Source organism: Magnolia sinica, chromosome 5 (assembly GCF_029962835.1).
Source record: "Magnolia sinica isolate HGM2019 chromosome 5, MsV1, whole genome shotgun sequence".
Lineage (NCBI taxonomy): Eukaryota > Viridiplantae > Streptophyta > Magnoliopsida > Magnoliales > Magnoliaceae > Magnolia > Magnolia sinica.
The window spans coordinates 3,787,856-3,858,258 of NC_080577.1; the positions used below are offsets into that span (position 1 = coordinate 3,787,856).

A 70,403-nucleotide genomic window follows, 5' to 3' on the forward strand; every position below is an offset into this window, starting at 1 on the left:
ACTTTTGATTCAAAGTGGCTATGGTGTTGTTATGGTGTTGTCTTTGTTTTGGTAGAAGAATTGGAGGGGAAATCACTCACAGTCACAGTTAATGGCCTGTTGAGCTTTGTAACTCTCATGGTCCTTCTTCCCCCTGTCTCCCGCCACCCCTCCCTCCCTCTGATTTTTGGATTGCAAATCTGGTACCTATGATTCAAGCTCAAAAACAATGTAGATCTTCATGCCTTAAAAAAAGTGCATATTTTCAGGTGCGAGTGGATGCACGTACACACTACACCTACAAGTGTGAATACCAGGTTAAATGTCGCAATGGTACCAATGTCATGTCGATGGTTTTTTGTACATTACACTAATTCACCATGAGCTACATCATGGGTTATGATACTTACTAGCATTGCAACTGTGGGTTGTGTCCCTTGCGGTAGTTATTTTATTTTGTCTTTTGGAATTAATTTGATCAATCTGCAATCAACTTTCAATTGCTGTTTTATTTGTAGATCCACGGTGGACCATTCAATTACAATCCCTCACCAGGGAACTGCCAACTCTTGTTTCATCCAAAGATAGGCAAGTGCCAGATGAGGCATGCAAGAATTCCTGAGAAACAACAGATGGGATGGTGGCTTGGAGTCTATCAAGGATTTCACAACCACTACAGAGGATCCCTTAGGTATGTTTACTGGCAGAAACTGCCATTATTATGCTGTTACTACAAATGTTCGACTGTAAAATCAAATTGGTGTGATTCACAATGTTGATTTCCGCAACTCTGGCTGCCTGAGGACATCCCCATCCCAAGCTGAGCTCTGCATTTAAATTTTTTTGTTTAGTATCTTTGTGGCAATGCCAATATCGTAACATTTGCCTCCCTTGAGATTGACAATGAAGTAGTGACTGACAAAGCTGATGTCTATGATGTATTGTTCAGTTTTATTCCCAGTTACTGACTGTTGATGATGTGATTCGTCCTAGGATCAATGATCTGCAGTTCCAGTCTATCTCAGAAGAAGCTATGCATCTTGAAAGACCTGGATCTGGAAGAAGTTAAATCTGTGGTTTGGAATTTAGGTAGTGATAAAGCTCTAGGTCCCGATGGTTTTCCTATAGCATTTTTAAAAACCTTTTGGGAAACTGTGAAGGATAATCTTTTAGCCTTCACTCTGGAGTTGTTTGATCACAAGAGGCTATCTTCAGACTGGGGAGTACTTTCCTGACCTAGGTCCCTAAATTGGAAGGAGCCCAAAAGATCAAAGACTTTTGGCCCACAAGTCTTATAGGTGGTCCCTACAAAATTCTTTCCAAAATTCTGGCTCAAAGACTGAGACAGGTGATTTCTAAGGTCATCTCCTCCTTCCAATTTGCTTTTATCGAGGGTAGACAGATTCTAAATTTTGTTCTTATTGCTAGTGAATGTTTGGACTCGTGTGCTAGGGAGAAGAGATTGGGCATTCTAGGCAAACTCGATTTCCAGTGAGCTTACAAGCACGTTGACTGGTCCTTCGTGGATTATATGCTTCAAAGATTGGGTTTTGGTTTTTCTTGGAGAGCTTGGATAAGAATTTGTATTTCTTCTCCCAAATATTCTGCCCTGATGAATGGATCCCCTTTCGGGTATTTTAGAGCATCTAGAGGCCTTCATCAGGGGGACCCCCTATCCCGTTTTCTTTTTGTTCTGGTGACTGAAGCCCTTAGTAGTATGCTGACCAGGGGCCAGGAGATGTGGTTGTATAAAAGGTTCTCTATTAAAAATCTGCCTTTTTGCATTAACCATCTCCAGTTTGATGACGATACCTTGCTGTTTTGTGATGCAGATGAGAGTATGGTGACCTTCCTTGGGATTTCTATTTGTTGGTTCCAAGTAGTCTCAGGTTTGAAGGTCAACATGTCAAAATCTGAACTTTTTGGCATTAATCTCTCTACAGAGGTGTGTAATTCGTTTGCGGATTCCTTTGGGTGTGAGGTAGGCTCCTTCCCTACTCTCTATCTTGGTCTTCCTCTGTGCATAGGTAAGCCCCCACTCTTCTTATGGGACAACATCTTGGAAAGAATGGAGAGAAATCTTTCATCGTGGAGGTTAAATGTGCTATCTCTAGGGGGCAGAATTAACTTGATCAAGGCCTTTCTTTTGAGTATGGCCATCTTCTTTTTGTCCTTGTTTCGATGCCCCAAATCAGTTATTTCCAAAATTGATTGTATACACAGGAAATTTATGTGGCAAGGGAGTAGTGAATCTTTGAAGTTCCCTTTGCTTCGATGGAAGGAAGTGTGCACCCCTTACTGTGAAGGGGGCCACTGCAGAGTCAGAGAGGGATTCATTCTCATCACAGTCAAAACACCATCAATGCAATGCAAGCAGCTGGTGGGATGTAGCCATTGACATGAATGCTCCCCCATTTTACCTGACGGGAGCAAGCAAGGCGGACCCTGCTGGAGATAGAATGGCCATCGAGGCGAACCTGTTACAAGCAAAATGTCAGTTCAGTGGGATAAGTGCAGCCGCTGCAGTAACCGGTGCTTACAGAAAGGTGGGCACTGTTCAGTTCATGGTGTCAAGCATGTACAAGAAGAGGGAAGGCCCAAACCTTGGCATTTGACTCGGCAACATCCCATGGCAGAAGGTTCTGCCTTGCATGATGGAATCGGTGACAAAGTTATCTTTCATCATCTCATTGGTTCAGGTTCATAATGCACCATTGAAAGAGGATTAAAATGGGGAAGTTGGTGTGGTTGCATTGATGAAAAGATCATCCTCTTTTAGTTGCAAACCTCATGGGGTGCTCCCAAAATCCCATATCAACAAAGTGAGAGAGAGAGAGAGAGAGAGAGAGAGAGAGAGAGAGAGAGGGGAGGGCAGGCAAACCTCATGGGGTGCTCCCAAAAGCAACCCCTCCCGAAAGCCCATATAAACAAAGTTTCGGTACATACGTAGCAACGCAAGCAAAGAGTTTTCAGCGCATACAGTCCCTGATGTGAAAGCCCATATCAACAAAGTATCTACATGTACATAGCAGTACAAGCAAAGAGGCTATCATGCTGTAAGTAATTAATTATTGTGAAGTATACATTCCCTGATGCGAAAGTGTGAGTTGTTTTTCCTTTCTTTATCTGTTTTTACATTTAACTTCTCTCTTCTCCACTGTCCCATCTACATGCCACAGAGAAGGCAGAAACAATCAGCCATTTGCTAAGTGCAAAATGTTAAAATGTTTTTTGGGCTGAAAGAATGGGTGTATTTATGCTAAATTCAATTTAGAGGAGCAGAAAACTTGGGAGTGGCTCTCTATTGTCACTGTCTTCTTTTCTTCACATCTTCTCATAAATTACTTGAGAGAGAGAGAGAGAGAGAGAGAGAGAGAGGCTTTTAAACTTTACCATGTTAAGCTTTCCATTTTTTATTTTTTATTTTCCGTAGGTGAAATTTAACTAAGCTATGCTTACCACCAAGAGTATTGGCCTACTTCAGATTAGCAGCGGTGCTGGGTCCTATGGCCTATGGAGCTAGCCAGCCTTATGAGGAAAAAAAGTTTCAAGTGATCAAAGGTTTTTAATAGGCCTAGGCCCAATGTCAGATTTTTTTATATATCATTTTTATTATTATTTGTGGATATCCTCAATGAATAGTAAAATCCTGTGTATAGATGGTTTGGGACACTCTGAGCATGACAGGAGATCCAATTATTTTCTCTTTAAAACGATACATGTATATTGAATGAGAACCATTAACAAAATCCATCATAACAGTGGCCCACTTAATGATTTGATTGGACCAATAGGCCCTTGCCAGTTGCCACCCCTAATTTAGATCCCTCTACATACTAGTATTTGTAAGCTCATCAGCTCATCTTGTGGATGGATAGGGTAAGGTACTCTAGAACAAGCCAACCCAGGTTGCATCCGCCAACATCTACTCTTCTTGAGCAATGGCTGTGTCAATGACAATCATTCCAGTAACTCTTACTGCTCAAATGAAGTGACCATATAAAGAGAAAAAAAAAAACTTTGGGACAGACCTGATTGGTGAGACCTGTAATCAGAGAGTTGAAACATTCAAGGCCCCTTTTTTTTTTTTTTTTTGAGTTCCTTTCCAGGCCACTCTGATCAATTCTAATAGAGCTTATTACGCACCAGACACCATCATGTTCAACTTCAGGACACCATCTAATCCATCCATCACCTCAACTTGGCCTAGCCCTAGTCCCATGACTTAGCCTGATCCAAAACTCATAGGTAGGCCACAGAAAGGGGAATGACATGGGAGAGGATACCCACCCTTCATCTTCACCAGGGCCCCACCTAAGCTGCAAAACCCACATCATTTTTGGCCTGACCCTTCATTCAGTCCAGAGAATGGTCTGAACAGCCTAGATTATATATGAACAACACTGTCAGCCCCACCAACAAAGAGGGGCATCACCTTGCTCTATGTGCCTTAACCGACCTGAGTTTTGGATGGAGCCGATTTTTGTCCTTAAGGCAACCTGATGTGACGAATCTGATCGACTGTGCTGGATTCCATATTTCCATGAACACATCAAGAGGGTTCCACATCTGCCAGTACAGGTAGCACTGAAGCACGCCCCTTTCGGCAAAGCTCCAAGCATGTTCGGTGGTCCACGGATTAGATGTAGTATGCTTTTTTTAAAAAGATAAAGAAAGAAAGAAAGAAAATTTGCACAACTTGATTAACATGAGAGCTCGAAGGAGATGTAAATAAACACTCATGCACCCTATGTAAATAACATGACCTTTAAAACCACCTCGCACATCTCATTGGGTCCATTGCTTCATAGCGAGTGTTAGTGCAGAGCGAGCAACCACAGTCATCTACCATTAAAATACCATAACACTAAAAGAACAGTTTATACCAAGTTCATTCAGATAATCTCAGGGAACTATAGAGGCTTAAGGAGATAAAGCAATCCAACACAAAAATTTGCAAATTAAAACCACTATCCACCTAAAGCAGCTTGTTTCAGGTGTAAGACAAGCTGCTCATACATCTTCTTGGCTGCACAACCTCGCCAGACATTCACCGACGTGACAGGCAAGTGCAATCTGGGATGTGTATCAGGTGCTTCCAATAGTCATTGTCCAGTAGCCCAAAAGTCCAGCCTGTCCAGCATTCTACACTCATTGTGCATGTGTAGCTCACGGCGAATGGGTCGGAAAGGCTTTTGGGATTGGAGGGGACATGGATGCAGGGACCATCTTGTAGATATCCAGGGTACCAGATAAAAAAATGCCGTATTGCCACGTGTGCGTTTGGATCTTGAAGATGTAGTATCTGAAATTATATATCATAGATAAACTACTAAAAAATCATCATTGGGAGTGGTATAATCCATCTCATAGAAGGAAACTGCACCTGTTATGCATCATCAACAATTCAAGCTCATTGACATTGTGCACTACAAACTTCTTGAACCTGTTGGGCAGGTGATGGCGGGTCTTTTTATCTGAATTGTAACTTATATTGGGCATCAAAATACATCCCTAGAACTTCCTTCTCACATGAGAATTGAATCAATACCTCTGGGGCTATGCCAGTTTGGCTGTCATATATACAAATACAATCGGTAAATAGCATTAGATCAATCTGAAATGGGGGAAAATTTGCTAGGAGGGGTTGTCTCACAGATTACTCTTAGTATTTAATACATTGAGACATTTAAATCTATATTTATTTGAGTGGTTCTTTCGGTTTACAACTGCATAGGAGCTCAGCAAACAGAAATCATAAAAAAATAATAATAATAATAAAATAAAATAAAAAATCGGTCTAGCAGTAAATGGAAACTGAGGGATCCGATGCTAATGGAGACTTCTAATATTCAACAATCCACAGGTAAGAACCCCAGTATCAGAAAACAAATTCCTTTTTCAGATTTACTGTGCAATGCACCCTGTAAAGATTGGAATGAGCGAATTTCTATTCTGTACTGTTGCTTGCTATTTAAGGCACAACAGTTTTGCACATTAGATTTCCATAACCTTTTTCAACTAAAGAAGAATAATATAATTAAGGTTGAGAATATAAAATGAGAACTGATGTATGTTTTACTTTCCACAGATAGTAATAAAATTTCATTGAATAGGCAAAAGGAAAATGCACCAATGGACCAACACTCCCACATGCAATGTGCATCCCTCGACACCATGGTTTACAATATTGTCCGATATTACTTGGTTTTGCCCATGTCACGTTGGTTACAGTCGGGACTAAAATAGATTGCCTTGGGGCTAGTTGTACTGGTTTTTCTTCTAACTCCATGCAAGTCGCTCCCCACAACCAGTATCTAAAACCATGCTCCAGGCACCACAAGAGACTGCATTGAGTCTCTCTACAAATTGATCTTTGACAAACCAATCCCAGCAACAGAGGGAGTTCCACCCAAACCAAACCAAGTAATGGGAGCCAACCTTACAAGCATTGTGATGTGAATTAAAACATTAGGGTAATGTTTGGATGCACCTGTTGAATTGAATTGCAATTACCTGTCTGGTAGAGTGCAAATAACCAAATTGTAAATATTGAGGAATGGGGCTGCGAATTGCAATTATGTTACTTTTGAGTTCGACTTTATAAGGAATTAACCGTAGTTTGAAAGGTAATTCCTTGTTATGATTTCAAGTGAATACTAAATTCACTTGTTCATCCAGTAAATTAAGATACTTGCAATATCATCATACCCCTTTTTCTTGATTTCAGGTGAATAGCATTAACTTTTGCCGTTTCCTTGATTGAACTGAATTCGTAATTGAATTCAATTGTTCTTCTACCAAAGGCAGACTTAGTAAATTAAGGTACTCACAATATCATCAGACTTGCGACTTCTACTTCTTTAGTTTATGGGATACTTAAAAAAGGCATGGTGCTGGAGACACGGCCACTCATAAATTGTACATGTCTTACATTAACTCAAGTTAAACTAACTAAATTGTGGAATCTACTGTCGCTAAGTCTAAGTTCCAAAATCAAATTGGTTGAGCAATCCTAACCTCCGATTCATGGACACTCATTGGTTAAAATAGGACCATTGGATATTTCATATGTTTAACCATCCAAATAATGTCCGCCAATCTGACGATCAACTAAAACTAACTGATGTTTGGAAGACCATATGGTTATTTCAAATGCAAGTTTTGTCGCATTTAAGAAGTTGTGACTTGGACAGAGTGGCAGATAAAAGAAGATGGGGAATACCGCAAGACTATATATATAGTATTGTGCAAGCTACCTTGAATTCTACCAATATGCTAGCGCAAAGAAATTCTGTTTTTGTTCGATCGGTGTCTTTTTTGGTCCAACTGAAAATAGGAGTGGATTCTTAGTTTGCACATTGTGAAGATTTGTCTGTTTTCGGTTTGATCGAAAACTATAAGTTGGTTCGGTTTGGTCTGATTGGAGGTCCCATTCAATTTGACTAACAATTTACGCATATTAGAGTAAATTAGGGTATTTGAGTCCAGTTTCGATTAGAGTTTGGTTGATACGAGTGTTCTCTCTATGAGCAAGAATTTTATGAGGTGAGAAAGTTTTCTATACTTGTAAGAGCTTGGGAATGGATTTTTTCCATGGGTTAGAGTTTTTTCTAAGTACAAATCGCAAAGAGAAATTGGGTGATCCTGTAATTGAAAAAAGTGATTAGTGTAAACTCTAAGGTCTTTATTATGATGGATCTTTATTGCTTTGTGTTGTAGTTTTTTTTGCGAAGATTTTTCACGTAAAATATCTTATGTTTTGTATTTGCTTGATTGATTGTTGGGTTATTTTGTTTATTATGATTGTTTTATCTTCGTTGAACGTGTTTCCATAAATCACATGATTTGACATTAGTGTTAGATTTGAATTTCTAATACATAAGGTTAATTTGTGTTTGTTATAGTTTGGGATTACATTATAATGGTGTGAGATGAAAGCATGAACTCCAACACACTTACTACTACATATTTACATTACAAAATAATTATCATTATGATAATTTTATTTATTTAACTTGTGGTTATGCAATTGTGAAGCTTTTAAATTTGATGTAGAGCGGGTCGTAGACAGTTACATGGCCAAGATGGATCAGAGAAGGCCCGGTCGACGACAGAAGTGATCCAGACCATCGAACCTTAAATCAAGCGTATCTTGCAATCCGGAATGAGTTATCTGACGTAAAATATATGATTTTGGGGTAGAACGAGCTACTGAAGCCAACTAACCCGCTATGCCAGGTTGCGCAGCCCGGAATTGCAAAAAACCCCTTAATCGACGGTCATTTTCCTTGTTTTAATTTCGTTTTTACTATAAATAGTAAGTTTTAGTTTGATTATAACTCTTCATCCGTCGGGCTTTAGGAGTTGCGCCCAACGTGAAAAGAGCTTAGAATGTTAGGAAAACGGTTTGGTGAAGCCAAATAGGACACTTACTATTTTTGGCCGAAAACCTTGTGCACTATTAGACATCATAACCATCTATAAATAGTAAGTTTACTATTTATAGTAAGTCGCAGATTTTAGGAGTTTAAGTTGTAGTTTGATTCTAATTTCTTTCTCATTGATTGGTACCCCTATTTAAAGGGTTGTGAACTCGGTTTTATTGATCAATTAATCAATTTCAAATTTCTTAAAATTTATTTTTATTTTCTGCTTTCTTTCCTCGTGGATTCGAGAAGTCTCTGTGAGGAGTCCAGAGAAGCTCCGTGGACTCAGAGTAGTTATCCTTATCACATTCATCTCTACGTCAAAATTTTGATGGAAGTACTTGAACTGAATATTAATTCGACAATATGGTTACATGCAGTTCTCTTTTTAATCTTTTTTCTTTCATGATTTGAATTGTAATGGATATCGGAAATGAGACTCCCGGTGTCTCTTGGATGCGGGGAATTGGAACCTGAAAGCAAAACTTGGAAATTATTCTTTGTGCTATTCTTTAGAACTTCAACTGCATGCGGCATGTGGCCTAACCCTCTATTACATTGGAATGTTCTAGTAGATATAAGCTTTTGAAAGTGGTGTCAAACTATCACTCCATTTTAAATGGTATAATAACTTTGGAATTAGTTGTGTTCTAGCCTCTAGCTATTTTGTCTCTAGTTATTATTTATTTATTTATTTATTTTTACGATCCCAAGGCTTTAATATCTTAACTTGATGTGTTCCACCAATCCCAACTTGTGGAACTATAATGCAATTGCCATTCGTGAGAGTGACTATTGAAAAAGAGGCCAGAGCGAGTGCCATTGTGTATGTAGCTGTGAGGTGTAGTAGAATGTTACGGTATCAAAGGTTTAATAGCCTAACTTACAGCATTCCATTAGTCATGGAACTTTTGGCATGTTAATAAAGTTCTTAACATTGTCATTATATACAACTTTTTTTTTTTAATCTCCATTCATGTGAGAGATTTTTAGTTGCATCCACCACTCGCATCGCACCCTGTAAAATCAACCATCTGGATCAATAAGGAATGGCCCCACTCATACATGCTGAAACCCAAAATCACACACTATAATTTCTGCCATCTCCAATCCACGGAACCCTTGGAAACCAAAACTTCTTTTTTTTTTCAATGCACATAGCCTCACACTCATACACACCGTGCGCGAATCCATGACCTTAGCGTTTAAAACTCTCGTGAATTTCTACAGAGTCATGAGTATGGACCCGAGAAATACAATAATAAAATCCTAACTCTAACACTACTACTGCAATTTCAAGAGATGAAATAGTAAACACGAAAACGCCCGATATCTCTCTCTATAAAAACCCCAAATCTCCTATTCGGAATACACCGACACGTATCTATATGGTCTTTCAAGAAGACGAACAGCAGTGACTTTGTGTGGTTGGGTAAGTCAACTGCTTTTCTTCCTATTTACATAATTATTGTGGTCTTTATGAAGACTAAACAGGTCTGAATTTAAAATCACCTGTTGGACGGTTTGGATTCGGCACTGATACATGTGCATGGTGTTCTTTTTTGTTTTTTTTTTAAATACACGCATTCGGCCACGAGTGAATGTGAATGGCAAAGCTAGCAGGTCCACGCCCGGCCTAAAGCCGGGTTTGGCTCATCCGGTCTGGCGGTCTACGCGGCCCATTACCATCCTCTATTATGGCCAAAACAGGACCCGTTGATAGCCCTTGCTGACAGCCCCTGCGATGTTGAGGACGGTAGTACCATCTGATCCTCTCTCTCTCTCTCTCTCTATCGAGGGAAAATTTTCGATACTCCGTCGAGGGATAATATACAGGCACGTTGAAATTACATAGAAAGTGCACGTGTTGGATACGCAATTCAAATCGAACTGTCCAAATTATGGCCCCTGTTTAGATGTATCATTTTCCAAAATTCACGCTTATCTGTTCAGCTCACATATTGGATTGGTGGACATTTATTGGACGGTTGAAAATGAATTAAACCAATGGTTTAGTTTCAACAAACAAGTATCCATGAATCGGGGTTAGGATTGCTCAGACAATCCTATTTTTGGAATTTGACTTATGAACAGTGGGTTCCATAGTTTTATCGGTTTATCTTGAATTAATATATTCTACGTTAGTAATTTCTGTACGCCTGCGTATCAAGCTTCATATTCTGGAAGAGTATCAAATAACTCCCCGCTCTTTACATCGGCTGGGTATAACTACTTTGTGGAGCGGCCACTGTATGCTAATGGTTTACCACCATTTTCAAGTTGCCATGATCCATCGTGACCTTCGTTTAAAGCATTCTGTAGTGTCCAAAAAGTGGGCGTCTGTGATAGAGTGGAGCCAGGAATTCAAACCTATCAAGGAATCCATCCATCTGATTTCACTGGTTGAATTTGGACCAGAGACCGTTCATTTTCAACCATCCATCTAATAGCAACCATTTGGATGGTGGGCACCAAAGCATTTTTACGTCCTTCGGAGCCTGCGATTCGAGCGGTCTGATGAACGGTGCTGGGGCACGAACTTGAAAGTTGTGAGCCAACCACCACTTACAAATTCTGCAGTAATTCGGGGAAAAGAAAGGGGTATTTCCGTCAATTTACAGCTATTATCCGCGATTCCCCAAGAGACGCGTTGGAGTCACATTAATTTCTCAAAACAGAGGGTCCTTGGTTTCTTTCTCTTCTCGACCCTCCTCATTGCTGCAGACATCTCTCTCTCTCTCTCTCAGAGATATTCCGGCGAGTCTCCGATGGTTTCGCTTCACCACCACCGCAGGATCCAAAGCAAAAAAGAGAAAAATCTCTTCGTTCCGTCTCCCGACGATCTCGCCGTCAGATTCCGGTGAATCTCCGATCAATCTCCGTAATTTAGTACCAGCGTCAGTCTCCAGATTCGTTTTCTCCCAAAGGTTAGAATCGGAAACATTTCTTCTTTCTCCATCTCCGGAATTAGGGTTTCGAGCTTGATTTCTCTCTCCCTCCCTCTCTCTCTCTCTATTTATAGTATCATCATGCCGCGGAGCTCTCGACACAAGAAGCAGCACAAGCACAGCTCCAGGGATTTCAAGGAGCGTTCGGATTCCGAAGGAGAAGAGATCTCGAAAGAGAGGAAGGTGAAGGAAGATCCCGAAATTAGGGTTTCGCGGGACTCGGATTTGGCAGGGAAAAGGAAATCGCCATCACAACCTCGGCATGGCAAGGATCCGCCATCCGGAGATTATGGCTCTTCGAAGCGGCGCAAGGATAGGGCTGGTTCGCCTGTTGCGGCTGATCGGTGGAACGGCGGTGGGAATGAGCGAGACGAGGGTTCGTTCGGGGAGAAGGCGGGGGAAGGTGAGGGTTTGGGAGCGGAGTTGGAGAAAGTGCAGAAGTCGAAGGCGTCTGCTGATTCCAAGAGCAGGTCTAGCAGCAGACGGCATGAGATTTCAAGTGAAAGGAAAGAGGAGGCTTTTGTAGCAGAGAGCGATTCTAAGCGGAAGTCAGAGAAGGATTCAAGCTGGAAAGAGGCTCATCAAGGTAAGGAAGTGAATGAACGTGGCATTGAGAGGGATAGGAAGGTTGAAGATGCCAGACGGGAACGGTCGGTTGATGTCACGACAGGGACAGCTGACGGGTCTAGTGAAGTGAATAGGAAGCGAGAAAGAAAGATGGAAGGTTTGGACGAAGAGCAGAAGGCGAAACAAGAGGTAGAAATTACTGGTAAGGTAACTTAATGCTTTGTTGTTTTTTACCTTTTTTTTTTTTTTTTTTTAAAATTTTAAGTGTTAGGCTATTGTGTTATATATATATATATATATATATATATATATATATATATATATATATATATATATATATATATATATATATATATATATATATATGTTGCTCTCAAGATAAACTTAGCGAAGTTTGGAATTGGTGATACTGATATCGGAGAGTTCAATCATTCTCAATTTCAATGCAATGTCAATTAATTGCACCAGTTGGTTCATTGACATTGAAGATTTGGTGGAAGGCATAGTCAGAAAGAAAGGCCGGGCTACTTAATCAATCATCATGGATTGATTATATATATATATATATATATAGCTCTCAAGATAAACTTAGTGAAGTTTGGAATTCGTGATACTGATATCGGAGAGTTCAATCATTCTCAATTTCAATGCAATGTCAATTAATTGCACCAGTTGGTTCATTGACATTGAAGATTTGGTGGAAGGCATAGTCAGAAAGAAAGGCCGGGCTACTTAATCAATCGTCATGGATTTATCATCTAGTAGTCATTTATTAGTGGAAGATCCTTTTGGAGCTTTTCAAGTCAAGCCCTATATCCCTGCAAGTTAGTTTACCCTATAAATCAACGCTCATTAGGTTTAGTGCACCTCATATATTGGGACAGTTGGTAGATCTTTCCCTTTCAAAGAGATTGCCCCCCCCCCCAAAGATTTCTTGAAGAATCTAGAATTCTTAAAATCAGTATGTTTAAATTCAATTTTTTTTTAAAGGTTGCCATAAGTAAGCTTTGGCTTGTGCCTTGTGTTGTGATAAATTGAGTAGGATGATTGTGGCAAGGAGATTTTGATGGTTGACTTAAGTAGTGTGGAACTTCAATAGGTTATACCATTTCTCCTAGGAGGCACTTGGTTGCTACGTTAGATTCTGTGTGCATTATTTGCCCACGTGTGATTGCATGGGCAACAATGAAGAATTGTGTTTGGTTCGCTACAAAAGGTCGCAATATTGTATGATCGGCACTTTGTGGGAGTGTTGCTTTTATCTAATTCCGCGTGTGCACAACAATGAAGAATGATGTTTGGTTCACTATTCTTAAAGGTCTCAATGTTTCATGATCGGTACACTAGAGGGAATGTTCCTTTTATCTAATTCCTCTGAGATGCCTAACTTCCCTGGGCAAACTTCATTAGTTATTAATGTGTGAGGATAAGAAATACACAATACTGATTTCTTCCCTAAGCAACTGTTGGATGTATGATTGTGCTTGAAATGACCATTTGAATTGAAGAGGCAAGAGTGTGGTGCTTTGTTTGTCCTGTGACATGGATCACACACGTAATCGTTTTTTCTTTTCTTTTCTTTCAACATGCAATTTTCATTGCGTCAATGCCTTGTGGCTGCCAGGAGCATACTTCATAGCACATGCACAGGCAACCAATCTACCTTTCTCAACTAGACGACCTAGGGCGCAACCTGTGTTCAAAGACTCGACTGTTTGCACATGGCTTATGCTCATATGGTGTTCAAGGTAGCCTAATGCTAGATGCTTATGTCATAGAATTTGAAATTTACTTGGTTATTCTAAGTAGTGCTAGTATAATGTTGTAGCTTAGCTGGAGGATGATTTATCAGGAGTTAATTTCTCTTATGGGAAGGGCATGAGACGGCATAAGATTTTGGTTATGACTCTACCATGGTGAAGAATCATTGTCTTCTTGGCTTCCATAGATCATTGTCAAACCACATATGTAGTTCTGTGCGATCACATGTGCCTGTGTGCATATGCGGTTGCTCTTTTTTTTTAAAAAAAATTTAAAAGAAAAATAAGGGGAAATTTTGAAAAAAAAAAAGTAGAAAAATATAAGAACTTGGGAGAAACTTCCCTAAGTTAATAGATAACTAATATAGTAATTTTACACATAAAATTATTTTGTGAGAAATAAAATCAATTAAAAAATGAATGAAGTACATCAAATTCAACATTCAACAATGTAGTTAAGTAACAAAACCATCAATAAGCTATTTATTGTACAAATACAATTTTGAAGTTACATCTTAATGTTTATTATTTATACACTATATCACTAACACTGCTTACAAGTTACAAGTTTCAAAATAAATAAATAATACTAATATTCTAAAATCTAAATAACTGAATGTTGCTTGAAGCATGAATCTTGAATCTTGATTTTCCAAGAGGGAAACTTCTATTCTTGAATGAGCTCCTTGCTTTAATCTTGTAGAGAAGTAGGAACTAGAAACTTGAATGTTGGAACTTGGTTGGAAGTAGGAAGTAGGAAGTATGTAAGAGGGAGCGAGGTTATAATTGCACTTGAAGTAAGAATGTAAGAGTAAAAGAGAGTTTTGGAGTGATAATGTTGCAAATGGAGGTGTGGATGCTTTTTTAAAGGGAAAAGATTGATTTTTTGCGCACAAAAAAAATAAATAAATGTGCCAACTGGTAGATATGCGATCACATATACTGTATGCGATCGCATATCATCACACATTTAGCATATGCATATCGCATATGCCATTCACATATGCGAATATGCGGTCGCATTTAACAACACTGAGTCGATGCATTGTTGTTTAGACTTGTGAGTACAAAAGGATCGCGTTTAGATTTACAGATTCATTTTTTGATCGAGTCAGGCCTTTCAAAACTTTTATCTCCGTTTGAGTCCCTGCATGTGCATTCTCTGAAGAAGTAACCTTGATATGATTTGTGTAAAAAGATGAACTCCTTCAGATGGTCATGAGGCTGGATGACATTAATACCTTGCAAGTCTTCTTTGTCATAGGGTGTGTAGTTGGATGATAAATAAGCATTTTCTCATTTTTTGAAGATCATCTGATGATGATGGGCGGATTGCTTTATGTGGGAGATCAGAATGGCGATGAGTGAATCATTCTGGTTTCTGGGGTCTTTGTTTTTTTTTTTTTTGTTTTTGCTGCATGGACACCAAGCACAAGATTCTCGCTGACAATTAATTGCGTCATTAAGTTTTCTGGTTACTGATAAATGTGTATCATATTACAAAGCTGAGGATTTGGTAAATCACTTGCTCCTTCTGCCTCTTGCTTTTCTTGTGGTCCTTTTTTGTCAAAGGGGAGCACTCTCTAGAAATGTTCTCGACAACTATCTTTGGAGCCTATGGAAAGAAGAGCAAAATGATATTATTCAAACGGAAGGAGAAGGGATTTGCCCGCCTTTATTTATAGGATTCCAATTGATTGCAACTGATCTCCATAAGCATTTGAAATAGTGGTTGGGTGGGAAAAAGAGAGTTAGAACCCACTCCAAAACTTTAGAATTTGTTTCATCAATGTGCTTGAGAATAACTGATTCCTTGTGAGTCGTGGATGTTCTTATCTCTTGAGGAGATCTCAGTCTAGGTTTAGATTGTATGGCTTTTTAGATAGCTGTAGTTAGATTTCAGTTCTTCTCTGGCTAAAGCGATCTATTAATCAATACTCGAACAGTATGGACAACCAAACAGAGACGATCATGTTAAGCTTGGAGCACTTGTTTGTACTGAGAAGATAGAAGGAATGATGGTTGAAACTTGAAATGTGAGAAATTTTTTTTTTTTTTTTTTTTTGAAAGGTAAGAAATTTACTAGAGCAGAAAACAAGATACAAGAAGACAGTAAAAGAAAGTTTTTTTTTTTTCATAAAAAAAAAACCAAAAAAAAGGAGCACCAAAGCACCCCCTAGAAACTGTACAGTGGGGGCAACCCAAAAAACTAGAAAGAAAGGCAAAGAAAAAAAAAACAACACTCCAACCCCACAGCTGGAAGAGAACCCGAATATACTTAGGAGCCCAATCCCGAAAACAGACTAGGACTCTAGAGGAGACACCCGCCGAAGATACACTTCTATTCTTGAAGCATCGGTTGTTTATCTCTGCCCAAATCGACCAACAAACATCCGGCAATAGGATTCTCTATTTCTTCCCTAACGTGGCTCCCGGGTCAGCGTGCCACATGCAAAAGAGGTTGTCCACTGATTTTGGCATTATCCACGAAAATCCAACCAATCTGAGGGCTCCCCACCAGACAGTTAGAGAGAAAGGACAGTGTATAAAGAGATGGTCCACATTTTCCTTGCTATTAAGGCATAGAAGGCACGTATTGGGGAGCACCATCCCTCTCTTCTTCAGATTGTTGACAGTAAGAATTCTATTCTTTTCTAGCAGCCAGCCAAAAGCTGCCACCTTCGGCAGAGCACCATACTTCCAAATCATTCTTGTATGACAGCAACTATTCTGATCAAGAGAGAAGTTTTTATCAACCAGTTTGGTTATAGAGCCAAATGATGATGGTGAGAGTTGTTATTTCTGGGGGAGTTCTCAATCCCGTGAGTAGTTAATCCTGGATTTTGTTACTCTTTGTATTTGATAAATATGTTGTTTTGGAGGACTATGCTAAGTCATTGGAGCGACTTCATAATATGCATACTTCCCCGGCTTCTTAGGATTCCTTGGTATTGAATGCTTCTTTGTTCAAAAAAATTAGGGTTAAGGGCTTCATAATATTCGTCCTTCCCTAATCTTTCAAAAAAAATATATATATAAAAAAAATCATCCTTCCCCGGCCTCTAAGGATTCCTTGGTATTGAACGCTTCTCTCTTTGAAAAATTTACGGTTAAGTCTTTCTACGTGATACTTTGGGTTTCATTGAATGCAAGAAGACATGAGTTTTTCCACATTTTTTGGTTCTATAGTGCTCCTCCTAAGGTGGCATCTTTCGTTCAGTTTGTTGGAAGGAAGCGCGTCATAACCATGGACAATCTTTAGAAGATGTCCATAATTCTCCTGAATATGGAAAGGTGTAGCTAGGTTTGCCCTTTTGATCTTCGAGAGAATTCTCCCTAATATAAGGGATCTATCGCTCTTCAATGAGGCCTTATAGGCAAGTGGGTTTGGAGATTCAGTAACGAAAGAGAGTTTGCGGCAACAAATCATCTCTGCAAAATATGGGCTTTCACCTCAAGGTTGGTGGACAAAGTCTTCTTCTCTCTACCGATCTTCTTTCATTTGGAAAGGTATAGCTAGGTCTGCCTCTTTGATCTTTGAGAGAATTTCCTTCTCTCTTGGAAATGAGCACAAAATCAAATTCTAGCTTGATTTGTGGTGTGGAGACCAATCTTTGGCTGAATCTTTTCCCGCTCTTTTCGCTATCTCTTCTAATAAGGATGTTTTGGTCAAAGATTGTTTCATCTCTATGAGAGGGGGAGGTATCCGGCTTCCCCCTTTTTGTAGTAACTTATTGGATTATGAGATCGAGGACCTTACTCTTCTCCTTTTGCGGGTGCAGATCTTTCAGCACTCTCTTGATGTAGAAGATTCGATGCGATGGAGACCTTTAGCTTCTGTATCCTTCTGCAAATCCCTCGTGGCGGTTTCTTCTACTTCATTTCCTGCCCTTATTGCCCCTCTATGGAACATTGAAGTTCTCCCTAAAGTGGCAACTTTCAGATGGTTGGTGGGAACAAGCAGAGTCCTAACGATCGATAACCTTAAAAAATAAGGAATGTGCATCCACATCGTTTGTCTTCTATGTTGCTAGTATGAAGAAACTGTAGATCACGTTTTCATCCATTGTCCTTTCTAATGCAGGACAATTAACCACTTGCTCTTAAAGCTCGAACTGATAGAACATGGTGAATCAATCCCTTTATCTCATAACCCAAGCCCCACATCTCATGGGTTAGGACCTTTGCGGAACCCCCCTTGTGGACCCCACTTCACATGAGCCACTCGCCTCACACGAGCCACCCAACTCACATGGGCTGCCCACCCCGAGTGTGCCCCTGCATCCCACAGGCCACCCTACTCAAGCCCGGTGTGAAAATGCCATGCATTACTTTGTCTTCTGATATCTGATGGTGCATTTTTAGACTTTCTAGGGTTGCTTGGGTTATGCCTTCCTCTATGGAGGATCTTCGTTGCAGTTGGCATGCAGAGCCAAGAGGAGTGCCGGGAAAAAGAAAGTGGGGGATAATCTTCCTTGCTGTTATGTGAGCAATTTGGTCGGAAAGAAACAACTGTTGTTTCAGAAATCTCTCTGTTGCAGTGGCTGGTGTTTTCCCTCGGGTCCTTATCATGTTTCAGGACTAGGCTTCGTAGTGTCTTTGGTGCTTCTTGGGTTTCTTTTGTTAGGGGACAAATTTTGTATATTTTTAGGGGTTTTTGGGTTTTTTCCTATTTTGTTTTAGTTCTTTTTTTTTGTTGTTTTTCCTTTTTTGTTCTAGTTTGTTCCTATTCCTCTCTTTTTGCCATAAAATTTCACCTTTCAAAAAAATAATTCTCCCAAATATTTGTCTTCTATGCATGAGCAAGGTAGAGTCGATTAATCATTTATTCGTACATTGCTCCTTTGCGTGTCAAGTCAAGTGTGGATCACTTTTCTAAAGATCTTTGGTGCTGACTAGGTGATGCCACAATTGCTATGGATGTGGCACGGCCGCACGGTGTGTGCTTGTTGAGGAGAGGCTAGCATCTTGGTGATTAATCATATTTGGGGGGAATGCAATAGGCTGTGCTTCCTTAACAAATAGGGTTTATGGGAAGAAGTAGCGTGGAAATCTAACAGGGACATAATAGAATGGGTATCTAGAATTAAGCATATCAATGTTCTTGATGTTTCATCCATGCTTGGGATGTGATGTTGAATCACTCTTGGGATGCATTCTTTTTTGTATTCTTTGCTGTCTTGATATTTGTTAAGCAGCCTTTAAATAAAATATGCTCGTTGTTCTTCCAAAAAAAATGTTATTTCGTCAACATCATGGACCAGGAGTCATGAATCCTAGAGGTTGTAAATTTGTTGTTTGGTTGACCGATACAAAAAAAGCAAAAGAAAGAAGAAAAAGAAAAGTACTACTAGAAAACCCAAAGTTACCCAAAAAAGGGGAACTTTTGATGGGTGATTGGACATTGGCCAGAAGTAGGTTGCACAACACTTTGATGAGGAGCTGGCAATCCCTACTTTTGGGGCTTCAGGATGGTAGGTGGACTCATGAATCCAGAGATTTCCAATCCCTGGAGGCCCCAGATGGTGGATGCAAAGAAATTCCTTGGATTACCAAATGCAAGGATCCAAATGTCCCTAATGGTGTTTATGTTAAACTTTATAGGGCTTCATTGCTATTCCAAGACAAATGGGATCTAAGGCATACAAAACCTGATTGCAATTTGGAGATCCTCGGGTAATGGTGGGGCTGCCTTCTTGGTGCCTCCTTGTAGTCTTCTTGTATTGTTCTTTTTCATTTAATGAAATTCTTGTTATCTTTCAAAAAAAGGCATATAAAACCTCAATATATGTTCGAATGATAATTTTAGAAGGAAAAAAAATTGGACTGAAGTTTGAACTTGGTCTCCTGAGGTTCATTTGCATCACCTTTTGCTTACTTTGACTTCTAAACTTCTGCTTATTTATGTTGAGAAGCGCCCAACACCATTATGCACAAATGAATCAATTAATGCTGCTTATTTATGTTGAGAAGCGCCCAGAATTAATCAGTGAAGTGTGCAAGAGATAGAGCATGGGTTCAATCATGGCATTTTGAATTTTTTGGAAAGAGATCGGGAGGTTGATATGTTAATGCACAGACAGAATCAGGTCGACACGGATTAGATGATCATCTCATTAGGATGTTGGGAAGAAGCACCTGAAAATCAACTACTGTGTGACAGTGCTAGAGCACAAAGGTTCAGTCATACCTTTCGGTAAAAAAAAAAAAAAAAAAACCAAGGTTCTGCCATGGATTTTCAGAAGAAGAGGTTTATATGTCAAGAAAGAACCAGACAAACATGATAGAAGGTAGTCTCATGGGAATGCTGGAAAGTAAGTTATTCTAGGATGCAACTTGAAGTGCTTATCAATAGTTTGGAGATCACTAAGTAGTTATTGAAATGGTAGGGTTTTTTGAAAGAGTGGAAGGGTAAATTTGTTGCCACTTACCATGAAGAAGAATGGATATGCTAGTTTTGGTTGGAAGCCAATCCAAGCTAAGAGACAGCAGTTGGAAAAGAAAGATCAATTCGTGGTAGAAGACGAAAATGAAGGTTCCATGAAAATTTCCCTTTCTTTTTTTACAAACAAACCACACTCCATTGGCTACACTGGCTCCATAAGCAGGTCAATGCATGCCAAGGGAAAGATGCTTTATATATATATATATATAATGGTACTCGAATCAATAGGAGTTGATATGAAGTAGTTATTTCAATAGAAGTCATCCAATAGGAGTTTGTATTGGAATAGTCTCCCTTTGAATACTTTCCTTAGGAAGGTCCCTTGAGTGTCGTGGTTGGGTGCCCATCAATGTTGAATTGAGAAATCAAGCTCGCTTTTCTCAATGTAAAGGAATCTAATCATCTCCTCAGTTGCAACAGGCCATGAAACAATTCGTCACTTGGTCTATTCTTTCAAGATCTGATAAATCTGCATCCTCTTTGGAGAGTAAATGATACATAAACCTCTAGATTCCCCCTTTGAGACAACCTTTTCATTGGATGTCGGTGGGATTATTGTGAACTGCAAACTAAATGAAGCTCGATGGGGGTGAACTTCAAGGATTTGTGAGCATGTGAATGGAGAAGGTTTGGTCAAATAATTTAAATGCGTGGCTGGATGATGTGAGCATGTGCCTCCAACAACAGGAGATGTTTCCTGACAGCATTGAAGGGCAATATAGTCCCCTTTCTTATTTCATTCACCCACGCAAAAGATTATTGGGCATATTTCAAACTTTATTTATGGATGGCTGTTTGTGGATTTATTAGTTGTTTGAGAAATAACAGTGAGGGTGTTTTAGTAATCTAAGTTATATTTGGTTTAAACTTTATAAAATCTCTTTTGGATATTGAACTAAGGTTTGGGGCCTACAGCTGATTCCATTGTAGGATTCAAGAGTCAATTTTGGTATCAGATTCAACCATGGCCAAAATCAACTACTGATTTTTAAAAAAACCAATTCTCAACATTTGCCAAGTTGATTATTATTCAACCAACAAGTTTTGAGAGTTGGTCCCAGCCTCCCAGGATGATTATAAAGGCAACCTAGGCAAGCGGTTATGTCCCATCAGAATAAACTAGTCTTATGTGATGACCAATACAGATATATACTGTAATTACCCAATCTTTGCCATGCAGGTAAATATAGGACGACCCTTATTGATGGTATATGGGTACTGTAATAACCCAGTCTTTGCAGTGCAGGGAAGCATTAGTGAAAATATAGGACTGCCTGCACGCTGAGTCTATGACTCAGCATGCTTGTAGTGCAGGGAAGCATCCGTCAAAATATAGGACTACACTTGTTGATGGTATACGAGTTGCCTGTTGCATAAGCAACCTGTATCATGGACAACTGAAAGCTAGTCAAGTCTGCTGGTCCACTAACTGAGGAGAGAGATCCGAATAAAGGGGGATTAAACGAGGATCCCAGAACTGACTCAGTGTGCTTGTCTAGCACATCAATTGTTCACAAATTCTCCTTGGTGGTTAGGGTAGTCTGTGGGTGTTCACTGTGTTGGCATGCGATGCATGTTGGTAATAATGCATTGGTGGGTTCCTTGGAATATTTTGCTGCCAAGGGGTCGGGCATGACCTTTCACGCGCATGTGTGCTTCATGTCTAGCAGTTTGCCTGTCAACTGCCCCTCCATGGCCCTTCTTTGCTTGCTCCCCACCTTTGGTGTGCATATGATAGTTGAACTGTGAGTCAATAGTGGGTGGGACAGTATTGGCATGTGAATTGTGTGAGTAGGAAATGAAAGAATCTGTAGTGATTAATGAAAAAAATATTGCAGAATCAAAAGTTGCTCTAGTCTATCGTCAGATGAATGAACCACCGGGAGCTCGTATGAGAGTTGGTTTGACTGCCCTAACCATGTTAGAATATTTCCAGGATGTTAATGAACAAGACGTACTTCTATTTATAGCCTGTACCTTGGTAGGTTCCAAGACCTCGGATGGGCAGCTAATTTAAAACTTCTGCCAATCTACCATTTAAAAACCAACCCTAAATTTCTGGGGGAGCTAAGTCGCTAAGATGATGATGATGAGTCTCTGTGTGTATGCTTCTGCTTGTTCGAGGGCAATTGCTGAATTTTTTTTATTTTTTATTTTTTATTTTGAAGTTAATTTTTGTTATTGTAAGCTACTATTGTCTTTTGTTATGGTGATTGTCGCTGAAGCAACTACTGCCATTTTCACTGAAGCTACCACTCTCTCTCTCTCCCCTTTAAGTTTCATCTCTCTCTCTCTCTGACACACACACAACCGCCCACCCTCCTTACATCACCAATGTCTATTTGTAACATGACTTACGTGCTTCAAATGTTTGTTTTTTGGAGGCCCGTTTCTCATATATCCATGATGGAAAGGGCCTTGCATCTTCTCTGCTTCATTATCTCGTTAGCATGTCAACAATGTCGGCCCGAGAAATGATCATATGATGATTTGTGATTTTGTAAAAAACTTCTCCTGTTTTTTCCCCCTGAAAATTGGCCAACCGATTCTGTAACTGTACCTTACAAAATTGAACCTGATGAAACTTATGGTACTTGAAGGATTGACTCCTTTGAGAACTGAGAAGTGTCGTCCCTAACTATTTCTAGGAAGTTGCACAGTGATAAATGCCGAACGCAGTCTTTGAGGTTTTCTGCTTTTCTTGCTGTAGTTTCAGATCCCATCTTTATCTAATAATCATTCTGTATGCAGAATGGCAAATGCAAGATGAGGTGCGCAATCCTGAATTGGAGAAAGAATTGGAGAAGCGGATTAGGAGGAGGAGAGATGGCTCTGATGATAGGGATAAAAAGCAAGAGGACAATAGAGATGGTGATGATACAAAATTATCTTCCAGGGATGATCGCATAAAAAATGGTAGATATAAAGATGAAAGGCATAAAGATGCAAGATACAGCGAACATAGAGATGAAAGGCATAGAGATGAGAGGCATAAAGATGGAAGATACAGCGAATATAGAGATGAAAGGCATAAAGATGGAAGATACAGTGAATATAAAGATGAAAGGCATAAAGATGGAAGATACAGCGATAAGTACCGTGAAGACCCTGACAAGGATCATAGATACCGAGATGATAAACTCAGAGAGGAACACTCTTCTCGAGATCGTACCAGCAAGAGGTCTGACAGTAAACATTTCAGGGATGAAAATAAACCTTCAGAAAATCGTCACAAGAAAACTAAGCCTCAGGATAGTGATCATGATGGTAGCCCATATGTTGATGACCGAAGCATCGGAAACAAAGATAGCAGAGGAAGGAAAAGGTTGTCTGATGATAATGAGGATCATCACAGTGATCTTAAGTCCCATAGTACCAAAGAACATCGTATTGATGTTGAGAAAAATGCACTGAGAAGTAGTAGAGTCGATTCCCATTCTGAGAGGGGAAGGTCTGAATCGCATTATCGCCATTCAGATGTTGCCGATTCTGCAAGCAACAGCCGACTTAAGAGTTCCCCCGGCTCCAATGCTCCCATTGTCAAAGATCAATCCCGGTATTTGTTCTCTCTCTCTCTCTCTCTCTCTCTCTCTGGCTGGCAATCACTGGTTCATTCATCGTTTCCACAATCAAAATTTAACAGAAATGGTGCTGTTATCATTTGTAATGAATAACTATAGGAAGATTTTGTTTGTCAAGGGAATTTCCTTCACAGCAAAATCTTTCTTCTCCTTCTTCATCTTATTTGACTTTTATGTTGCCTGGAAATAAGGTTTATGCACCTTTCAGTATAATTGTAGAATATTGCTCTTACCTTTGTGACTTTTAATAGGGATATGGTGCCTTATTCTTGTCATGTTTATCAAGGGAATTTCCTTCACAGTAAAATCAACATCCAGCAAGTTCATTAAGTTTACTTGGCATGATAGAGAAAATATGGCCACAAGTGTGGTATTTTTGTTGCAACCTGTAGTCGCATTTAGCATTCAGTGAGTTGACCTGCAACTCAGTTGAATATACTCTGATCTGTGCTCTTCTCAGTGGTGACTTGCAGAAATTCATTGATCATGTACATGTAGGTTTTCTCAGAAACTTGCTGTGTCAACTGGTTGTCTTGGCCACTTTATAGGAACCTTGTGAGTTTTTGAAAGTGTCCAGTTCTTAAATGTGAAAGCTAAGTGTCTACAGCCCTTCTTTCTCACAGGAACTTGACATGTCACCACAAGCAACAAAAGTAGCAAGTGATATGCTTATTGTCATCATGCCCTATATGTGCCTGTCTTCATCTTGAACCTATCATAATATTGCAATCTGTTGATTGTTTTCCAACTGAGTGCCAGTACCATTGCAACATCAATGTCTCTATGAGGCCAAGTGCCTACCTCTCTATGAAGTAGCTTAGAATTTCTGTACAAGTGATGATTCATTCTGGAGAGAGATGAATAGTTGAATTCTCTTAGCTCATTTGTTTCATGTTAGGATGATTGATATATCCATATATAGTAAGTATGGCAGTCAATAAGCCACTAAAATTTTATCTCATCTCTAACCATTGATGTGTACGGTTTTCTTTTATCTGTCCTTCTTCAGCCATGGCTCAAAGCAAGTGGACTCTACATATAGAGATTCATTGTCCAAAGAAAGGATGCCTGATACAGCTTCTACAAGAGAGCTTGCTAGTGTTATCAGAGAACCCGAGAGAGTGTATGAGCCGCACTCCATGGAGAAGCCCAAACAAAAGGACGACATCCACTTGGATGAATTACCATTGAAAAATGCTGCCACTTCCCAATCAGAAAGGTCCCCAAACTTGGATAATGAGGCCTCACCCATTCGGTTAAGGGAAAAGTCCCCTTCGTCAACAAGTGGCGACAGGCGACATTCAGGCAGAAGTGTGAGGCGAAGTCTTGACGTGGAAGAAATTGGACGGAAGAGCAGCGGTTCTATGGATGTGGAAGAAACTGGACGGAAGAGCATCAGTTCCAAGGATGGCAGGGATAATTCTGTCAGTGATGATAGAGGCCGGGAGTTGCATTTGGACAAGCCAGCTATAGATGAGTTTTCTCCAGAACTGCTCAGCAACGAACCGCCAACACTTGGTTCATCATCTTTTAATAGAACTGGTCAGCTCCATAGCAATTCAGCAAGTCTTCTTCCTCCACCTCCACCTTCATCTTTTAGGCACGGGATTGAGAGCCCTTCAGTATTGGGCTCGTTGGAAGATGACGCTAGAGGTCAGACAAGTGACCGCAAGGCCGGGAGTCGTTACAAAAGGACTGGGGATCCCAATATGGGGAGAGCGCAGGGGAATGCTTGGAAGGGTGTTGCAAACTGGCCTTCATCAGTGACAAATGGCTTCATTCCATTCCAACATGGGCCACCTCCTGCATTTCATGCAATGGTTCAGCAGTTTCCTACTGCACCTCTGTTTGGTGTCAGACCATCCATGGAATTGAGTCATGCAGGGGTTTCTTATCACATGCATGATACTGCTGGCCATGCCCGTCCATATGGGTGGCGGAATCCAGTGGACGATCACTTGCATGGATGGGATGGAACCAATGGTGTCTTTGGAGACGAATCTAATATCTATGGTAGGCCAGACTGGGATCAGAGTAGACACTTGATGAGCAGTCGAGGGTGGGAGATGAGTGCAGATCCGTGGAAAGGACAAAATGGAAGTATAAATATGGAGTTCCAGGCACCCCAGAAGGAGCAGGATAACTCGGCACGTATCCTGGCAGATGAAACTTGGAATGGACAGTCAAGCCAACGATCCCGGAGTGAAAGGAACCGACCAGAACATCTCCCAGCCATAAGCACTCCGATCAAACAATTTGATGGTCTCGCTTCAGCAAAGGATTCCATTGAAGCTCCTCCAGAATTTGTCCACAAAAAGACAACTGAAACTTCCAAATTATCAACCGATAGTAGTGCGCCTTTTTATCGTATTTATCTTTCTAAGCTTGATATCTCGGTAGATCTTGCCCATCCAGACTGCCTGAGATTATTGGAAATGGAAGGAGAAACAACTGATGAAATCAATTCTAATGCATTCCTGGAGGTATGTATAAACATTGATACCTTGTGCAAATATTCTGAAGGAATCTGTTCCACTATTTCCTGATTGCCGACTAGACTAATCAGCTTTTTTCTTCTTGTGTGACAGGAGGACACAAAGGTAGGTGGAAAGAGCTTGGATCACAGTCTGAGGGATTCTCTTTTTCCTGCAATAACAGAAACTGTTTTTCAGGTAACTTCATGGCGAAGGGTGAACATCGTAAATTTAACATGCTTCTTGCATAAAATGCTATGTATGAGAATGCCTTGTTGGGTTACCATGTTGGTGAGCTGCTGTTGAGTTTTGAAAATGTGCCCTTTTGAGCGCTCCCTCCCTCTTGAGATCTTGATCTCGAGCAAGCAAGCAAGCGATTGCATCTCTCTGTACTTGAAAGTCAATCGAGTTGGCTAGACTTAGGGCTCACCAGAAACTCGCAACGACTCAATAATCATTTTAATTGTAAAATGTAGTATATAGCTTAAATATAAAATTAGTCTTCTTTTTTTTTTTTTTGGAAAGATAAATTTATTGTGATTATCGTAGTCATGTCCCAACTATTTGGGGTTCATAAAGCCAATAATCAAGATTTGAAATAGGAATTGACATGGTTGCTTGGGAAGAAGTTCGACAGCCACCTGACCCACCCGACATCGACACTCCATCCAGGCTGAGGACCAGCTGTTACATTGCTACCAGTTGGAATTTCCATGAATCTAGAAATTAATATAAATATTTATATTCATATTTTTATAAAATGTAAAAATTAGTAAAAATGTTGAAAATAAGTTTAAGAAAACCCAGGAAAAAAAATCAATTCGACTCAAAAAAAAAAAAAAAACATAAAGTAGATGGAGATGAGTTCTCATTGAGTCTACATGAATTACAGTGGTCGAGTTGACTCGAACAGTCTTTTAACGATATGATTTAAGCCAAAAGATTGTGATTGTAAGTGGTGAGTTTCTGAGTTTTAACATTGTAAATGGACCAGATTTTGCCCTCTTCTGGCAGAAATGTGTAATTCACTTGAGCACTTAGCATGATGGGGGACGGTTTAGTTAAACTTGTTAAAAGTGCATGCATAGACTGAATACCCATCTATTGTGGACAAAGAAACAATATGGTTTGAAAGCATATTCCTCATTCTTGTTGTGCTCACATTCAAGTTATTCCAAAATGGTTACGTAATGGTAATGGTGGAACACCTTGCTCACATTCATTTTTTGTGAGAGTATGCATTAGCTGCATCTCCCACTACTGATTATTTGAACATTGATACTCCCGAGTTCTGCATTCCACTGGAAAATAAGTGGACGTGAATCATTCACTGATTATTTTGAACATTGATACTCATTGAGTTCTGTGTTTCCACTGGAAAATAAGTGGACATGCATCATACATACAGATATTGCTCTCCAATTGATGGGTAGTATGACATTGCTGATTTTCTGTTTCAAATGTGCAGAGATCCATGGCGCTTTACAAGAAGCAGATGGAAGAAAGGAATGTGAAGATCTGTACCTCATCATCTCTCGAGTCAAATCTGGAGGAAGTTACCCCAGCTTCTGATGAGGAGAAAGCAGAGTCGGCGGAGGAGAAAGCAGAGTCAGCGGAGGAGAAAACAGAGGCAGTGGAGGATCACTCTTTGGTAGCTGGCCATGCTTCACCTGCTATCAGCTCACCTATTGATGAGGAACAGAGAAATGGGACTAGCAATTCTGACAGTGATTTTTCTTTGGACGCTAACAAGCAACAGTCTGATGCTGTTTCTGGTTCCATTGTTTTGGCTGATGATGGGTCTCAGGGATGTGAGGCTTTGATGCCTGAGTCGGTTGAGTGTAGGGAAAATTTAAGTCGGATACATAATTCTCCTGAAAGTACACATTGAGACGATTTTATATTCCATCCTTTTTAAAATGCCGTTCTCATTCAAAATCATGGGCACTCATCTGTCTGCTGTTTTGATCCTGCATCATCTAAGTTTTTGTTCTTCCTGCCTGCTTTTCTTTTTCTTTCGATTTTCTTTTTTAATCTTCTTTCCCATCTGTCTGTAATTTCTTTTGAGAATTAGTAGTTTCAATTGGCTAGAAATGGAACCAGGAGAGATGGGCCTTTGGACCCACTTGTAGGAAATTTCTTTTTGTTTTTTTTTCCCCCTTCTTTTTGGTTAAGGGATGGTTGGGTTAAGCTTGAACATCCTGCTCTGAGGGCTCTTGACTATTAAGGCGGGCCCCAATGGTATGATTGACAGCCGTTCTGATTGGAAATGCTGGGCACAATATAAGGTATTGTTTCTCTTTTATCCAGTAATTTGCCTTTTGCACAATTTGGTTTGTTTAGCTTCTTTTGACAAGCCTGCCGTCTTATTTTTGCAGTGATTTGGTGGGAAGCATAGAGCGAGTCTTGGACAAGATGGATGCCCTGTCCAATTGGGTCCGCTATTTGCTTGGTAAGCCTGCTTTTAATCTATGTAATAATAAGAGCCTCACTAGGGATTGTGCAGACTCGAGTCCCACCTGCCGCATGTGTGGGAGGGATGCTGTGCCCGGCCTGGTTCCAACTAGTTTTGGCTAATTTGGGCTGGTGGTGCAATGTGGGGTAGTTGGGTTGGGTTGAAGGTCAACCTGAAGTCTGTACACAATCCCGAAATGACCCTAACCGACTGTGAATGCATGTGAGTGTATTCCTCACCCAACCCAACTCAACCAGAACCCATCCCAATTTCAAATCGGATGGGAGTTGTCCAATGCTAACCCAATCCAAGGACCCTGACAACCCGACCCATAATCTTTGTTGGGTTTGTTCGGTTTGGGTTGACCCGAACCCAAGCTGCGGCCTTAATTTGGGCTGAGGCTTAGGTCCGTGTGCTGTACGTGGGCGTGATTCCTAATCAGACTGAGCCTGGGTTTTGATATGCACAAGTCCCACACTTACAACTGTCCCAACCCAGCCCATCCTGTCACATACCTCCCAAGTCCCAACTTATTTAAAACTACTGAAATGGTTTACTCAACCATACAGCTGGCAATGTGCCTGGCCCGGATCACGTGAAATCAATATCTTGAATATGCCCGGCCCAGCCGGCTCACCTTAGTTAGCTCAAAATCTTGAACCAACCCCATTGCCAGCCCTGCTCGGCTGGCCATTGGTTTCAGAGTTTCAACCAATATGCATATGTAGCTGCAGGCCTGAGCCTGGAGCTTGGGCTTGGTATCTAACTCACAGTTCGGCGCAGATTGGGTACTACCCCCACCAGGACTTGGCTAGAGGCTGATGGTCCAGTCAGTGGATCTGTGGGGCCTATGGATATCCATATGTTTTATCTGTGCCATCCATCCATTTTGACTGATCATCTTAGGGCATGGACTCAAAAAGGAGGCAGATTGAAGGCTCAAATGGACCACACCACAAGAAGCAGTGGGGATTGGATTCCTACCGTTGAAAACTTCCAAGGCCCTGCCGCAGTGTTTATTTGCCATCCAACCTGTTCATAAGGTTGCATAGACATGTATGTGAGAAAACATAACCACCCCCTCCCTCAAAGAAGTTTTCAACGTTAAACCTCTCAATCCCGTTGCTTCTTGTGGTGTGGTCCACTTGAGCCTTCAATCTGCCTCTTTTTTGGGATCATGCCCTAAAATGACATGACGAAATGGATGGGCGGTGTGGATAAAATATATGCATCACGGTAGGCCTCTGACAGGACCGTCTGTCTCTAGCGCTGGTGAGGGTAGTGCCTAATCTGCGCCCCTCACAGGTGTGGTTCAGACAAGCGTGGGGCGGTCCCATTTACACACTCGTATCTGGTGTTTACGTCAGGCGCATGTCATGTCAGTGTGCACATCCGCGGGCGAGCGAGCCCCACCGTCTGTGTCCGGCTCAGAAATCATGCCGTCAGCATTCGATGTACAAAGGCCCTGTAAGCAGACCGACCCTGGTGGATGAGTTTCCATCTCAAGTGCTGTGTTGGCATGTGCGTGCACGCGATTATGATTGCAACCCACTCTAGCAGGTATATAGCCTTTGCCTTTCTCATTCAGGACGCCATGTTTTCTAATTTTTAAAAAAAAAAAAAAAACAGAAGGAATGCGGTAGCTCAATGGAAAGCGTCCTTTGCCTCAGCCATTGGGCGTATAGGTCAGAGCACATCTGACTCAGCTCTCATGAAATCAACGGTCTGAAATAAATTGTGGGACCCATCAACTAAAATGGTTTGATTGCTCCATGGGTGCTGGATACGTACGATTAAAATACCCTTATGTTTTCGGTGCTTTATATTATTCTTTGCTTTTACTATTAAAAACTATATATAAATAAAAGAAAAATGACTACAGTAATATGTTTGGAACCTCGTGCTTTTTGTTAAGATCAGAGGCGTCGACTAGTCAGTTAATGCACACGCCACTAAATATGCCAGCGTGGCAGACAGCTGCAGTATCCAAGCCATAAGTCAGAAGATTACCATCATTTAGATCTTCTATCTCAGAAATCAGGTCGATCCATTGGTTGGATGGATCACTATTAACTAAATAAATGAACAGTCTTCGCAAGAAGGCAAAAAAAAGAGGGCGAAAGCTTTAAAGGGTTTTTGTTTTTTTTTTTTTCCAGACCATTTTTTCTCTATTGAGTACGCCAGTAACATCTACACGGCGAGGTTGACCTGACAGAGGGCTTGGGTGTTTCATTTTTCTGTTACATCTAGTTGTACGATAGTGTTACGTCCGACTAGTGCCAAAATGTCAGCTTACCAAGTGTGTACCAAAAGATGGACCACCGCTAATCTAGTCTGTATGGCCCACATGAAGAGCGGACGTTCGACTGGCTTGTGTTTTGACTAGAGGTGGAGCCTGTCTGAAGGAGGACTCTACAATTGGGAGATTGATAAGAGCGTCTCTTTGGAGAACACAGGGCCTTGTTGGGAGCCTTAGAGGCAAATTCTGAATTCGAATCACATAATGAGAAACGGATGCAAACAAAGTACATATAAGAACACATGATTTTATGTGGAAAATTCTTGTGAGAAGAAATCATAACATAAAACAATAAACAAATCCACTATGAAAATGAAAGTTTAAGTGATAGAATCACTTATAATACGAGAACTCTCAATTTTTCCCTTCCAAGCCCTAGAATTGACTTGTTCTATCATAATTCCATATTACACTCATATATATAATGCTGTACTTAGAATGGTAAACAAATCATGCAATTACGTAAAACCTCACGCATCTTCAATTTAATATGGATCGAACTCATCATGTTTGTTCAATGGAATATACTTGAAAGTGTCTAAAGAGTTAATATGAATTTTGTTGATTGCTTAAACCAACATCAATTGCCGCTGATTTCACTGTTTCCTAGTGTTCATTCTTACGGAACAATTAATCCTCATTAAACCTGACATCACGCCTTATCGTGATCTTTTGTGTAATCTAATTATACAACATGTTTTACACTATTATTATAGCTCATAAAGGTATACTTTTCTGTCATGTGATCTATGTTATCTTTCTTTACTGACGATAAATAAAAATAAGCGTCACAACCAAATACTCGTAGCCCTGATTACTCCACTTTTCTTTTAAAATTTTATTACTAATCAATATATACAAAGACTGATTCATTAAGTAATAAGTTATATTGCTGACGTCAATTCATTTCTCATTGCTTAACCCAACACTGCTTAAAATATTATAGAGAGCTTGATTCATTCATTTCGCGACATTATTCTTTTTCATTGTATGCATTGAAATCTCCACTTTGTTTACAAATTAAAAACATCCAAACAACAGAGCCGTGTAAAAGAACCATACCTTTCCTTAAAAGTTCATCCGTGTCGAATTAGCATAGAGATGGACACAAGAAAGGTAATGGCTAGATTTTCGCGTGGGCTTTATTTTTGAAAAACTAACCCACGCGTCTTGGCGCGACAGTACGGGTGAACCAACATATCATGCTGTGACGTGTCTGTAGAGCGCTTCGTCCTGTTCTATTTCCCGTTAGTCAGAGTTGGACGAAATGTGGTAAAGCCATCTCTCTGCCTAACACGTGTCAAGTTGTCAAATCTAAATTGTCCAACTACACGGGCTCACTCGTATTTTTAAGTGCTCAAGGGCATGTTTGATTTTACTAGGTAAATGTAAATGTAGTGGAAATGGGAAATAATTATTTCCCCGTATATTACCTTCATCGTGACCTATGATGATTTGACTCTTGCTTTTTAACTCAAAAAATCAAGGAGGCTGCCAAATATTAGGGGGGCCCACTATGATGGATATGGATTATCCACACCGTCAATCCATCATGCCAACTGAATTTTGGACATAGGCCAAAAAATGAAGCAGATTCAAGTGAACCATACCATGGTAAAAATGTAATCGAACACTTATCGTTAAAAACTTACTGAGGCTACTGTATACTTTGGTGTCGGACACTTGAATGTTAGATTTTTTTCGTTTTTCAGCAAATGCCTCAAAATGTTAGGGTAAAATAGATGGACGATGCATATATGCCATATACATGATGGTGGGGCCTACAAATTTATGCAGTCATTTTTAACCGTTTTTTAAAGCAGGAATACCTTGGCATTTTCAAACAAGTGAAATTTTAATAATGAGGTATTTATAGGGTATTTACCCTGCATTTGGAGAATCAAACAGGCCTTTAAAGCATGAGCATGAGGGCTTGTTTGACTTTCGAGATGCAGAGTAAATACCCCATTATTACAATTTCACCTGTTTGAAAATGCCAGGTATTCTTGCTTTCAAAAACAGTCCAAAATGACTGGGTACATTTGTGAGCCCCACCGCCATGTAAATGACATATCGGCATCGTCCATCCGTTTTACCCCAACATTTTAAGGCATGAACCGTAAAAATAAGAAAAATCCAACATTCAATTGTCCCACACCAAAACAAATGGTGGCCCCAAGAAGTTTTTCACGGTAAGTGTTTGATTACATTTTTACTGTGGTGTGGTCCACTTGAACTTTAAATCTGCCTCATTTTTTGGCTTCTGTCCTAAATTCAGGTGGCATGATGGATGGACAGTGTGGATAATCCACATACATCATGGTAGGCCTCCCTAATATTTGGCAGCCTCCCCCATTTTTGGGTTGGAAAAAGCAATAGCCAAGGTAATAATTATTGCCCATTTCCATTGCATTTACATTTACCCAGGAAAATCAAACACGCCCTAAGGTTGACCGTTAGCTCTTTTTCTTTTCTACCGTAGATTTGAAGGCCACAGTGTAGGCGGCTAGGATCATCTTATTTGTGGCTCGCCACGTGTAACGTAGCAATCCTGATTGAAAGAAATTCGCCACATGTAATGTAACGTAGCAATATTGCTCGGACCGGAAAACTCTACAATGACGTAGCGTGCATAACGCCCAGCTCTCTGGAGTCAGGCCGTTTCACCTGGAAGCGAGATGTGGGTGGGACCCTGACCATAGGGCCCACCTCGATGTATGCATTCTATATCCACGCCGTCCATCTTTTTCTCAAGATTATTTTAGGGCATGGTCCCAAAAATAAAGCAGATACAAATCTCAGGTGGACCACACCACAGGTAACAGTGGTCCTCGACTTGGCTGGGCCCCCACCCTTATAGCTGATTCAGGGGTCCCATCCAAGTCGCGTCAGTTTCACCTCGGTAGCGACTTCGAGCGTCAGTTTATTGACCGTTGGATTAAACAGGTAATCGAGATTAACCGGCTGGACAGAAAAATAAATAAATCATATCGAGAAATGTTCGAGTGCTGTCAAATTATATTAATTTGATAATCCACTGGATTGATCTAAACTGACCATTAAGTCTATAACACATTTCAAGGGCTACCATGCAAAAGTGAGACTGATCTGAAGATCGAATCCATCCAAAATTCGGGCTTACTTTTTGTAGCCATCCTTTTTCCCAAATCATGGATGGGATGGTCAGGTTGCTAATAGAATTGAATATTTACAATCATAAGTAATCCGTGATGCGAGGCTATTAAATAGACGGATAAAATTGTTTGGTTAGACCTATTTTTGACAAATGATCATGACCGTCCATATTTGAGGCCATTGATTAGATAGTTCGTCTAGATCGGAGTAACTTTACAGCATAAGCTCTATTGTAGCCTACTGCAATCGCGGTTAGAAATCCATTCATTCATTCAGTTCACCTCTCACGTTAGGACAGAGCCTAAAAATGGGTCATATCCAAAACTCAAGTGGGTCAGAACACAATGCGAACGGGAATGATGGGCCGTCAATTCCCAACGTTTCCAGTGTCATGCCCCACTTGAGTTTTGGATCTGCATTGTTTTTGGACTCATATACTAATATGAGCTGATGAAACTGCTGGACAGAGTGGATGCTCTCATAGAAATTTTGGTGGGCCCCACGTAGCTTTTGCCTTCGGGAACTCCATATAGGTGTGGTCCGGTTGAGATTTTTATCCGATTGATATTTGTATCTTTACTCAACCCGGTTGAGCTAAACGTGAATAACGTGTCCGTGGAAAGATAAAATTCCATGGTGACCTCACACAAACTTATAGTGGGCTTCCTATACCCATTCTTCTCCTTGGTTTGGCCCACCAGAGTTGTGGATGTGGCTAATTTATGTCACTGAGGTCCTCGAATCAAGGATAAAACCTGATGGATAGAGTGGATTGAAAACATGTGTTGGAGAGTATTCACCAAACCTCTGTGGACCCAACCTTATTATATGTAAAATCCACTCTATGGGCCCACCATATTGTATATGTAAAATCCAGTCCGTCCACCAGGTGAGAACCCCTGTTTCACCGTATATATAAAGTGTCAGCACCACAAAACTTAGATGGGCCATACAAATTGGAAGAATGAGTAGTTGGGCCTAAAACTTGTATGTTCATGCAGTGTGGCCCGTCTGAGTTTTGGATCAACCTGATTTTCATATTTAACACTTGATTAAGGGATGTAATGAAAGATATCACACAATGGTAGCCACACATATAAACCTACGGTTAGGGTCCTATCCCCATTGTTCCAAGAAAGCGACTGAGTAAACTTTGTGGGGCCCACCGTGAAGTATGTCTTATCCATGCTGTCCATCTATTTTAGCAGCCCATTTTAGGGTGTGGGTCCAAAATTTGAAGCATATACAAAGCTCAAGTGGATCTTATCACAGGAAACAGTGGGTATAATGATATCCACGGTTGAAACCTTTTTAATAATGTGATGTCGTTCATAAGGTCATACAGACATATGGACGAATGGAAAACACAAATATCAGCCTGATCCAAAGCTTCTGTGGCCCTAATAAGTTTTCTAAGGGTAAGAGTTCAATTCCCACTATTTCATGCGGTGTTTTCCACTTGAGCTTTCGATATGCCCTAAAATGAGCCGCTAAAACGGATGGACGGCGTGGATAAGACACATTTATCATGGTGAGCCCCACACTGTACTCAATACACTATGGTATACCGAGTTACTCGTTACGCAATCCGCGTCGGTGTGGGCCTGCGCAGGAGAGAGCAGGACTTGGCTGGGAACATGTAACCAGCGATGTGGGTGGGACCCTGACTGTAGGGCCCACCTCGATGTATGCTTTGTATATCCACGCCGTCCATCTGTTTTTCCCCCTTATTTTAGGTCATGGTCCCATAAATCAAGCAGATACAAATTTCAGTTGGACCACACCACGGGAAACAGTAGTTATTGACCATTAAAATCCTTCAAAAGTTTTGGATATGCTTGAAAGATATCACGGCCACTTTTTCTTGTGGTGCGGTTCACCTGAAATTTGTATCTGCTTGATTTTTGGGACCATGCCCTAAAATAAGCTGGAAAAATGGGTGGACGGCGTGGATATACAAAGCATACATGGAGGTGGCCCTTCGGTCAGGGTCCTAACAGATCTCTGGTTCCAGGGTCGCACTCGCAGCCAAGTCTCTCGCTTTAGGAGAGAGAAGAAGAAACGTGAACGAGAAGGAATGTTGTCATCGAGAGAGATATGGGAATTTTTTATTTTTTTTATTTTTTCAAGACAATAAAATAAAAAGTTTTTAATTTATTTATTTTTAATTATCTTTTTACTTTTTTGTCTTAACCGATTTTAGAGTTGCACTGAGATTAGGAAAATATCGTGATAATATCACAAGAACTACATTAACTCGAAAAATAGTAATTATTCAAAAACTTTGTTATGCAAAATATATTGTAATATTTTCATCTTCAGCGAGATTTTCCCAATAATATACTGAGAAAAAACTCAAAATTTGAAAATCTCCTTATAAATTTCCGGACGTAGAGATTGCCGCGAACGAGATTTGTCAGCGTGCTTTGGAGATCACCATCTTGAAATCCACTCGCGTGCGCCCCACTAATGGAAACAATGTAAAATTGCACCTAAACCTTTTTAAGTTGATGCGTTGTAGCAGCTTAAGTTTTCAAACAGGCTGATTTTTGTTTTGTATCTTCTCGTCATCCTTGTGATGAATGGGAATGACTCCATGGCGGCACCACACAAACATATGGTGGGCATCCCATCTCCATTTTATTCTCGAGTATGGCCCACCTGAGTTGTATATATCGGTTATTTTGGCTCCATGTCCCAAGTATCGAGTGCACCTGATGGACAGAGGGATTTCATATATGCAACATGGTGGGATCCCAAAGAGCATGAGAGTGTTTTACGCCCGCTTTGTGAAACAGGTATTGTAGACTATTGTTGTCTGTCAAAGGAGGCATTCATTCCCCAACCAAATGCCATTTTGAGTCAAAAACCCATTAGGTTGGTTTTCATCAAGTTGACCCGCAAAATTTGTGGAGATGAATACTTTTTGCAGATGTTGCATCAAAAACATGCCTTTTACAGATCCGGACACCATCTGGTAGGGGTGGCAACCCGTTAGGTTGAGCTCAGCCCAAGCCCCAAGCCCCTTTACCAAAGGAGCAAGGGGTTATTGCCTGAACCCAACCCGTTTCCATTACCCCGTGGCCCAAACCAACTTAAAATTCATTGAGACCAAGCCCAATCATAGTCCAGCCAGCAGCCAGGCTCGACAGACTAGGTCCAGTTGCAATTTAGGCAGATGGGGAGAACTTCCAGATGCGCCCCGCTATTAAAGGCCCCAAAAGAAACTAGCCACTCTCCTCAAACGATCAGAGGAAATTAAAATTGAAAAATCAAAAGAAAAAAGAAAAAGAAAAAGAAAAGGAGGTACAAATAAAAAGGCCGGAAGGGTGCCACTTTTTATACCTCTGACTGCTGGCGTACATCCATCTTTCCTACATTTTTGTTATAAGGTGGTAGAAAGTGAGTGATAATGGCCTTTCCTACTGATATACAATAATAATAATAATAATATATAAAGATTTTATGTAAAGATGGGTTTTCCATATGTATATGGCTTTGAATTAAATTAAAATCTGTGTTTGAGGCTAGTCGTTCATGCTCACATACAATTTACATGATTGCCAAAACAAAAACAAATAAAAACAAAAAACAAAAAAATTTTACATGATTGCCACCACCAGGGCTGTCTGCATTCCCGTGCTTTCTTTAGCACATAGTGAAAGAAATCATGAACTCAGTGAAAAACAGCAAATTTCACAAGATATAAGAATAGCCACATACTATGGAAAATATGGCAATTTACAAAGACCTAATTCATGAATTTCCTGCAGTTTGGAGATTTACAGAGGCAGGGAACTTTGTAGTCATCAGATTCGTCAGGATCAAATAAGTAGTCATACCTGTTAGCACCGAAAAGGCAACACTGAATAAGTAATAACGTAAGCATTAGTGGATTATGCATCTCTAATGTAATGACCGTGGTCTTTTGACTCGCTGAATCAGAACGACTCGTTGGGTCCTGAGTTAAGAGTCATGACTCAGCTAATTAACCCTCTATTCTCAAAACCGACTCATGTTGTTGAACTGGATCAGACTTGTTGAAGTTGAAACCGAATCCGAGTTGTCAATCCCAAGGTTTAAAGCAACGCCTGAAACCAGCATGCATCACCTGATGCAAGCCGTTCTGTCCATTGACATATACGGTTCACCAGAACCTTGTTTTTTATGTAACAAAACGGATTTTCAATCCTTGCCCAAGACATGGTAGTGATAAGAGCACAGTTACTTCACATGCATGTGTTGGTGCACACATCATGTGACAGGTCCACTTCCACAAACACAAACTACTAAATTTCGATTGTTACAGTGAAGGAGAAAAAAGACATTCACTTGTTAATTTGTTCCCAGCCACTCCCAGATGTGAGAACAGTGGGAACAGCTTGTGTGAACCCATGAACATCCAACTGAAAATAGTTGATTCACATCATTTGCGCCAGTGGTAGCCTATGGGACCATCTAATTTCGTGATCCAGCTAGTGCAATTCTACTAGGTTTAACTAGGGTCTGGGTTGATTTAGACACGTGCCTGCAGATCAATGGTCAGGTTTGGTGACTAATTTGGGTCGTCCGTGCCTAAAGAAAACCAAATCCAAAACTAGACTGGTTCGAAAAACAGAGAGATGGTTTAAGTAGTATTTACGTTAGCTCATCACCAGCAGAAACATTTGTCTTAGCAATAAGCACAATCCTGCTCTCTTCACCACCCACGCTCATGATCCGTGCATAGCAGTTAGGCATGCACTGTGACAACAGCCATTAGATTTTCAGAATCAAGGTCTAGCAAAAGCAAAGAAATCAGAAAGTGCAGCTGCAAGCATCAAAATTTCTTGGAGGCAATGTCTGGCAAAAAGTGTCCAACTTGAAATGTAATTGCTTACAGAGTGGTTGATTAAGCGTGCGATGTTCCCCTTATCTGTAGCATCAATCACTACCTCTTCACTGATCTTAAACAGCTGCAGCATAAAATTTTCTCTGTTAGGAATGAAAACATGACGAAAGAGTCCATTTGGAAGCAGGAATTCTACCAAATTCAGTAAATTTCGCAGACAGATTTTTATAAATATAAACATCAGCATCACCTTGAAACACAACATGATAACATATACTGCAGAAACCAATGATCATCTTTGGATAGAATCAGCAGCTCTTGCATGTATTCAAATAAGTTAGATTTCAGCCATTTCAGTTACAAAGGTGTCACAAAAATCTGCTCGAGACTGCTACGACATATCACGAGCAAGGTATTCTGTATCGGTAATGGTGGCCGTAACGGTCACCACCATTACCGATACGGGGGCGTAACGACCGTTACGACCCCCGTAACGGTTGAAAATTTTCTTTTGCCCGAAAAATTCTGAAAAATTATCTAGAAAATCAAGAATAATGTAAATATTTCGAATATGTATTCATTTTTTGTTTTGAACATGCTTATGGTGGTGTAACGGTCCACTCTTTGGTGAGAGTGTTGTATCGGGCTGTCTAGTAAATTGTTTAATATGATTATGTCTCTAATGTTTACACATCACAATCAAGCATTAGAACTAGAAATAAGAAAAAAGGCATAAATATTGCTTTTTATTTTTATTTTTAAAAAAGGCCCTCGCAGATTCTATTCACTCAAATCACTTCAATCCACAATTTTAATATTAAAACCCATAGTAAGAGTGGTCAAAATCTGTTGTAAAATGATATAAGAGAGTTTTTGGAATGAGAAAAGTGAAAAGAAGGAGAAAAATGAATTTAAATAGAAAAAAAAAACAGTAATTGTTGTTCAACCGTTATGGGAGTGACGGTCATTATGCCCTGTAACGACCGTTACGGCCACCGTAACGGCTGATACGGTCTCAAAAAACTAACTGCCACTTTTCACCCCCGTATTGCGTAACGGTCATGGCCGTTACCTATATGTATCGGCCTTTACGCACGTATCGTAACGGATACGAAACACCTTGATCACGAGTGACTATAATTTCCTTAATTTTTCAATATCAACTTTAGAGTAGTATATTTTCCTTCTCATAATGCGATTGAAATGCGCTCTTAATGTTCAAGAAGTGCCTGAGCACAACACAGTGCTTCAAAGCTCAACTGTAGTGGGTCAGCAGTTCTTAAAAAAATTATACAAACATTCAGCTTGGGATATACCTTCTCAGATCTAGCAACAACACCCTAAACAGTCTAATAAGAGAACTCTGAAAAGAAGTAGAGAGATGAGACTCACATAGCAATCTTTGCCTTCCAACCGGTAACGTGCCTCTCTCAGATCAGCAACACTGCGCCTAACCTGTTCACCACGATACTCAACAACCTGCAAACATGAAACAGGTGTTGTATTGCCTCATATTTGAGAGGAAAGGGTTCTACATCCATTTCTGAGAAGCAAAATAGGAACACTTTTGATAAAAGCATTATGTCCTCATTTAGAGGCATCTATACCAGAAAATCAGAGTAATTCTACTATAGATTACATGGATCAAGTACTAATGATACTTGCTGGAGCAAGTCCTAACTGCACGTGGATTGAAAGTATTTAGTAGTTTTATGACTAGTAGATTAGTCTTGAGACTCAAGGCAAAGAATTCCCTCCTCTACACGCAGATTGAAAATGTGCATAGCATGCACATAAAGATTAGCAAGACCATTTATTGATAATAGATTACCAATAGGCTTTGGTTCATGGGAGCTCATGGACTCCTAATTATTTCCTGGTTTTGCCAGTTGACTGATGGCTTCAGAAGAATATCATAACCTCAATATATCTAAGTGAATGTGTGTTTGTATTGATAAATAATCAAAAAGGTCACATCCACCCACCTGTTGCAGTGCAGAACTGTTTGCAAAGCGACCAGCTGCATAGCTAATGTCTTTCTCAATATCTAAATAGTGCTGTGATTACGCTGCATAGCTAATGTCTTTCTCAATATCTAAATAGTGCTGTGATTACGAAACGAGTTGATACATTTTCATATTTTCCGATATGGTAAGAGTTAACATATCACCTTACAAAGCAAATTATAAAATGCTGTAATCCGGGTTGGCCAAAGACCACGTTAACAGTATATGTTGATATGTCATGGATTACTGGTTTTCAGGCTTTCAGCAAGTAACCAATCTGATTAGAAAAAAGAAAGAGCAGTGTGTTGAGAGGAAAAGCTTCCGCCTGCATGAGATTGTACTCCACTGTGTAATATATTCAGAATTACTGGAACACCATACACATTACATCAATTTACTGAGGGGAGAACTGCATTCACTAGGCATATCATGGATTTGGCAAAAACCCAAGGATATCTTATTCCTTTTGCACCAAATTTATCACGCAGAAGTGGCTGCCTCAGTTGATTACAGTTTGACACCATGAACCATCTTTGCATGAAAGTGCTAATGGATACACCCCTCTAGTCCATCAAATCTGAATGCACTCGACCTTAAACAAATACAACAGTATCTTATGTCTTGAAATTTCTACAGATTTTTCACCAGCATGGTGAGAGGTAGATTATCGTTTCAATAGATTAGGATACTGTGCATATTGTATGTATAGTACCAGTCTATCTATCATTATATTCACATGGGATATGTGTGTTCAATATTTTTTATTTGTAAATATATTGCACATATTTTTTAAATTAATATAATTTACTAATTAAATAATGAAAATACTATACATTAATTAAACTTTTCCACGATGTTTAAACCTGAGACAGTGAAGCTTGACAACCCATGTCAAACAAATTATGCTTAACCTTCTTGAATGACATATGAAATGTTCAAAAACAAAAAACTTCCAGGCCAAATAATGTTTAATTTCACTGATTTGGACAAGAAAATGAGTACCATCTCTCCTTCTTGAATGGCCCTACGAGCGAAGAGGCCCCATCCATGTATTCCAGATCTACCGACGCAAACCCGCCTTAGTTCAGTTAACTGGGGGCACGTGAGGCACAAAAAAAAACACAGTAATGAGAAAAAATTAATCACAGAAGTGTGAATAACTGAGCTCAATAACAAGGACATGTAGGTTGCCTGTAAGAATCGAAGGCGTTCCTTGTATGTATAAAAAAATCTAGGATCCTTTTCTTCCTGGCATTCCTGTAACAATAATGTGTATCATCACTTCTCAGTTTCCCAAGCTCTCGTATGGAAGAAAAACTAGAAAACTAGAATGATAAGAACAAGAAATTACCCTGAATGAATTCAAACATTCAATTTCATCTGAAGAATGATGAGAAGAACCTGCAACCATATGTGCAATCGCCTCTCCTCCCATTTTCTAGCAAGTGGAGAAATAAAAATAAGAAAAAATAGAGAAGCCTGAATGCTGATAAAATTGAAAGAAAATATTAATCATAGCCTTGTTCCAGCTATCTGAGCCAGCTTTACAAGTTCTTGTTTAAACAGGAATTCTCATGATTGCCTGAGGAAGTTCAAAATCAGCAATCCACCTGACATTGACAGTCCTTTACCGTGCTGGGGATTGGCTGTCGCATTTACTACCAAGTGGATTTAAAAATTACAGAGTTACAAAAACAAAAGGAGAACTGAATGCCTTTATAGGGTACAAGATAGTAACTGGAGCAAGAATGAAACTTTGAACATTCTGTTTGTTTTCTAAACAGATGGTGTCTGGACAGAGTTCTGATTCCTAAATAGATGGGTGTACCAAAACATATGAACGTTTAGGGAATAGAATGCAATGAAGAAACTTATTTAGCGTTTGAAAATAATTGTGAAAAGTACAGCTCCAAACTTTTCAATTGCTCATAATTGAAAATCACTAAGAGCTTGGTAATTTATTGAATCTTGCAGTCTCCTGAATACAGCAGCATTCTTTATTTCATTAGAATAAATATTCTTTGTCGAAAAATCTTAGAAATGAAAATACATTTTGTATGTATTTTTCCAATACCTTACTCCACAAGAAACAAAAGATATATTGAACAAAAAAAAAAAAAAGAGAGAGATGAGAGCAAAGTATGCAAGCAAGCATACTCTAACAAAGTATGCAAGCAAGCATTTCTTTCAAATATTCATTTCCATCCATTTGCCAGATCTCATTTTCCAATTAAAATTAAAACTGTCAAAACACACATTGTGAACCATCCAACTCAATAATGTAAAACTGCCCTCACTTCCCATTAAAACAGACCACCCTGTGAAGTCATGAGGACATTGTCATGTCAAGGAAGCTCCACGATATCAAACCAAGGGAAGACCTTTTTGCCAATTTCACAAATGCAGGGCATTTGATGCTTTTCCCCTAATCTAGGTGAGTACTACGGTTTCTTTTCAAGTTAAAGCTGTTCTTAAGCTTGACAACAGGGGCAAACTTAGCATGTAAAAATTTACATTGATATATAAAGGCAGCAAGACCCACAACCAACCTCCGCTTAAAGAAATAAAAATGATAAGCTAGCAATATTCCAGCAAATGGAAACTTTTTTGGCTTACGTGTAAAAAATATTTATAAATAATGTACCTTATTTTTGTATTTTTGAAAGGTCTGGCACCTTGCAGCAGAGGATGACTCAAGCTGATCAGTTTCTATGATTGAATCCCATGGAACCTCTGTTCTGTTGGTCGAAACCAACCTTGAACCAGTCCGCTTGTCCTTACTTTGGAGCAAACTTCTGGCAGAGTATACCCCCTCAGGGGTTTTTATAACTAAAATATTATCTGGATTTGGAGCCCTGCACAGAGACAAAATCATGGAACCAGAAACCAAGGAAATATGATATTCACATATTTTAAATTTTCTTTTGAACTGCATATACATGCATACATCCATACATGCATGCATGTATGTATGTATGTCATGCAAGCATGCATGCATGCATGCATATTCAATTTTGACAAGATTTAAAGCAAATGCATATATTACAACCCCAAAGCTTAAGTTTTAAAAAACCAGTAGTTTCCACCACATGGTTTGTTCTATTATTTTTGTATCACCGCAAGGATCTACATTTCAGGCATGTTCAATGCCACTTAAGTGTTTTTGGGCAATTTTAATTCCCAAAATCACTTAAACGAGCATTAAATGCATTTGATTACTGTCCATATTAATTGCTTATTAAAAAGGACATTGCGACAATAGAGTTTTTTCCTTGAGTAACTTGGAGATGTTTCCAATTGGACAGACCTCAATTGAGGGAAACAGAACATGTGTAATGCCTATGTGCATACAGCACAAATGTCAGAGATCCAGACCATTCATTACATAGGGAGCACTTTGAACATGCCATATACCAAAAATCATGGTAGCACACTCATCAAGTGAGCCACACATGTACACTGAATCTAAACTGCTGGACTTCTTCTGATGGCCCATTTTCTTAGACTAGTTTGATGTGCCTGATCAGCAGACCATTATTTGTGGTCCGTGGCATGCTCACTGTGCTCCCTGCCTCATGAATGATCTATAATTCTGAACGGGCATGTCGTGCTCCCAATCTCTAACACATATTCCATCCCTACACATGTAAGGGAATTTATTTAATACTCTGGCAGGGGTTATCACATTTGATTGCAGGTACTCAAAGTTGCACACATTGCATACATCAACTATGGAACCCACCGTCGCTAAGTCACACCCTCAAAATCAGATTGGTTGAACAATCCTAATCTCTAATATGTGGACACTTTTTTGTTGAAAGGGTGAGTTGTTTTTTTTTCATGCGTGTTACAAACATGTTTATTTTTGCATAATCAACTATGAATAAACAATTTAAGGAAATTTTTATTGTTAATCAATTATGCACTTCTTAGAAGCAACACCTAGTCCTTCATCTTCCTAAAGGCAAGGATTTAATGCATGGCATGTATAGAGTGGTCACTAAGAAAGATCACAAACTCATGCATGCACACATGTGGAGCCATCCCAACATAGAGAGAGAGGGAAGGAGGGGGGGAGAGAGGATGAAATCTTACATGTGATAAGAGCAATATGAAACCATCTTTATAATCTGTCTCCCATTTTTCTCCGAGCATTGCAACTGCCATTTGACAAGTATAGCATAAAATCCAACTGTCTATAAGCAAAAATAAAAATCAGCAAACTAGACTTAGGAAATTGGGACTTCCATGGGTTCAGGGTCATTTAGGAGTGAGACTGTATACATTTTGAAGCTGAAGAAGAAAATACTGGATTTTGAAAAAGGTTTTCAAAATTATACTGCCTTTAGAAAAAAAAAATTATTTGTTGCTTTAGTGGTTAGGTTGCTTGGTTTTGACCCATAGGACCAGAGTTCAAGTCGTTTTCAGTGCATTTTTTAAATTTACCACTGTAAAATAATGGAAATCCTCTCATTTTCATCATAAATTGGCCACTGTTTCTGTAACCTACCTCCATGTGGTATCCAGCCCTTGATGCACACATTGCATGATAATAAGTAGAACACTTGCAGCATTGTGTGCAGGAACCATGCATCTGCTTACAGATAACACAAACCTAAATATCCATGGAAAACAAACCATCAACTAAATTGGACTTAGAGAAGAACTGACAAATCAGACTACAGTTAAAAACAGATATTGATCTTCAAGTAAAATCTGAAACAATTGAGTGTTGGAGCTACATTCTGTTGTAGTCAAGAGCCACTATTATAAAGAGGGATAAGAAGACTGAAAGTTATGTTACACTAATCCAACTCCAACTGTAAGATGTATCAACCTTTACAAAAGAGTTTGAGGGAATTTTCAAAATTCCAACTGCAGGCTCCATCTTTTCGTCACTCAAGAAGGAAACTTCAGGTTGAAACCAAGCACACGTGACATGAACCCACAATGTTTCAACATCAGATGGCTTCAAAGCACCCCCTAAAGGAGAAACAGTTCAAATGAAGTAAGATTTGTCAGCATAAAAGCTGAAAAGCTTCAAACATGCCAGAATGAGATAGTGGCAACCCCACCACAAAACTTGAAAATATACCTTTGACAGGACAAAGACAACAGTCCTGCTGGACATCAGGTGTTTCACATGCTCTGCAAACCCAAGAAGTGTAATCACGTGTGCTTCTTGCTCCATAGCATTCCTGGTGAACAGCTATTTGACATCTGGAACAATTGCCAATAAATCAATAGTATATCTTGTAGTTATCCTGTATAACCTCCTAACGACCAATACATTTTTTTTCTTCAATCTGAAAACAAACTGAGTAGGCAAGGGTTCAACGGATGATGAGAAACACCTGTTGCAGATGATAATTTTATTGTAATCCCAATCTTCAACCCATCTGCATATCGCGCATCGTTCTGTTGTCCACTTAGCATAAACTGGATCATATTTCTCTGAGATGAAATTGCAATAACTGTCAGTTTATTCATTGGCATGAATTAAACTTGGATGAGTGTCAGTTTGAGGATGCACAGAAAACATCTCAACAGAGTTGGGAAAAAAAATGTAAAATAGGTGCACCTTGCAAGAAAGCAAGCAGCTTCTGCTTCCGTAGCTTTAGCTTAACAATACTTATCGAAACAAGACCATCCACACCATATTTTGAAATCTGGAGCATATGCAAAGTTACCAATAAGAAAATACATAGAATCAGCTGGCTCAGTCCTTATTAGGTAAGATACTAAAACAAAGTTTTTATTTATGAAAGAAGATTGCTTTTCTGATCATCAAGACAATTATCTTGATGATTTGAACAAAAAATGGGAGAATGAATTATTGTCATCTCAAAACCATGAGGGAAGCATGAGCATTATTAGAAAAATGAAGAATCTACTAAAGCACAAACCCATTGCTGCAGTGGTTGCATTGAACTTTTCACTTTAACAGTAACCTTCCAATTTTTCCATTTGGAACCCGTGTGCCGCTCCCAATCACTGAGTGTCCTTTTCTCTGCCCGGCAAGAACCACACCGACATACAACTCTAGAACAAACATGCAATAAATATTAATAAGTAAATGGAATACATCTCCAAATCAAAATGCAAAGCAGATGAATACAATTAGTATAACATTTGAAAAGCAAGGTATAACACTCAAGACTTAACTCAGACCAACGGGTCACAAATTAAGCAGACCCAAGGAAATCAATTTTAGCCAGGCAATTCTCCTTGCTAATCATGTACAAAAAGACAAAAGGGATTCATAGAACTTGGAAAAAAAGAAACATTTGAAGCTTACAAGTGGAGACTCGGAAAGTATGTGCCTTCCACACCAAAACACACAACAGTTATCTCGTTGGGTAGCACAAATGGCCCATTGTTGTTATTAGATCTGTTTTACAAGTTCAAACATCAATTAGTAAGAAATTAAATAAATAAATAAATAAGAACTTGAGAAGAACATCCAGCAAAGATATTGAATCCCACATATGCAGGCATCAACCAACTTCTGCCAAAAAAAAAAAAAAAAACAGAGATCAATAGAAGTCAACAGACATACTTAATTTGTGGCTGCCTCTTTTCAGTGTCTGATAGTTCAAAATTAAACTTCGCCTTGCAATCGGGGCAGAAATAATCAATGTTCTCCATATTCTGGGACATGAAAAGCTCAGTCAGTAAACATCACATTATAATGAACATGTCATGACATCAGCATTAAGTAAGTTCAAACCATGAAGACTTTGTTGCTAATCTTGTCACACTCTGCGTGAACCCAAAATTTACATCCATCACAGCGCACCTATTCCAGAGAGTGAGTCCCACTGTCATGTTCTATTCATGTGAAGAGAATAAAGAACAAAAAATTTCATCCAAAAAGCAGATTTTCTAACCCAATTCCCCCCATCAGAGTGATGCCAAATCTTCTTGCATATGCCACAAAATTGTTTAGATTTTAACAACTGCAATAACAGCATAGGTTGTGTAATTAACAACGGTGAACGGGCTCAAGCACGCAATTCGCAAATAACTTCAATGATAACAGTAGCATTCAAAATTTCCAATGAAAGTATCCTACATAAGCCACACCATACAAACCTTGGTGCAATGTTTACATAGTAATGGGCTTTCTGGAACAGATCTCTTTGTCTTCTTTGAACTTTTAACTTGCAGAGGCAAACCGCAGCTCTTACAGGGTTGTTCCAGTCTATTTTTCATCCTTCTTACATGCTGCACAGAAAACTAAAATTAATTTTTAAGCTTGGAGAAGCTGAACTTTCATGCACCCTGTGCAGAAAACTTTTCCCAGTCGAAAGAGAAACAACATTTTCCAGCAGAGAGAGAATCTCTACACAAGGTCCAATCTTCTAGAATCTACCAAAACTGTGTTAGTAAGCAATCGCCTTCAAATGACAAAGAACAAGAGGAGAGATAAACTAGCTGAAAAGTTGAATGTATAAGAATGATGATGAGTGAATATGATTGAGCTGACCACAATGTGTGACCTATGATAGGCAGACCTTTTTTTCCCTTTGTTTAGATAGATATCTTCGTAGGCAGACTACCTCACCATAGCTCACACAAATATGGCTTCTCAACAAGCACAGTGACCTGAGCATTGTATCCCAGAAGCAAGGCACAGGCTATGACAAATCAGTTGTATATAACAACCTAACTGAAAAAATACAAAGCCAACAGCAATAGTGCTTATTACCCCACACACCATATTTTACCAGCCTAAGACCTTATATTAGTTTTCTACCATGGCTAAGACCCTATATTAGTTTTCGACCATTTAAAAAATGGTGACAACTCTTAAAACGTACACATGGCATAGTTTTATTACGATCTAGACCATCCAAATCATTGACCCAACTATTGATGGAGCACAACCGAAAAATTGCACTGAAAGATATTATTTGCCATCTCATTTTCCCTTTGAATCTGGACCACTTGCTATTTTACTTTTCAATGATCCATTTGATAGCCACCATTTGTATGGTTAGGATTGCTTGTTCAGTGTGTGTTTAGACATATGCTCCATCTTAGATAGCCGAGATAGCTGTACGTCCGTGCTGCATGTAAGGAGGAAGATTCATCACCAATTTTTAAATGGTGCGAAACTAGCATAGGAGTCTCAACCCATTTTATCAGGGGGAATGATCCCGTGGAGTCAGACTCCATGGTAACTTCCCATGGAGTCAAGTTTTGGCGGGCACACATGGTATGCATAAGGTATCCAACCCATCCAACAAGTCTTCCCACCATGAAGATCCAATGCCCCAAAAATTAGGCTGATACAATCATCAGCTGGGCCACACCACATAAAACAATGGAAAGCCAAACAAAAACGTCTAAATTTTATGACTGGCCTGATTATTGAATCAGCCTGATTTTTCAGGCATCTGAACTTCATGATGATGCTGCCCTTTGGACGGGTTGTATGCCATATACACACACCTCAGTGGGCCCCACACAACTCAACTCCATGGTAAGCTACCAAAGAGTCAATTCCATGCAATCATTCCCCGTTTATCAGATACAAATATCATGCAACCATCAAAGACCGAATCATAAATAAATGTTTGAACCCCAGCTTTCCCAATATGCTGCTATAAACTCGAATACAGCTTTCGAATCCAGTCATACTGAGTCCTTAGAACAGGCCAACACAAGTCAATCACCTTCTGCCAATTCCTAACATTTTCTGGAATCCAAGTTCCCAATGTCCATGCCTTACCTGGCTATGACCTACTTCCATGTGATCAAAGATTAAGCCACCCACAAAATTCTGATTTTACGTTGCAAAGTTCTAATTAAATATGAAACAGCTCATATCATCTAGAACCAGTCAGAGAAAATCAAGGGGGGAAAAGGAGATAGTAGGAAACCGTTGTGTTTTTGAGGTGGCTTGCCTGATCCTGAAATTGGCATTCCTCATACTGGTTTGAACCAGTGGCCTCTTGGATCCCTCTAGGAACAGACTGATGAAAAGCCGTCTGCAAAACCTTGCTCCTGTCCTCCTCTGGCTGAGTCACCGGAAATCCATGCTCTTCTAAGAACGCCTCCTCAATAGCCATCCTAAAGTCCTTAGGTTTGCTCTTAAACAACTGGGTCTGCCCCTGGAACCTGACAACCCAGCATTTTACCAAAAATCCACCTAAAAAAAAAAAAGCTCTCCTGCTAATAATTCAAGTTCTACACAAATGAAACTTTAAAGAACAAACCTGTCTAAATAGTCTATGAATGGAAAGATCATCCCATGTTTCACCCAAGCATAGTCCTATTCATCACCAGTTACATACAATCAATGAAAAAGAAATAGATTCTGGGTTGCCGTAAAGCCAGGAAAAATTATAATTTGAAAAGGAGAATAAAAATAATTTTTTTTTTTTAAAAAAAAAAAATCATCAGTTGCACCATAAGTTATGTCCTTCCGCATCCCTAAACCGTACATGCAGCATACATGAATGAGATCTGAACCAATCTTTTGGTGGCTCCCAAGCACAAATGGGCCATTAACCAAAATAAATAAATTGATCACCACCCGACAGGTGGCAAACAGGCAGACTAACAGAGCAATATTTGCAGTGCACAGTGAATCATTGATCTGACTGTTAAGAACTTAAGATCATCTGATCAGCGCAACTTCTGTGGCCATGCCATGGTGGATCCCACAGGATGGATGGTTCTAATCAACATACACGTGCCACGTGTAAAGTGTAGGAACAAGCGAGGAAACAATTTCCATACATCCAGGTGCACCAAATTGTTCCCCTTATAACTACATATCACACACACAACACGAGAGAGAGAGAGAGAGAGATTGAAATGCATTTTACCCTTTCTTTTCCATTTCCGGAGTGTCCAAAGAACATGACACAAATAGCTCCAGCTACGCAGGAATTCAGAACCGTTTCAGGAGCCTGCAAGATGGGATCAATCACAACGGCAGGCCATGCTGGATACCTTTTCCCACATTTCGCCCACACAATGTCACCCAAAACAAACTCTTCCGGCCTATAGAAATCCTTTCTCCTCTCAACCGCTTCCTCTGGTAATCTTTCTACAGCCACCAAGCCAGTACCCTTCCGAGAATCATTGGCTCCTCCCAATGGCCGAGATTTCTCCTCTACATCCGCCGAACACTTGTTAATGGATGTGAGCGAACTACGTGAAGTCGAAATTCTCTTGAAACCCTCTTCTTCTTCTCCTTCTCCTTCTCTCTCGAGCTGTGCAGTGAAATTAGGGCTTTTGCAACTGAATTTCTCCTCATTGACCTGATTTCTACCACTATGGGTATCAATTTTCGGTTTCTTGCAGCTGAATTTCTCCTCTCCAAATTCTCCATCGGCATTTTCGGAATCAGAAACAGGGTTCATGGCTTTCGAATTTGACTTCTCCTTCTTCCAAGGATCAATGACGGAATCTCTTAATCGAGAAGGGAGTACCTGAACCCGCCCCCGTGCCGTCTTCACAAGAAGCGGATGCGGAGACCGCTTCGAATCGGACTCCACCTCAACGGAGCAGTTCGACGCTTCGGTGCACCACGAAGCCGCCGCACTGCTGAAATCCTCGCCATCCTCGCCGCCGACTCCCTGCCCCAACGATCCGGCAGAGGGGAGCGGAATTCCACGTGCCGCAGCATCACTGAGCAGATCGAGCGCGTGGCAGAACGAATACGCCGCCTTCTGTCTCTTCAGATTCTTCGGATTTTCATCTTCGGATTCTTCGAGCTTGCGTCGCTTCAGATCCCGCATTCCCAATTTCAGGTTCCGCTTCGTAATCATCTTCGGATATGTAAAGAATGTAAACCCTAATTCCACTCTCCAGTCAGGAGACAGAATTCAAAAAGAAGACGAAAGAGAAAAGAAAAGGAAAAACCTAAATTCTTGGAAGACCGGATTTCGAAATCCGACGGTTGGGAGATTAGGGATTTATTCCATCTCACGGAACTGCCTCTGAATTGAGAGAATTTTGTATACACGGGAGTTGAAGTGTATACACGTGTATTCTATTCGGCGCGAGGACTTCTCGTTGGGTTTTGGCTCCAAAATTCCGAGTCCGAATCTGAAAAGCGGGGAAACACTAAACAGAGGGAGAGAGATGGCGGTAATATACCGAAATATATTTGGAGAAAGGATATTTTACCTCAAAATTCCTCGGGAATGTAGATTTACCAGATAATCGTTCCCCAGTGAGCTCAAATTCGCGGAAAGGGATTCTCGAGCTCAAGAGTGGCTGCTGATAATTGCGGGGCCCACGTTGAGGCAATGGCAGATTGAATCATCAGATGATCTATACGCGAATCTGAATGGTTTTGGATGGTGTGTGTTGTTTGTTCTGATGTGGCCCATCTTATGGCTAGAACCTTTAGACATTTTGTTCTTCCGATCTTACTAACGCTATTTATCTGACGGGTTGGATGTCATACACAGACACCATGGGCCCCGCAATTCTCGTAAAAAACAAAACAAGGTTGATTTGGTAAATTCATCTGAACTACGGCAAATCCAGCCGTCGAGAGGCTCGGTTATCCTGTAAGAGTTTTGTTTTTTTTTTTTTGGCTCGTTATTACACCGACTGTTAGTTCACACTTCACTGTTAGCCACCCCCACTAGAGAATCGACGCCAATCCTGTAAGAGTTTTACTGAAAAATTACTCAACAATTCCTAGTTTTATTAAATAGTTGCTTGACTAATAAAAATCCCCCGGAGAGGCTTACCAAGTGATAAAACTTCCAAAATTTTGTATGCCATCCAAACCGTTTAATATATGCAATCCACCGTGATAATGAGATGAACTAAAAAATCTGAAGATCCAATCATAAGGTGGACCACGAAATAAAAACAATGCACACCATCAAAAAAAATATCCAAATTGATGGGTAGCTAATGGGTTCATTTGATCAGCCAGATTTTTGGTTTGTATGACACCATGGTGGGTGCCCATGTTGAACGGATTAGATGCCATGAACATGCCACCTGGGCCCCGCAGTTATCAACCTTACTACTTTTTTAAAGAAAGAAATAGAGGATACTTTAATAATTTCGGGAGGAAACGGATTGGCTACTCCCCCTGCCACCAGCCCCATGCTGGTGGTCGGTGCTCAGTCGGTGCTCTGTGGGCCCCATCATGATGTACATGTTTCATCCAGGCCGTCCATGTATTTTTCCAGATCATTTTATAGTATGAGAGAAAAAATGAGATATATCCCAATCTCAAGTGGACCACATTACAGGAAATAGTGTTGAATGAGCGTTGACCATTAAAAACCTTTTGGGGGTTATAAAAGTTTTGGATCAAGCTGATCTTTGTTTTTTCCCTTCATCTGGGCCTGTATGACCTAATCAACAGATTGGATGTCAAATAAACAGTACATTATTTTCCTGTGGTGTGGTCCACCTGATATTTTTATTCCTATAATATTTAAGATCAATCATAAAATGATATGTAAAAATGGATGAACGGAATGGATGAAACACATACATCATGGTGTGGCCCACGGAGCACCGACCACCAGCCATGGGGCTGGTTTCAGGGGGAGTAGCCAATCCGTTTCCGGAGGGGAAAGGCTTCGGAGCGGAGGATTGAATGACAAAAATACCCTCGTTACTTTTAACCTGGTGAAGTTGAGAATTGTGGGCGGCGCCGGTGGATGACATCCACCCCGTCCAACAAATGAAACCCACCACGATAATCAAAGAAACGAAAATTTTATAAGATACAATTATAAAGTGGGCTACACCAAAAATATATATGCACCACCCAAAAACATGCGAATTCATATACAGCCATTTGATGATTTAATCTTTCAGAATTTCAGTCCATTCGATCATCATATATACGGGTTTATATGTTTTACCCCTTCGATGTCATATACATGTCATATGGGCTTATATTTTCTTAATAATAATAATCAAGGCGTTGAGGTAATTGCTCTCCTCAAAAAGCGTCTCACTGCTCGGTTAAATGAAGAGGCTGGTGGAATTTTGCAGTAAAAATTTCTTTTCTTACAAATCTGTGTAAATTCTGATTTTACTAAAAAATTCTATTGCAACCTGAAATTCCATTCTTGCAGGTGGAATGACTGAAGTGCCCCACTTGTTTTATCCCTGAAAAGTGGTAAAATCAGGAATTGCGGGACCCACATGGTGTGTGATCGACATCCAACCCCTCTAACAGATGCATCCTACCTTGATGATTAGGTGAAACAAAAATCAGACCAATTGAACTATCACATGGACCACAAGTGGATTTGGATGTTTTTGGGTGGTGGACATGTTTTCAACACGTTGGCCCACCTGATGATTGTATCTACGTGAGTTTTTATTTCTGATCATCGTGCTGGATGCACTTGTTGGACGGGTAGGATGTGGTACATGTACCACTTGGCCCACAATTTTAAACTTCTTTTAAATTTTTTATTTTTTATTTTTTTAAAAGACAAAAGGTAAAAACAGGGCATTGTGGTATTGCATTTCAGCTATTTGAGCCATTGTGTTTGTGAAAATATGAAAAATGAGGAATTTTGTGATAAATTCTTACAAAATGAAAGAGGATTGATATACATCAATCCATTTTATTTGCAAACGTGGGAAATGGGTGCAAGCTAATAAGAGGGTGCAAACATCACTTTCCACTGTGAAATTTGAGAAATAGTGAGGGCTTGCTTGTTTTTGCCCTTTAGTAATAATTAACTCTTATTGACATATGAAAGGGAGAGAAATAGCCATTGTAAATACCCCTTGAAAACTATAATCACATGCATGTAATTGGACAAGGATTGCTTCGGATTTAATATAAGGGGCCCACGATAATGCATGCATCTAGTCCATGTTCATCTATTTTAACAACTTATTTTTCAGTGTGAACAAAAAATAAGGTATATCATAAGCTCAAGTGGACCACACCACACAAAACAAGAGATAATGACATCCACCGTAAAAAGCTGACACGAGTCTAGAGCTCATAGAGATGTGCATTTGTCACCTACTTATAAGGTTACTTAGACTTGAATGAAAGGAAAACACAAATACCAGTTTCATCCAAAACTTTTATGCACCTCAAGAAATCTTCAACAATAAGTGAATAATTTCCCCCTCCTTGTGGTGCAATCCACTTGTACTTTAAAATTACCTAATGTTTTAGCTCATTTCCTAAAATGAGTGAGTAAGAGATGGGTGGCATGGATCAAACCTATACATAAGAGTGAGTGCCACAAATTTTACTGAACTCATATTTCCTTTCCTTAATTTTAACATTATAGGCTGTCATGACCAGTGGAGGCTGCTGGGCTGCAGTTACATGTGTAAAACATAATTACTTATTTAGCTGTATTTATAGATAACTAGAGAAATTTTGGAATTTTAAGAAAAATAAGACCTGATACTCTGGTGGAGAGTGGGGTGGATGATGCACGAGATTAAGATATTAGAAAATTTTCGCATGCATGGCATACAGGAAGTACATGTTAAACCGTCGAAATTTACAAAAGTACAAGTTTAGTGTAATAGTTTAGTATCGTGAGCTAAAAAAAATATTATTCGGTTATCTGATTATTAGATTTCTAGACGTTCATTAGTTGGTCAAAATGTAAAAACATGTAATGGGCTTATTTCAGAAAACAAGTGTCCATGGATCAGTGGCTGGGATTATTCAACCAATCTCATTTTTAATTTGTTACCTACTGATGGTGACTTCCTCAATTTAGAGGGTTGAATTTAAGTTAACATATGCCAAGGTTATATATGTCGCGTGTACCATTTTCTAAACGCCTGTTGCAATTCCAAGGTGGCAAAAGACAGAACGGGACTGCGCACTGAGTAAACTATTGGGGGCCCACCGTGATGTATATGTCTCATCCACACCATCCATCATTTTTATATTGTCATTTTTAAGGCATGACCCGAAACATATCCAAATCTCAAGTGGACCACAACACAATAAATGGGTGGGGATAATGATGTCCGCATTTAAACCTTTATTGGGCACGGAATGACTCGACTCGCCTAACTTAACTCGTCCGACTCGTTCAGGCCCGACTCAACCTGAATCGAATAGGTGAGTTGGTTTAAATTTAGTGGGCTTCGCCAATCTGAATTCAAACCAATTTGAGTTCGAGTTACCTAATAACTCAATCCGACTTGACTCGAAACTCGATTTGACTTGACTCGAAACTTGATCTGGTTAGACTCGACTCAATTTGAAATTGATTTAACTCGGATTCGGGCATATATAAAATAAAAATTTTTAATTTTTTAAGTATATCTAACCCCATACATCACGTCTAACGCTAACCCAATCCCAAACCATCTCTCTCCCTCCCTCATCCTCATCCCCATCCTCTTCTAAGCCAGGCAACCACCCACCACCATCACCACCCTACTCTATTTCTCTCCTCTCTACACCCTCTCTCCCTCATCTTTCAAGTCCGGCAGCCACCCACCACCATCACCATGGCCCTCCTCCTCTATCTCTCTCTCTCTCCTCTCCACTCCCTTCCTCCTTCCTCTTCCAAGCCAGGCAACCACCATCACCACCCTCCTCCTCCTCTCTCTCCTCTCCACTCCCTCCCCTCATCTCTCAATCCGAATCTGTGCCAACTTGAACTGACTCTGTACTTTTGACTGGGTTAGACTCTGTTCGGATTAGTCCAGGCCAAACCCCGATTCAGATCGGTTCAAACATGTTGGACTCGGTACCGAGTCGAGTCGAGTTCAGGTCAAGCCTATTTCAAAACCGGATCAATTCAAATCATCCCTAACTCAGTTCAACTCAACTCGATGCCCAACTCTACTTATAAGGTATTAAACTTTTTTTTTTTTTTTTATAACCATCTCTCTCTCTCTCTCTCTCTCTTCTTTTCTCTTTTTTCTTTTTTTTTTTTTACACGCGCACCCAACACACACACCATAGTGGGATTTCACCACCTATGGGTATCCAACCCAAGACCTCTGTTGAAACTCCTCAAAGTCTACCACTGAGGTAAGGACCCAAACCCCATTTTTTTAAAATGGTGTAGACTCTCGAGGGCAAGCATGATATAGTTGTGCGAGGATCTAAACCATCCAAATTGCTACCAAACAATAAGGGGATTTGAAATCCCCTCAAATCCTCCAAAATCCATGGTGCCAAACGACCCCTAACTCAACTATAGATGGAACAGAATCTAAAAATTACAATGACAAAGTTATATTGACCATATGATTTTTTCCATTCAGATTTGGATCAGTCAACATATTTCTTCTAACCATTCATTTAATTGGTATTATTTGGATTGTTATGGTTGCTTTATAAGTGATATTTTTGGAAATATGCTCCATCCAGTGGCATCCATAGCCTGGATGGTCCAGATAGCTGTACAACAGCGCCGCATCTGAAAAGGATGACCCACTGCCACTTTTAAGATGTTATTAAACTAACATAGGAGTCTAATCCATTATTTCGTTGTCAATGATGGCCGTGCTGGTACGGAAGACATATGGGGAATTTGATACCAGGTGGGACCTGTCTTAGACTCTTAGGATGTCGAAAAAAACAAAAATGGAAATATAAAGGGGATTTTTACAAAATACCTCCAAAAATAAGATTTTACTGAATAATATTTGCACAAACCAAAATGCAATGAAAGTGCTTTTGAGCAATGAAATTACCGTAACACCATTATACATGAAGTGGATAATTGTGGGGCCTACAATAGTTGTATGATATCCAACCCATCCAATAGATGTAATCTGCTGTGATGTTCAAAAGGATGCAAAATTTAGCTCATCTAAACATAAGGTGAGCCGCACCATAAACAATAATATACACTACTTAAAAGCATCAAGATGCATACGGAGCTAATCCGGTGATTCAATTAGAAAGATTTTTAGTTAGCGTGATTGTCATAGTTAGATGGATGTTTGCCGGGTTGCATGACATAGGGTCTCTGAAATTTTCTGATCATATTACTTCTTAAAGGAAAATTAATTAAATACATGAAGGGTACCTTGGTAACTTCCCTTCTCATAAAGTCCTGCTAAGGTTTTTTTATTCTTGGTTGGATTCTATAGTAAATTTGGGATTTATAAGATTTTTTTCATACAAATTGCAATATTATAAAGATATTTATAATAAGAATTTTATCATCGTTGAAAAAGAAAAACCAGCACTTTACCTTAGGATAAATTTTTAACCCAACTTTAAGTGAATGCATGTGAAATCACTTTGAACTGTCTCATAAATAATGTGCTATTTTAAAATAAGAATTAAATATGTAAAGCAACATTCATTAAGCATCCAAGAATCTTATGTATTTATTTTATGATCCATTTAAAGTATGGCCCACCATTCGAACTATTTAATTTTGAATTATGTATTTATCATGTGTAGCTGTAAGGGTGGCAATGGGTCAAGCAACCTGATGAACCCAACTTACCTTTAAACTAGGATTAGACTTCTTAGCTTGGCTCATACTTAGCCTAAACTAAGCTTGAGCTCGAATTGATTTAGTCTAACCCAGCCCAGCCCAGATCCATTACTTAGCTCATATGTATATCTTATATCTTATAAATGTCATTTTAATCCTTGATCAGAAAAATATATGCATATTTATTGCATACCAATATTAATTTTGTTCAGTGTAAGTTATTATTATTAAAATTTCATGTGCCAACTACTTGATATGTGTATGTGATTGATAATTTTAGGTAGTTTGGATCGTCAAGCAATGGTTGGCAATCGCCCTCTGTGCTTGTTTGGATTGCGCGTAAACAGAAAATGGAATTTAAGTGTTTTTCATTACTCCTCCGATCTTTGAGATTGTTTGGATAGCAAAGGAAATGATAACTCTGAAAAATAACAATTACTATCATTTTCCATAATCAAAATCTCACGATAAGATAATTTTCATTTATCTTTCAAACAAGACCCTCCAGCATATAAAATCCATAGAATCCATGTTTCAATAGTATTCACAAAATTCATGAGAATCTGCCGTTAAATAATCATTACACTTAAAAAAAAAAAAAAAATTTCCTTTTACATAGTTCAAACAAGCTCTTCATGTGGTTATTGAACACAATGCCATTCAAGATAACATTTCTTATCTTCATACGTGCCCCTCCACTGGGGTGGACCTATGCTAGAGATATCAGGTGAAGCCATAGGTAAAAAGAACTCCTCAAAATACATATGCCTCACTGTGTAGATGCCATTTCTCTCTCTCTCTCTCTCTCTCTCTCTATATAGATATATATATATATATATATATATATATATATATATATATATAAGCTAATGCAGTCAACAACTGGACGCATGTTTGCAGAGTAAATAAAAATGATCGATTAACACATTTTGATTAATGATCCAGCTTAAGCGTACGGATGGCCAATCCAATGGTCAAACCTACTCGGTTTTTAAGATATGTCATTTTAACTTCACGGACCTTATCTCGTATGTCACTCCACCCTAGTATGTTATGATACTTACTTGATACTGAGAGTACTAGCCAACGCATCAAAAGCTCTAGAGTTGTTGGGAAGCATCATAATATTGTATAATTATTCAGGCCTTATTAGACAAACCAACCTCGTATCTCATAATTCCCACAATAATCCCCACCCGTTGGCAATTATGCATCTCACAAATTCCACCTCGTGGATCACCCCACCCTAATACGAAGATACACTTGTATCATCTTTTGTGTCAAAATTCGTCAATACTCTTGATTGAATGAGTTAAGAGTGGAATAAGCAACAATGCAAGTATATATGTTAATTGATAACATGTGCCAACACAATAGGTCTTGACTGTTACTTGTCTTGACATAAATTTCTTGAATCAAACAATTCCTAAAAATCATCAAATGACTAGATTGGCCCATGTTATTAGTACTCTCATATGTAAGTTACATCCCAATAATCAGAATTACGTAACGATAATAACATCTGATTTTTGGAGTTAATTTAAGTTAGTAAAAAACTTCTTTTTAAATGTTATATGCTAGAGCGCAGGATATGTACATACAACCGCACAACGTATGTAGATTTATCAACCCGACCTGGATTTGCCGGCTAAAGCTTTTAAAGCCTTTGGTAGAAAGGCCCACTGCAATGTTTGTGAGAAATCCAATATATTTATCTATTTTTTAAATCATGTTAGGCATGGCTCAAAAGATGAGATGTATCCAAAACTCAAATGGGCCGCTGGACAGAAAAAAGTGGGCTGAGAAATGCTTATCATTGAAATCTCTCTCAGGTCTACCGTGATGCCTATATGCCATCCATGCTGCTAATAAAATTATTACTGTTGGAATGAATTTAACATACAAAATATTAGCTATTTTTTATACTGTGGGCAGATTACTCAAAAACAACATGGCCTCTTACGAAGGAGTTTTCTTTCTGCAGAAGGCTTTCGCAGGCAATCACACCCTTATCCATCCAGCTGAAATTTGCTTGGGTGACCAGCATGTCCTGGCATCCAAACGGTGGACGGTCCCGATCATCTGGACATCTCCACATGTCGGCTCAAATAAAATGTAAGAATGACACGTGAGAGGATAGTTAAAGTTGAAAACTGAGTGAAAATTGAGAGATGCAGAAGATTTTCTATGTATTTGAGACAACCCAATGAGGTTGAATATATAGAAATTACAACTATGTATACAAGGAAATTAGTAAATGCAGAATCCCCTACCTATAAAAATAAGATATACAAGGTAACAAGATATACAAGATATGTGAGGTATCTAACAAAAGTCCCAACAGGTAAAACAAACTCTTTTGGCGAACGCGGACGGCTCTACTTCTCCGCAGCGTGGATTGGGTGCTACCACAGGCCGTCAGCTCGGCAGGGGCAGGTGCTCTATGTGGCCACTGTGATGTATGAGTTTTATTCACACCGTCCATCAAATTTTCTATATCATTTCATGATAGAAGGCCAAAAATGAGGTAGATATACGGTTCAAGTGGACCACATAGTGGGGATTAAATGTCTACCGTTGAAAACTTCTTGGGGGCACCAGAAGTTTCGGATCAAGCTGATATTTGTGTTTTCAATTCATCCCACCTTATGAACAGATAAACATTACAGTGGGCCCTAGGAAGATTGCAACGGTAGGCATTATTGTCACCACTGCCTCTTACGGTGTGGTCCAATTGAGCCTTGGATCTGCCTCATTTTTTGAGTTTTTACACAATGATATCGCAAAATTGATGGACGGTGTGGATAAAACCCACACATCACGGTGGCCACTCAAAGCCCCTGCCTGTGCCGAACTGGGGACAGGCCGGGTTAGTACCCGCTACCCAATCCGCGACCGTGCTGCGGAGGACCAACGTTTGGGAAGCAACGCATTAGAAATGCCATCCTCACCGTCACTTTTGTGGCCTCGGAATGGACCGTTAAAATGAGATGTCCCAGTGATCGGGATTCTATCATTTTAAAAAAAATTGTGGGCCATCCACGGAAAGGCCCGATAGTTGACGGTCTGGATTACCGAAGGTGTACCGTGAGGTGGCAACGAACGATGAGCTGTTCGGTCCCACTTAAAAGCTCGTCAAGATGAACGGTTCCCATTGGAATGAGATACGAGTCGAAGACGCGTGCTAATTGAGAAATTTGCGACTGTATGACCCATTTATGGCCCATTTACGAGACCAAGCCCACCTTTTTTTACCTTGCAAAAATAAGCCCCATCTGTACGGTTGGCTTGCCAAAGGTCGAAAATGCCCCTACTTTCTCCTTCAAGCGGATCGGTGGTGCTCGAAGACGAGCGCTGACACTCCTCGAACCGCGAGTTGTACGAACGGTTCAAAAGATATCAAAGTTACATGGGCCCCACAGTTACGTATTTATTGTATCCACAACGTTCATCCATATTTAGAGATCATTTGGGAGCATTGTCAAAAAAAAAAAAAATCATATCCAAAGATCAACTGGACCACACCACAAAGAGCAACGGGAAAATTGATTTTCACCGTTAAAAATTTTGTACGGCCCACCGTAACATTTATTTTCCATCCAATCTATTCATAAGGCCACAAAGACCTGGATGAAGAGGAAAAACAAATTTCATAATAATCCAAAACTTCTGTTACCCTTAAAAGGGTTTCAATGGTAGAGGTTCAATCCTCCACAGCCTTTAACAGTGTGGTCCACTTGATAGCTAGATTTGTCTTATTTTTCGTCTCAAGCCTTAATACGAGTTCTTCGAATATATCGACGGTTTGGATATAACACATACCTCATAATACGACCCACAAAAAGCTGTGGGGAATATAACGGTAAAAAATAAAACAATAATAAATAAATAGGATAGGAACTGATGGCTACAGTCTTTTTTATCGCTACGTATTATAACCGTAGCCATAATCGGAGCCCCCGCCATTTCGATATGTCTTTTTATATGTATCGAAGGTCTTTCGATATGTATCGAAGGCCTTTCAATTAATTGAAAAAGGTCCTGAACTGTCCAGCGAGTTTACCTCAAAAATCCTGCAATTTTTTATACATATCAAACAGTATTCAATATGTATCAAAGGTGATATGACCAATAGCTACGGATTATAACCGTAGCCACAAATGTAGTTTGTGCCAATTTATGAATTTTTTTTATTTTTTATTTTTTATTTTTTACATGGATAAATTTATTCTACCTACAATTTTCTCTAATACATATTTATATAAATATGTATATATAAGCATATAAAAAAAATTTCTCTCTTTTTTTCATTTATTTCTTTATTCATTTAACAAGAATATCTTCTAAACCAAAATTAGTTACTTGACGTACCCTATATAATTTTGGGGTAGGAGAAGCTACTTCAGCCAACCAACTTGGTTATTTTTCAAGATTCCATCAGATCTATGGTCGAAAATCTATTTCATTCACTTCGCGATCAATTTCAATCAGTTCGCGGTCAATTTCATTCATTTCATTTACTTCGTGATCAATTCCATGCATTTCACGGTCAATCCCAGCGATTCTGTTTTGATTCATGGTCATTTCCATTCATTTCACGGTCAATTCCCTTCACTTCACGGTCATTTCCATGCATTTCACGGTCAATCGTTTCACTTCACGGTCATTTCTATGCATACCACGGTCATTCTCGCCTATTCTGTGTTGATTCACGGTCATTTCGGCACATTGCACGGTCATGCCCCTTCACTTCACAGTCATTTCGGCGCATTTCACGGTCCAATCGCCTCACTTCGCGGTCATTTCCATTCATATCACGGTCATTCCCGCCTATTCCCTGTTAATTCACGGTCATTTTAACGCATTTCACGGTCATGCCCCTTCACTTCATGGTCATTTCCATGCATATCATGGTCATTCTCGCCTATTCCTTGTTGATTCACGGTCCTTTCGGCGTATTTCACAGTCATGTCCCTTCACTTTACGGTCATTTCTGCGCATTTCGCGGTACAATCGCCTCACTTCACGGTCATTTTCATGTATATCACGGTCATTCCGGCCTATTCCGTGTTGATTCACGGTCATTTCGGCGCATTTCAAGGTCATGCCTCTTCACTTCATGGTCATTTCCACGCATTTCACATTACAATCGCTTCACTTCACGGTCATTCCCATGCATATCACGGTCATTCCCGCCTATTCCGCATTGATTCACGGTCATTTCAGCACATTTCACAGTCATGCCCCTTCACTTCACGGTCATTTTCGCGCATTTCATAATCCAATCGCTTCACTTTACGGTCATTTCCATGCATATCATGGTCATTCCCGCCTATTTCGTGTTGATTCATGGTCATTTCGGTGCATTTCACGGTCATGCCCCTTCACTTCACGATCATTTTCACGCATTTCACGGTCCAATCGCTTCACTTCACTGTCATTTCCATACATACCACGGTCATTGCCGCCTATTCCGTGTTGATTCACGGTCCTTTCGGCGCATTTCACGGTCATGCTCATTCACTTCACGGTCAGTCATTTTCACGCATTTCACGGTCCAATCGCCTCACTTCACGGTCATTTCCATGCAAATCATGGTCATTCCCGATGATTCCGTGTTGATTCACGGTCATTTCGACGCATTTCACGGTCATGCCCCTTCATTTCACGGTCATTTCAGCACATTTCGCGGTCCAATCGCCTCACTTCACGGTCATTTCCATGCATATCAGAGTCATTCCCGCCTATTCCGTGTTGATTCACGGTCATTTCGGCGCATTTCACAGTCGTGACCCTTCACTTCATGGTCATTTTCACGCATTTCGCAGTCCAATCGCTTCACTTCACAGTTAGTTCCATGCATATCACGGTCATTCCCGCCTATTTCGTGTTGATTCACGGTCATTTCGGCGCATTTTACAGTCATGCCCCTTCACTTCACGATCATTTTCGCACATTTCACGGTCCAATCGCCTGATTTCACGATCATTTCCATGCATATCACGGTCATTCCCGCCTATTCCGTGTTGATTCACGGTCATTTCGGTGCATTTCACGGTTATGCCCCTTCACTTCAAGGTCATTTTCATGCATTTTATGGTCCAATCGCTACACTTCACCGTGAAATCACTACCATCTCCTTCTCCCCCTTCATGCAAATAGATATTCTCAATTTTAAGATGGTGGCCCACCTCCTTCACTTTAGATCCTCCACCAGATGATGAAACTGACCCTCTCTCTATTGACTCATCAAATGACATATCCTCGCGTTTGTCATCATCTCCCACCCCTTGTTCATGCAAATTAATCCTTTCGATCGGTGGATTGTGGTCCACCTCCACTTCAAATCCTTCACCTGATGATTTCTTTATTGACCGATGAAATATCACATCCTCCAGTCCATTATTATATCCTTCTTCGAGCCCTTCGATCAATAGAGATTCTTTACCAGATGATGATGGACAGTCATTCTCAATTGACCCATACAACAGCACACCCTCGATTCCATCACCATCTCCTCCCCCTTCTCCATTTAAATCAAGCTTCTCGATCAACGAATGGTGGCCCACCTCCTCCACTCGAAACCCTTCCCCAGGCAATAAGATTCCAATTGCAGTAAAAATGTCGAATCAATAAGGAATAAGTGGGAATAACCATGGTATGCATGGAAATGACCGTGAAGTGAGGCGATTGGACCGCGAAATGTGCCGAAATGATCGTGAAGTGAAGGGGCATGACCGTGAAATGCGCTGAAATGACCGTGAATCAACGCGGAATATGCGGGAATGACCGTGATATGCATGGAAATGACCGTGAAGTCAGCCGATTGGACCGCGAAATGTGCGAAAATGACCGTGAAGTAAAAGAGCATGATCGTGAAATGCATCGAAATGACCGTGAATCAACACGGAATAGGGGGGATTGACCGTGATATGCATGGAAATCACAGTCATTCCTGCTTATTTCGTGTTGATTCACGGTCATTTAGGCGCATTTCACGGTCATGCCCCTTCACTTCACGGTCATTTCCGCACATTTCGCAGTCCAATCGCTTCACTTCACGGTCATTTCCATGCATACCACGGTCATTCCCGCTTATTCTGTGTTGATTCACGGTCATTTCGGCACATTTCACGGTCATGCCCCTTCACTTCACGGTCATTTTTGCGCATTTCGAGGTCCAATCGCCTCACTCACGGCCATTTTCATGCATATCACGGTCATTCCCGCATCTGTGTTGATTCACAGTCATTTCGGTGCATTTCACGTTCATGCCCCTTCACTTTACGGTCATTTCCGCGCATTTTGCGGTCCAATCGCTTCACCTCACGATCATTTCCATGCATATCATGGTCATTCCCGCATATTCCGTGTTGATTCACGGTCATTTCGGCGCATTTCATGGTCATGCCCCTTCCCTTCACGGTCATTTCCGTGCATTTTGCAGTCCAATCGCCTCACCTCACGGTCATTTCCATGCATATCACGGTGATTCCCACATATTCCAACTCAGAATCTCTATTTGCATGAAGGGGGAGGAGACGGTAGTGATTTAGAGTGTATGTTATTCTACCAATCAAGAGTTTTGATTTTCGTGAAGGTGCAGAAGGAAATGGTAATGTATTAGAGGGTATGTTATTCCGTCAATTCGAAGATAAAGGGTCGACATCATGTTCTGGTGAAGGATTCCATGTGGATGAGGTAGGCCACCTTCTGCCTAGGACACTATTCTGGTTGGGTGGGACGTTACACTACACCTGATGCTCAAGTGATTGGGCGGATTCGTTGGCTTCCTACGGTTGATTAATCAAATTTGTGCGGTTCTTTACTGGCTTCACTCCTGTATAGACTAACATTAAGTGTTATTGATCATTTAAGTGATATTATAAGTTAATTAATAAAAAAAATTCAAGGATTTTTTTGGAAATCCAAAATGGTGAAAATCCAGGATGTTACATGCCCCTTCACTTCATGGTCATTTCCGCACATTTCACGGTCCAATTGCCACACTTCACCGTGAAATGCGTCGAAATGACCGTGAATCAACACGGAATAGGCGGGAATGACCGTAAAATGCATGGAAATGACTGTGAAGTGAAGCGAATTGACATTCAAATGCATGAAAATGACCGTGAATCAAAACGAAATCGCTGGGATTGACCGTGAAATGCATGGAAATGACTGTGAAGTAAAAGGAATTGACCGTGAAATGCATGGAAATGATTGTGAATCAAAACGGACTCGTCAGGATTGACCATGAAATGCATGAAAATGACCTTGAAGTGAAGCGAATGGACCGTGAAATGTATAAAAATGACCGTGAATTAAAACGGCATCATCGGGATTGTCACGCCCCGAACTCGGAAACCGGGCTCACAAAATTCCCGATCACCGAATCCGGTGCCGACGGCCTCCGTAGAACCCCATTCTCGGATCCCGACACCCATTTACCAGGTTCCGATCCTGGGATACTACAAGGAGGGTTTTAAATCATTAGTCTGATTCATAATGAGCATAACAAAAGCATAACCCACAATCAATAAGCACAAGAACACCACTACAAAATCCACTATGATCAAAAACTTTTTAAGTACAATACGACTGAAAGAAAATAAAATACAATGTAACAAAAGAAACAGAACTCCAGAAGCTCGGCTGCACGCTCCAACTACAACGAGACTATGGCTGCGACTGCGTCCTGACGTCACCTGCACGCATCAATCGTGCATAAGCTTATGGAAAGCTTAGAGGGTGGTGTAAGTGTGTGCGCAATATAAACGTGCTCAAAATGCAAGGTCAGAGTGATGCGGAATCATGGTGATGAAACATGAATGCAATCAGCTGTACTAAGGTTATGCGGTGCAAGATATGAATGCTATCGGCCATAACACGGCCATGCGATGCAAGATGCAACTCAAGCATGCCAATCCTCAACATGTATCAATATAGTTCTCATTCTGGATAATCACCGGGTCCAATACACTCCAAATGGCACTGCCGCTCTCCTAGCCGCAAGTAAGCGTAAGAAACCTCACTATCCGCCCGATCAATAGTCCGCCAATACCTATCCAAGACGTCGATAGCGGACCCATTCACGAGTGGTCAAACTCGGCCTAGTATTGCCCCTACCCTCGGGCGAGTAAGGCCACACTCCTTTCCAACCGACCACGACACGGTGGGAGACGCGGCCTCTGGTATTCGGCCCTCATGCGTTCGTATATCCACTCGGTCCTCGACGTTGGAGTCATCCTCTGGTACCATCGGGTTTAGGGATTTTCACCCAGTGGACATCTATGGTGCCCGTATACTAGAATCAAATATTTCCGGTCTCCAATCCCGCCATCCACGATGTATCTGTGGAGGCTATGGCCCCGATGTCGCTAGGGCACATAGTAACTATAATCACACAAATGCAAGTGCATGAGTCACATTATCAGTCATGCAACAGTCTGTATGTACCATGCACTTATATGGGGCAACTCCGCCTATCAGGGAGCCCATAAACAGTCTGCCCAAAGGCATATGCTATGATCGGTCACTCCTCACGTCAGGCATACATATGATGCGAATGATCATGAACCATGGATCTATACTAAACATGCATATAGGGATGGGCTCTGCGTATCACAGAAATGGGCCTAGACGGCCTGCAGAGTATAAATATGAACCTATCAGTGGCCTTATGGAGTATGACAATGCGGACATTTAACCAACATTGTCCTTACAATGTGGACGTCAAACCAACATTGTTCCCAAGGCTTAGCCCGCCATAAAGCACCATTACACAAACCATAGGAAATCACACATTGCAATGGACTAATATACATCTCATTGGGCCTCGACCCATAGTTCTCAGATACATTAAATGGGCCATCTCCTATGGGCCTTATATAAATCAAGTGGGCCGCATTAGTGGGCCTTATGTACATTGCAATGGGTCATACTCCATGAGCCTTTGAAAACATCACAATGGGTCTCGTAACATGGCCCTTATATATATCAGAGTGGGCCTCGACATCGGGCCACCAATACGTCGAATGGGCCTAATCTCATGGGCCTTATATATATATCAAGGTGGGCCTCCCCAATGGCCAGAATTACATCAATATGGCTCCACCACATGGGCCTAGGGCCCACCATAATATTTATTTGAAATCCAACCTATTCATAAGGTCACTTGGACCTTGGATAAGGCCCACTGAAATGTTCATTTGAAATCCAACTTATTCATAAGGTCACACGGGCCAGGGAGGAGGGGAACAACAATTTTCAGCTTGATCTGAAAATTCTGTGGACCCAGAAAGGGTTTCAATGGTAGAGTTCAATTCACACTTTTTCTTGTGAAGTGGGCCGCCCGAGCGCTGGATTGACCTGATTTTTGAGGGGGGTCCATGTCAAATGGTGGCCCACCAAATGGACGGTGTGGATACAAAATATACATCATGGTGGGGCCCACAGCTGGAGCCGTGGGTCCCTGCCTCGTGGCCGCCCTTGTATTTATTTTTTATTTATTTATCTATTTATTTTTGTTTTGGGGCCCACCGAGATGTGATTCACAATCCAGCCCATCCATTATGTGGGTCCCATCTAAATAACCGTACAGACCAAGTTTCAACGACATCCAAAACTCAGGTAGGCCCCACCAAGTGTTTTTATATGTTTAGGAATGTCTTCACATGATTTTTAATGGTATGGCCCGATTGAGTTTCGTTTATGGCTGATTTTTGGGGTGAACGGGTGGTACATGGGGACCCTTCAAATGCACGGTGTGGATCAACGAAACACATCAAAGTGGGGCCCACAGCTGGGGCCGTGAGCCCCAGCTCGTCCGTCCGTCAGCAGCTGTACGGCATGGCGCTTTTTTTTTGAAATCCGGTTTTTTGCAGATTTTCTATGGTAGGGTCCACTTCAGTCCGATCCGTCCCAGCCACCGGATTCTACGACTCAAGATCGACGAAACGAGACCAATATGCAATGAGTTGTTGGCGGATGGACGGGTCAAAGTGGATTTCAATGGTGATACGTCTGTTTCTTACGGCATGGCCCGCTTGAGAACCGGATTGGTTCCAAAATTTAGCTCAACGTCTAAATTAATCCAAGGAAGAGGATAGACGGATTAGATCAAATACTTGAATCAAGGTGGGGCCTATGTGAATGGTCCACCCCCAAAGGTTACCTTTATCCCCTTTTTTTTTTTACACACCCATGCCACTTGCCAACGTCCAGCGTCCAGGGACGCTGGACGGCATACATAAGTGTATTATTGGGGTGGGTCCCACGTAGATGTGGCCCACCAACCTATATACATAATATATATATATATATATATATATATATATATATATCTATATATATATATATATTATATTATATATAATACATAATATATTATATAAAATATAACATATATATATTTATATATAAAGCATTTAACCCACCTAGATAGTGGATGGTGTGGATCATCACCTGTAATAGAGTGGACCACACCGTCTGGTGTAGATGGACGGGGGAGATGTAACACATATTGGTGGGATCCACACCATTACAAAGAAAGAAAGAAGGAGAGATAGAGAGAGATACACGGTGAGATAGAGGAACCCCGCCACTATGGGCCCTCTTGATTAAATCACATACATCCAAATGGGTCCCACCAACAAGTGGGCCCTAAAATTTAAATTAATGGAAAAACACCCACCTTATCTTCCTTCTCCTAGCTCCCTTGGACTCCTTAGCTCCTTTCCTTCACTTTTAATGGAGATTGATGAAGGATGAATGGTTGAGATTGGAGATGAGAGGGTGGGCCACACTTGAAGTTGAGAGGGAGTGTTGGATGAGTGAAATTTCTCATGGGATTTGGAAAATTTGCTAGAGAATGAGAGGGAGAGATAGAAATAATGGGTGGAGGGATGGGTGGAGTGATGGTTGTAAGAAAGAAGTGATGAGGGGTATGGTTTAGTTTGAAATTGGTGGAGAAGAGGGATGGTTGAGGTTGAAAATGAGAAAAGAGAAATGGTGAGGTGGAAAGATGGTGGACTTTTGGAAAAAGAGGGAATGGGTGAGGTACTTTGAGGTATGGTTGCATT

General features: G+C 40.2%; 2 protein-coding genes across 3 annotated transcripts; one reads left to right on the forward strand and one right to left on the reverse strand.

Annotated features, from left to right (window-relative positions):
- The first annotated feature begins 11,000 nt into the window (after positions 1 to 11,000).
- On the forward strand, positions 11,001 to 28,124 carry LOC131245163 (uncharacterized). The gene is made up of 6 exons (XM_058244431.1): positions 11,001 to 11,335; positions 11,431 to 12,125; positions 22,880 to 23,684; positions 24,719 to 26,192; positions 26,298 to 26,381; positions 27,652 to 28,124. The coding sequence occupies exons 2-6, from the start codon at positions 11,438 to 11,440 to the stop codon at positions 28,072 to 28,074; spliced, it is 3,474 nt and encodes a 1,157-aa protein (XP_058100414.1). The 5' UTR covers positions 11,001 to 11,335; positions 11,431 to 11,437; the 3' UTR covers positions 28,075 to 28,124.
- Positions 28,125 to 37,544: 9,420 nt separating this feature from the next.
- On the reverse strand, positions 37,545 to 52,181 carry LOC131245164 (histone-lysine N-methyltransferase ATX5-like). Of its 2 annotated transcripts, none has more exons than XM_058244432.1 (21): positions 50,749 to 52,181; positions 48,005 to 48,136; positions 47,800 to 47,868; positions 47,640 to 47,708; positions 47,469 to 47,560; positions 47,208 to 47,300; positions 46,816 to 46,951; positions 46,491 to 46,578; positions 46,264 to 46,363; positions 46,005 to 46,129; positions 45,747 to 45,892; positions 45,420 to 45,524; positions 45,005 to 45,105; positions 43,554 to 43,764; positions 42,261 to 42,347; positions 42,101 to 42,166; positions 41,912 to 42,001; positions 40,296 to 40,382; positions 38,953 to 39,027; positions 38,715 to 38,815; positions 37,545 to 37,914 (listed from the first exon to the last, which is right to left on the reverse strand). In XM_058244432.1, the coding sequence occupies exons 1-21, from the start codon at positions 51,694 to 51,696 to the stop codon at positions 37,824 to 37,826; spliced, it is 3,012 nt and encodes a 1,003-aa protein (XP_058100415.1). In that variant the 5' UTR covers positions 51,697 to 52,181; the 3' UTR covers positions 37,545 to 37,823. The 2 variants fall into 2 exon arrangements, with proteins under 2 accessions (XP_058100415.1, XP_058100416.1); XM_058244433.1 differs by having other exon boundaries at positions 45,005 to 45,069; positions 50,749 to 52,177.
- Between the last annotated feature and the right edge of the window lie 18,222 nt (positions 52,182 to 70,403).

Excerpts from the sequence above, each read along its gene's own strand:
- LOC131245163 (XM_058244431.1), top strand. The coding sequence starts at position 11,438 with ATGCCGCGGAGCTCTCGACACAAGAAGCAGCACAAGCACAGCTCCAGG. Across the intron at positions 12,126-22,879 it reads ACAAGAGGTAGAAATTACTG|AATGGCAAATGCAAGATGAG; the intron begins GTAAGGTAACTT and ends TTCTGTATGCAG. Across the intron at positions 26,382-27,651 it reads TAACAGAAACTGTTTTTCAG|AGATCCATGGCGCTTTACAA; the intron begins GTAACTTCATGG and ends TCAAATGTGCAG.
- LOC131245164 (XM_058244432.1), bottom strand. The coding sequence starts at position 51,696 with ATGATTACGAAGCGGAACCTGAAATTGGGAATGCGGGATCTGAAGCGA. Across the intron at positions 45,525-45,746 it reads CCTCAAACTCTTTTGTAAAG|GTTTGTGTTATCTGTAAGCA; the intron begins GTTGATACATCT and ends ATGGATATTTAG. Across the intron at positions 42,002-42,100 it reads AACGCCTTCGATTCTTACAG|TTAACTGAACTAAGGCGGGT; the intron begins GCAACCTACATG and ends ACGTGCCCCCAG.